Below are 72,089 nucleotides of genomic sequence, written 5' to 3' on the forward strand. Positions count from 1 at the left end.
GCTGTGAGCTGGGGAAGGATCTCCAGTTCGCCGCGAGGCTGCTGCAGGCCTTGAGGTCCCTCCGCCTGGAGACCGAACTTCACCTGCACCTGTCCCTCCTCTCCATCACCCGCTCCGGGGAGGTGCTGACCCAGGAGAGGAGGGGCCGCGGCCAGCCCGTCTGGAGGCACCAGGACGGCATAAACGAGGTCATTGCCTGGCTGGACGGGACGGGGAACCTGCTGACTAGAGTGGGGGGCAGCCATCGAGGGCTGGTTGTCCCTGGTTACCACGGCCCGGCCCTCCTTGCCGAATTTTCAGAGTGGCCGACCCACCCGCAGATGTTCACCCCCGCCGAACTGAGGGCCAAGTACACCTCCATCGACTGCCTGGAAGGCCTCACCTGGAGCATGTTTTTCGAGGAGAACGAGAAACGGCGCGCTTCGGATTACGTCCTGGACCAAATCAGCGCAAAATTTACCTCCTTGGTGTGGCTGGCGGGCCGGAGGCCAGCAGGCAACCCGCCCATCAAACACATCGTCACCATCTTGGACCTGGTCCGCGAAATCCGCTACGTGGCCAAAGAGAACGTGAACGTTGACCTGTACTACACGCTCAACGACTGCGTGTACAAGGTGCAGAACAGGACCCTGTACGTCTCCATCGCTGGGAAGTACGTGGACGCAACTGACCCGGGCGAAGCGCTGAGGTTCTCGAGTGCTTTTGAAGGTGAAAGAGAGAACCAGACCCTCGCTGAGCTGAGGCAGGGGCTGAAGGCCTCGGACTTCAACGAGTTCTGCCGGCAGACCTTCCAGCTGCGCCGGTGCAAGGGGCACGAGGACGGGGACGGCGGATTCGGGGACGGCGGCTGCGAGCGCTGGGGACGCTACTTCATGGCGGCGGTCTTCTCCGAGTCCGTCCGCAACTTCCGCACCTTCGCGCTCTTCCTCGTGAGCGTCGTCGCCTGTGAGGTCAGCCGCCTCCATGGGCCCGACGACCAGATCTGCGGCGCCTTCGTGGAGGACGAGCACCCCATGGCGGGTGTCGGGGCCTGGATGGAGCAGGACAGGCGCGGCTTCTACGGGTGCAGCCTGACCACAGCGGACCAGAGGACCAAGCAGGACAAGCTGGCCTGGCTGGAGCAGGTGCTCCACAAGGAGAACGTCCTGTTCGCCAGGGCCAACGCTTGCATGACCAGGGTCTACGGCCAGCGGGAGGATGCCGAGCTGGACATTTTCGGGAAGGTGAAGGTCGTCAACCAGTACTCCTATGCCTCCTTCATCGAGTACTTCAGAGGAACCAATGAGGGCAGGAAACTGACCAGGGGCTGCGTGTCCTATCTGTGAACAGGGCTCCTCCAGGAGGCAAAATTTGGTGACAGAGCCATGACACATAGCAGCGCATGACTTACACACTGTCTATTTAAAATTTTTCATTTGACCATTATTTTAGCAGGTTACACCCCCTGAAATCAAAGTCTGTTTTTCAAGATAGATCTGGTCAAAAAGGGGAACACATTTGGTTTTAGACGATACAATGCAAAAGCAGACAAAAAGAAGGACAAGCGAAATGCGCAAAAAAACAATCAAGTGCATGAGGCAATCAAATTACATCTTAACTCTTACGTCTTATCTTAACTTTCTAACCAATTCACTGAGATTGGCTAAACCCTGTTTCTGGCTGTCGGGCTGAATCTCATAGTCATTCTGCGGCTCTTTTGTTCGTGGTTTTGTTGTTGTTTTGCTCTTTTGTTTTAATTCTGATAAATTAACGTTTCCACAGAAGGGCCAAGTTAACTAGCTATGCGCAGCCGCTTTGGGTCTGCAGTCAAGAAGCTTTCGGCAACCACGTCTGTTCCTCTGAGACTTGGTTTTAAATGAAGGTCAAAACCCATCAAGCCCTTCAGCTCATTTTGCTCGTTACAAATAAAGCCATGAACATAGTGTTTTGGTAAAATATTTTTAACTGCTCTAGATTGGTTTAACCAGGAATGTTTTTATTTTTTCTTTAAATTCTAAGTCCATGTTCTAGAACTCCACTGCATTCAGTTAACAGTCGGGACTGTTTCACCAGCATTAGAATGTTTAGTTGAGAACATTCTAACCACATATTTGTATCATACACCTTAAAGGGTTAATGACGGAGTGACAACAACAACAGTGCCTTTGGACTGTAATGGCAACGGGCCAAAAATTAAGCACCAACACTGTTCCTTATTTGACTCATCAACTCACTGATTGGTTGATTAATAGACCGATTGGCCAATTCTTCAAACGTGGTGGTGAGAACAGACAGTCGCTGTGACAAGTTGAGAAGTGACAAGTTGGCGCGGACTTCTTGCTAAAAAAAAGAAGGGACAGGGTGGAGGAGGGGAGGGGAGGAGGTGGTGGGGGCTCGGGGGGGGGGGGTTGCGACAGGGTGGGGGAGGGGAGGAGGTGGTGGCAGTAGTCTCCACGCTGTCTCACAGAAGCAGACAGCTGCATTTGGTGGGGCTGGCTTGACTCAGGATGCCGTACTGGGAAGTGGCCAGGTTCTGGATCAGGGACCAGAAGTTCTTGAAGCTGACGCCTTCGCCTTCCTTCACCCCATCATCTGCAGCACCTTCCCGAAACCCTGCTCACTGCCTGCCGTCTGTGAGGGACAAAGAGAGAGAGAAAGGGGGGGGGAGAAAGGGACGAGAGGGAGAGAGAGAGGGGGGAGTGAGACAGTGATGGTTGAGAGAGAGAGCGGAGAGTGAGAGAGTAACGCCGGGCACCCACCGCACGCGTAGCGTAAGCGGCACGTAAGCAGCACCTCGAAGCAGCACGGCGCGGCGCGTCGCGTGTCTACACGGGTTCTGTTTGTGTCGTGCAAAGGCTTGCTTAAAGCTCTATATTCCTAGTAGCTCTCGCAGTCTGTAGTGGGATTACATCGTGTATTTCACGTTTTCTCACGACTGTTGATTATGGGTTAAGTGAATACTTGGTGAGAGACCTTTTTCAGTTTGTTAATTTGGTAATATTTTGTTAACTCATGTAAATACGTGAGAAAGTAAACACTTTAAAGAATTACCATAGACTTAAATCGCAACGTAGCCTACAAAATAATCAATCTCAAACTGTATTGATTTATTTGCTTGGTTAACAAGCGTGCCAACTTTATGAAGAATATGTAATGATCATAATAATAAATAATCCGTAATCAACCATTGGGAATTCCCGTTCCGTCTTGTTATTCACATCAAAACATTTATATGATCAGATTTAGTAAAAATCAGCTAATCATCAAAAAGATAGCGTAACAGTTTAAACTTGGAGGGATATGAGCACCACAACGCCATGAACACTGGAAGCTGTGAAGTATAAGTGCAATAAAGGCTTGCTTACAACTTCACTTATAAAATAGGTGCATTTTCATTGGCAAGACCACTAAATAATCAGATTTTTTTAAGATCTGTGGATTATCTGATATTTATCAACAACCCCTTTTTGAAAGCTCGGCGAATGAAGACATCGGAGAAGTCAAATAGGCTGAGCAATGGTTGGTTAAAAACTACCTTTCAACACTTGTGCTAACAAACCGCTGCTCGGTGCATTCACGTCTACATCATTCGATAGGCTACGTCTTCCTGTGGTGTATTTTCAAATTTACCCCACCACCTCTGCAAAATAAGAAACTAAGTTTGCCTTTTTCCCAGGTTCCAGTTTTTTTTTCTTTTTCTGCAAGGACAATACAAAAACAAAAAGGCTTGTATTTTTTAACTGCTTATAAAATATCTGGGAGTGAACTAGGGACACACCCCAGTAGCCTAATATAAGGATGAAATATAAATCAGAGCATGTATACCTAGCATTTTAGAGCATATTTCTGTGTATAAACAGGTCATCATGACGCGAGGCAAGCAGAAAAATGGAACAGAAGCGAAAAACTACGCTTCAGTTCACTTGTGTCGCACAAGTTTCGCACCCGGTTCGCATCTGGTGTAGAGGACGTCGCCCGCTGCCGTTGTAATAACAGTACTTCAACTACGCTTCACTAAGGCTGAAGCCACACTGTAACTGTTTTGAATGAGGGGTGGCGGCCAGCCTCCGCAAGGCATGTTGGGATTGCCGGCGGCGCGGCGGGAGCGGCGAGGCCGCAATGGAGATGGCAAAAATTCAACTTTGACCCCCTCGCCGCGTCGCGGTAACCAATCTGATTTGATATAATGATCCGTCAAGTAAATTGTCCATATTTTTTTTCCAATTTTAGTTACACATTCTATCGTTCCACAATGGAGGACCTAACTCGTAATTTCCGTATCGGGTTTCCTAACTTAATAAAATCTCCTACAGAGACATTGATAAGAGGAACGCAGCGTGGAGAAAAGTCTCTGAAATTGTCGGTGGCTCTGCAATGTAGTTATCGCCGTTAGCTAATATCACTGTCCAGTCTGAATAAAAGAATTTTGCAGTAACTTAGCTCTGAAAAATGTTAATAAGCTGCCTAGCTAGGCGGTCTAATGTCTAGCTATAGTTAATAACAAACAATAACAAACAAAAAATCTTCCTAATGTATTAGTTGCTAGTGGTTCGTTTCTACCAGCCACCTAGCTAGCTAATCAGGAACAACTTTGAAGGAATTATCTGATTAATTAGTCAATGTTTTTGTTGTTGGTTGTAACGGTGAAGCCACACTATACGTGGCGACTGTCGCCTGTCGCCGCGTCCCCACAGTCGGCTGTTTGTGGGCGTGTCACCTATATTTGACAGACAGTTGTGTTTGTTAAATGTTGACCGGGTTTAATATCGTGTTTCATATTCATTGTCCTGTCTGAATAAAAATCATTTTTGCAGTAACCTAGATCTGAAAGATGTTAGTCAGCTGCCTAGCTAGGCTGTTTAATGTCTAGCTAGTGAGTAACAACCAACAACAAAAACATTGTCTGGCTAATAATGCCTTCAAAGTTATATCTGGTTAGCTAGCTAGGTGGCTGGTAGAAACGAACCACTAGCAACTAATACATTAGGAAGATTTTTTTTGTTTGTTGTTTGTTGTTACTAACTATAGCTAGACATTAGACCGCCTAGCTAGGCAGCTTATTAACATTTTTCAGAGCTAAGTTACTGCAAAATGATTTTTGTTCAGACTGGATAGTAGCTAACGGCGATAACTACATTGCAGAGCCACCGACAATTTCAGAGACTTTTCTCCACGCTGCGTTCCTCTTATCAATGTCTCTAGGAGATTTTATTAAGTCGGAAAACCCGATACAGAAATTACGAGTTAGGTCCTCCATTGTGGAACGATAGAATGTGTAACTAAAATTAGAAAAAAATAAGGACAATTTACTTGACGGATCGTTAGATCAAATCAGATTGGTTACCGCGACGCGGCGAGGGGGTCAAAGTTGAATTTTTGCCATCTCCACTGCGGCCTCGCCGCATCTCGCCCTCTGCTCTCGCTGCGCCGCCGGCAATCCCAACATGCATTGCGGGGTCTGGCCGCCACCTCTCATTCAAAGTGAAGGCCGGGTATAGTGTGTCTTCACCGTGACCCACGTAGTACGCGCATCGTGCGCTCGCGGCCGCTACATGTGCGGTGGGTGTCCGGCTTAAGAGAGGGGAGAGAGGGGGAAGAGGGGTTTGAGAGTGAGGGGGAGAGTGAGAGAGTAAGAGAGGGGGGAGAGTGGGGGTGAGAGAGAGGGAGAGTGAGAGATTGAGAAAAGGGAGAGCGAGGGGGGAGAGTGGGGGTTGACAGAGAGTGGGAGAGGGGGTGGAGAAAGAGGAAGAATAGAGAGACAGGGAGGTACAGAAAGAGGGAGAGGAAAGGAAGGAGAGAGAGACAGGGAAAGTGGAGGAAGGAGGAGAGAAATATTAAGTGCGGGTAAAAGAGGAAGAGTAAGAGAGGTCAAGGTAAAAGAAAGAGGGAGATGGGGAAAGAGAGAGAAATGGCTTAAACAAATCATGTCTCATTACAATGCAGAGAAGCGAAGAAGGAGGGAGGAAGTCTAAGAGAAGGCGCTTGAATCCAAAGGCTGGCACAGCTTGCTGCTTGAAGGCATACTATGCAGGATCTGTGGCCTTTCTGGAGTACTGAGTTTACAATCAAAGAAGTCTCCTCCTCCATCCTCAAATCCTTTTTTAGAGAAGTTGGCTACATGTAGCTAGAAAGCACGAGTATTGAATTCAGTTCCCTTGTTGAGATGTGTTTCCCCAGATTGAAAATGCAGGTGAGTTACTGAGCTAGAAAATTTACAACTATAAACAGTGACAATAGTTCCCATAGGGGGAACACATCTTGATGAGAGAACAGAATTTGACACAAAAGGCACCGTGCTTCGACCACCTAGCTACCTAACATTAGCTAAAAGTAACGTTACTTAAAGGTCCAACACAAAACAGGCCAGCTCCATATTGCTTTTCATCCACTTGGCGAACTTCAGCTGACACCCTTGAGGAAAAACATTTCCAAGGTTAACTTCGGTTCTTGAATGAGCCCCATCAGTTTGTCTTTTAACTTCGCTGTGTCTGGGCTTCTTCAACTCCGCCACTGCGAAAAACAGCTAGCAACAAACACTCTGCTGAAATCTGATGCCAAACTGCAGGCTCTGTAGCCACAACCACCCCTCCCCACACCCAGAAACGTCCCGAACACTTTTTAGAATAACAAATAACAGGTAGAGGTGCACAAAATTGGCCAGTGCATCATAGATATGCCTTAGCATTCCTGTGATGCTATTTATAGCATTTTCAGGGTAAAAATCCTGCATAGTATGCTTTTATGTATTCCATTACATTTTTTAATGGAAAGCAAGAGACAACACATTACTTTAAAGACAGCGATGGGAGACTGCAGACACTTGAACTCAAAAATGGGTGCAGCTACCATATAATTATGATCACTCTGGGAACTGCATTCAGGCAGAGTATTTTTATTTCCAACATATTTATTTAATATATGTATACAGTAAGAAACTCCCCTTGTGATGTTTGCACCATTGCAGGACCCTACATTATAGAGACGATGCAACCCACGGCTACACAAAAGGATTATGTCTCCCTCTAGTGGTCTTCTCAGGTATGTTCCATTTAAACTGCTGTCACTGCAAGTGTGTAAGTTCCCCCGCTAAGATTTCCTTGAATTGATCACTTGTGGGATGCCCTTTATTTCGGGAACAGCACCGGTGAAACATTGAGATCTAGAGTGAACTCCAAACAACCGACAAACACATTGCAAAACAGAGCACTTATTTATTGTTTTAAGGCTGAGTTTCAATCTTGCTTCACACAAACCAAGCCGAGGGCCTTAATTCAGTATCGAAGGACGGCCCAGTGGCCTGACTTGCAGTCACTCTTACGCAAATCCCCGCCCACTGCTCTGAGGTGCTTTGAATTTTAAGAATTTGCTGCATTATTTTTATTGCCTGGCTTGTTGGGCCACAAGTGTCTCCAGATTTCTCTGACACAAGACTATCCACTATGCTTTGACTCATTTTGCACAACATAGTTTCAATGTGCAAAACTCTTAACACAGAATACTATACTGCTCATTTTGGGTTCAAAATGTAATATAGCATGCAAAATAAAAATACCAGTATGTGCAAAAGATTATCACAGCACCAGAACATTAGATATGTCAAACAATGAAGTTAAATCACTGCTGCATTTTCAATATACAACAGTCATCATCAAACGATGCTGCCAAACACAAAATCCTTCTTATCAAAAAAGAGTTTGAAAGTGTTCTTTGGTCATAACGCAAAATGCTATACTCCTGATCTTGGGCTCAAAAATCATATATAGCATGCACGATAGAAACAACTGAACCAAATTAGATTGTATTTCATGCTAAAGTTTATCATAGTGTCAGAACAGTGGATTTGTTCATTGTTGAAGTTTACAGTTTTTTTCAATTGCTAACAAGCATCGATCAATACTGAAGCCACTTTTTTCAAAACTCTTCATACAGTCTGGATTACCAACATGCATATTGGCCAAACAGTTAATCTCACTTCCAAAACTCACTCAAACCACCAAAACACCTCATACATGTCTCAAAATAAACTTGTTCAACCATAATACTGGCAACAATTCTCACTCAGAGAGCATACAGTCACTCATAACACACTGACCTAAAAAACACTAACAACAGGGAGCATTACATAAATGATGAACTTTTATCTTTGAAGTTTGAATGATTTTTCACATAAATCAGTATTTCACTATAGAATAAGAATAACACCTTTTCACTTTATTGACTGTACTAAAGTATATGTAACAAGAATGAATCAGAAATGCAGCAATGTGCTTCTATATATTCTTTATTTTTCTATATCTTTGCATATAGTAATTTACTTGTGAAAAATAAAAAGTTGAACCAAAAAACAAACAATTTCCTGAAATTCCAGGGCTGCAATAATAATCACGAAAAAAACAACAACATGTATAGTATAATCACTCATACTGTACAGTACTGTGAGGGTTCCAGTTCTCCCTCTCTACTGCATTTGGCCACAAGTTCTCATCAACATTGTCACGGGTTGGACTACTTTTTAACCACCAGAGGGTGCCAAAGACTCTTTTTGTTCTGGACACTGGTTAGCCTCCCTTGTTATGTTGACCCAGCCCTCTTGTTAACTTGCCCACCTGTACCTCATTGTCTCTGTCATGTGCCTTGTTTGCTTGTTTTCTCAGTCTATTTAAGCCCGGTCCTCTGTCTATGTCTTTGCTAAGTCTTCGTGATTCCCTGGTGTTTCTCAAGCTCAAGCCACTTGTTGACCCCACTGAATAATTGCCTGTTTTGACCTGGACTGTTTTCGGTATTCTCTTTTGGATTTCTCCTTGCTGGTGTGTTTGCTTGTCTCATGGACTGATCTGTGGTATTTGACATTGGCTCTGTTTCTGGACTCTGATTTTGGATTACGTATTGGACTTGTTCTGCCTGCCTGTAACTTTTTCCCTGTTTAGGAGTGTTTTCTTTTCTAGTTCTGAGTTTTTGTATTTGTGTTTTTTGTTGTGGATTATAACCTGCTGAACTCCTGCTTGTGTTGCTCTGCACTTGAGTCACCTCCAGTCTCTGGTAGTGCAGTGGACTAAGTGTTTGACTGCCACGTGGGGCAAGTCCCCAGCCGGACAAACATCACATCTTATGTCTTCTCTGGCGATGCATCTTGGAAAGTATCTTCTGGAATGTCTAATCCAACCCAGCAAGTATTCAGGAGAAATGTCTGCATTCATGGCATCCAGTAAGGACATTTGGTCATGTGAACGGTGGTCATACACCTTCCACCTCCACGCAGAGAAAAACTCCTCTATGGGGTTTAGGAAGGGGGGTATGGAGGCTGGAATAGTACTAACATCCTGGGATGTGCAACAAATCAGTCTGTGACTGTAGCAGAGTGGTGGATTGGCACATTATCCCACACAACAACGAAGGTAGGGGAGTTTCCTGCCCCGCTCTCCTCCGCTGGCACAAGTCGATTATGCAGGTCATCCAGAAAAGAAATGAGCCTCTCTGTACTGTAGGGGCCAATGAGTGGTTTGTGTAACAGCAGACCATCATTGGACAGTGCTGCACACATTGTGATGTTAGCTCCTCTCTGGCCTGAGACATCCACAGTTGCTCTCTGTCCAATCACATTTCTTCCCCTGCGGCATCTTTTTGCCAGGTTGAATCCAGCTTCATCCACAAAGATGAATGTATGTGCAGTTTGCCTGGCTTCCATCTCCATTACTCTCTGAAATACAGTAAATCCAGTTTTACAGTACTTTACATTATGCATAGCTGTGTATGTATCCTGTTTGATTATTGAACAGACATCTTACCTGGACATATCGATACCGGAGTTCTTTCACACGTTCACCATTTCTCTCAAAGGGCACAGTGTACTGCTTCATCTTTATTTTATGTTTTTCTAGGACTCTGGCAATTGTTGTTGTGCTGACCGTGTTCACATTCCCAAAAGTGATATTGTCTGCCAGCACTCTGTCCTGAATTTCCCTCAGTTTTACAGTTTTTCTCAATTGTTTAAACACATTTTCTGAAACTATAGCTCAGTTTCTCAAAACTCTACACACAAAACACAAAACCACAAACACAAAATGCAAAACTCTACAAATCTCTAGCAAAAGCAAACGCTGCATTCAAAACTGTTTTAACCCTTTCCAAAATGTTTTTTTTTTTTGCATCAAAATGACACACACATGCCATCATATGAATAGATCTTTCTGCCAACCAAAAACACACTGATGTGCCCAACACAAAGCACTACTATGAATATCTTATCAGTAGGTTTGTGCCTTTTGCATTTCCAGTGTTACTCTGTAGCCGGTTGTAAAAGATTGTTACAGTAATGTATATCTACTCAATAGATAAATAAACACACACAAATGCAATACAGTAGCAAAAACATTTTTATTTTTTTCCAAAATGCAGTATTTTTTAACACTTTACATACCCAACAGGAGAAAACCAGGAAAAACATCCAGTAAAAGGGATTCCTGTAAAAATAAAAAAGTGGCTCATTTTTTTCAAAACTCTAAACACAAAAAGACGAAAACAAATGCAAAATGTAAGAAAAGAAATTGGGCTGCAGCCTGCCTCCTATTTCGGTCTGGCCACAGCACCTCATCTACATCACAAGCGATGTTCTCCCTGGCTAAAACAGCGGGGAAAGAATCGTCTGGAGTGACGGATCCAGTCGCCGAAAGCCCCCACATCAAATTCACCACATGCGTCCTCCATTGCCTGGAGAAGAGGCAGGCGTGCGAGGGGATGGCGGTCATACACCTTCCATCGCCATGCCGAAAAAAACCCTTCAATTGGGTTTAGGAATGGGGAATATGGTGGGAGGTATAGAACAATAAATTGTGGGTGGTCGATGAGCCAGTTGCGGACCAGAGCAGCCCGGTGGAGACTCACGTTGTCCCAGATGACAACATACCTGGGCTGCTCTGGTCCACCCCTCTGCTCGGCTGGAATGAGGATGCATCCAGCTCCAAGACTCTCTGAAACAGACAACAAGACAATGAGAAATAGACCTAGAGCAGTCTATATGGTGAAGCACAATACACTGGATTACAGTACTGTAATGTGTCTTTACAGTGCTGACGTGATAGCAAATTCACAGTATAGTACTTACTTGCACATATTCATAGCGCTGTTCTTTAACCCTCTCTGAGTTTCGCTCAAATGGCACCCTGTAGACCTGTTTCATCCGGATTTGGTGACGCTGTAACACACGGTCCAATGTAGACAAGCCCACCTGGTCAATGTTATTGAATATTGTGTTGTCTGCAATTATATTGTTCTGGATTTCTCGTAGTCTAATGGTATTGTTTGCCAGCACCATGTTCACAATAGCAATCTCCTGTTCTGGTGTGAACAGCCGGTGTCTTCCACCATGGCCTGGTCGTCTCTCAGTTCTGCAGAAGATCCAAAAATATGATATGATTGGGTACAGTAAGCTAGAATAATTTCTTTTTTTCCCCAATATGAAATGACATTACTGTAATATTGGCCAACAATCACTGAGTAACATAGGCCTACTGATATGTCGGACTGCAGTATATTACAGTATACATACATAAAGAGTAGTAGCATAGTGTAGATAGTAGATAAGTTGATAACTTACCGGTTCTCATTTCTGAATGTACGGATGACTGTGTAGCGGTTCAGGTTGGGCTGAACTCTCTGCCTAGCCTCCCTCATACTCAATCCGTGGTTACAGTTTTTCTCAATTGTTTAAACACATTTTCTAAAACTATAGCTCAATTTATCAAAACGCACAAAGCACAGCAACAGTTAACCTTTTGCCAAAACTACACAAATCTCTTGAAAAATGCATTCATGCATTCAAAACCATGTTCTCTCTTCTCAAAACTGACTTTTTCCATCAAAATGATTCACACAGGCCTCATATGAATAGGTCTTATTGAGCATTGATTTCACACTGGTGCGATAAGTATAAAAACTCAACCATCAAAATACTGTATATGTTCTAGCCTCATGAGGTCATGTTACATATTCAAGTGTATAAAATTGTGTAAAGATAGCTTCTTTTTTATCCTTTTTTGAAGTTTTAGTTTTATTTTCAAGGGGTCCCAAAATAGGCTGCAATTTTATAGTAAATATAAAGACTGTTGCCATGAATTAGATAACATTTGTGTCTTCTCAAAACTAGAACATGCTTAGACTGTCAGTCTGGACAATGGATGTAATAATCTGTTGTCATATATGAAATCAATGAACAAATTCAAAAAGGTAACAAAGCAAATCTTTATTTGTTACTGTAAAATAAATCTTTGTTCAGCAGACTGCAAAAATAAAAATTGTAGTTTGTAGGCCTGCTGTAAAAAAAAAACAAAAAAGAAATACGTGATCAACCAAAGTTGCACGTATTTCATTTGAAATATTAGCTCGTCTGCCTCTGTTCGTCCACCTCCTCCTCTACCTCTACCTCTCTGTGCTGCGTGTTGCTCCATTGTTTTCCAACACAATAGTGGTCACAGGAGGTCTCTTTTATGTAAAAAGTTATGGGTATTTTGCGTGTGTATGCGAGTTTTTGATTGGGTTGTGTAGGTTAAGATTTGGCTGGTGTCGGTAACATGTCCAATGGGGAGACATTTTGTTTGTGGGATAGGTGGCAGGAAAAATAAGAAGAAGAAGAAGAAGAAGAAAACACAAAATCCCCTTAGTTTGGGGCTTTATTGTGTGGACATTTTTTATTGTGTGAAGTTGTTTATGAATTCTGTCTGTTGAAATGGGGTGAGAATGTACATAATTTAATGTTTTTAAGGGCTGAGTGTCTGTGGCTGTTGTGGTTATTTCTGTGGGGAACCCTGAAAAGTGCCAAACTCTCGGTGCTGTATAGGTATGGGGCATGCCCCCGCCATGGCATAACTTGGCGGGATGGCATACCTGCCATCCCAACCCAATATGCAAAACAAGGTTATTTCTATGCACCATATTGTAGCGCTTTCCAAATATCAATAAACTTGAATAGGCTACATTACAATTGATTAGGCCCAGGTGTTTTTCCTCATTGAACATGTTGGTTGCCCACAGGCTGACCAATCAGGGATGGATGTGTGTGGGCCTGCCCATTGGTCTCAGGGCCAGGTCAAATTAGACATGTACAGTACCTATTACCTATATACTGTATATTTGCGCTGAATAGACCCCCTGGCGAAATTGGACCCTAGGCACATGCCTAGTTTTCCTTGAGACCAATGAGCAGGCCCACACACATACGTACATAATCCTAATGTGATGTCTAGGGCATGTCTAGGGCATGTCAACCAGTCTACACATTTATAGAGGATGGGTTCGTAAAGTATTTGTTACTATTGCAACATTGCTGTACACATACCTGAACATATTCCACCCCGAAAGCCTTCACTCTATCTTCATTCCTTTGGAAAGGCACCAAGTAAATTTGTTTCATTGTGATTTGGTGCTGTTTCAAAATTCACCCAATTGTTGTTAGGTTGATTGAGTGGATGTTTTGGAAGATTCCGTTATCTGCCAGAATGTTTTTTTGGATTTCCTTGATCCGTATGTCATTTCTTTGAACCGCCATGCCTACTAGCGCCCTCTCCTGCTGGGCAGAGAGAAGACGGCCACGTCCTCCACCTGGTGGTGCTTCTTCAGTTCTAAAGTACAGTAAAGATAACAATTACAAGATAATTCACATTTTGTATTTATGAAATATACTGTAACACAGACAGCAATATCAATTTTACAGTTACTGTAATTTCAATATACAGTGACTGTACATTAAATTACACATATTGACTTACCGATTATCTCTTAAAAAGTCTTGTTATGGATGCCACAGTTGACCTTTTCAGGTTTGGCTGCACAACCCTCCCAGCTTCAGCCAGTGTTAGACCTCTGTTTACCACATGGTCAACAATAGTGGCTCTAATTTCATTTGACACAACTGGTCTTCTGCCTTCTTGGCCACGACCGTGACCCCATCCACGACCACGACCATGACCCCGTCCACGACCCTATCCATCTTTACCAACCTCAACCTCACCGACCTGCTCCATGTTGTCAGAAACTGCCATTTCTAAGCAGCCTTTTATGTAGTGGTGATGAGCTTATCAATTGTGTTGCAATGCTACTCACCTGGGCAAGGTTGTTGGAAGTACTGAGACATGACTACAAACACCTGTTGAATTGATTGAGTGATTTGCATTTGTAGTAATAAGCATTTGAAAATTGTTATAATATTAGGTGGCTGTATTCTGAGAATGGAGCATATGATTTAGAGTTTGGCACTTTGTATTGACAGTTTTGCACTTTGTATGTCAGCATAGGATGTAGTGTCTAAAGGTAAGAATTCTGCAAGTCAGTTTAGCACTTTGCGTTAACAGTTTTACACTTTGTATGTCAGCATAGGATGTAGTGTCTTAGAGTATGAATTTTGAAAGGCAGTTTGGCACTTTGCATTTTGAGTTTTGTACATTGAAATTATGCTGTGCAAAATGAGTCAAAGCCATCGTAAAATACTGTGAATGTGTGCCATATATACCAATATTTAACATCTGAATAAAATTTTGAAGCCGTGTTTTGTCTTTATGAATGCTTTATTGCTGGGAATGACAATAGTTCCTGAGTGAGTGAGCAGAGTAGGTAAAAACCAGCAAAAAAAGGTGAAAAAATAACAAAAAACATCAGCAAACAGCTTCGATTAACACTGGCGGCAAATATGCAACAAGCTTGTATAAAATAGCTGTAGCAGGAAACGGCTACATTGGACGGGTTGCCGTGGGGACTGCAAACACGAACGGAGGCCTCTCCTATTCGCCGACGTGGTCCTCGAACCCGGCGCGGTTCCCCGCGAGCAGCGCCTCCCACTGCTCTCCGGCGAGGAACCCGTTTCGGGAGTGGAACCTCCTCGCCAGCAGGGGGCTCACGGGGGAGGGGATGTACTGCTGGCATTCGTCGCCGCCCAGGCTGGGGGCGCAGGTCACCTCGTAGGAGAAGAAGAAGGTCCCGTACTTGAACATGCAGCTGTCGGTCACCTTGCCCCGCTTGAGCTTGAAGTCGCACTGCCCCAGCAGATCACTGTCCCAGCTGCTGTCGGCGTCGTACACCGTGAATTGGAGCCCCTTGAGCGCACCCATCCGGATGGGCCCGAATTGGAAGGTCTCCGGCCAGTTGGGGTTGTTATTGTTGTCGATCACGCGGGTGCGCTTGATCTGGTCGCGGTAGGTCACCACCACCGAGCCGTCGGTTTGGGTTACCCGGTCGCCGTACAGGTCCCGCGCGTAGAGCCCGTAGACCCTCAGATCGGCCAGCCCCGGCGCTGTGGGGCAGCAGTTGGAGGTCATCTGGCTGTTCTGCCCGCAGACGCAGCAGCAGGAGTCCCGTCCGCTCCTCCGCCCCACCTGGCAGGACCCGCTGCACTTCGTCACCAGCGCGTTCTGTTTGATGTACTGCTGGATGGCCTCCTTCAGCCCCTCCCTGGCCGGGTCCTTCTGGCTCATCAAGAAGAACAGCGGCTTGGCGGAGTAGTACACTACGTCAGGCATGGTCTTCAGGGACGCCTGCCATTGCTGGTGGGCCTGTTGATCCTTTGAGAAAAGCAGGTTATTCACCTCGACCTTCCCCCCCACCACCTCGGAGTGGCGTTCGCTGAACATGGTTCTGAAGCTCTCGCTCGTGCCCATCTTCTTCTTGAGCTCGTGGCAGTGCCGGGCCTCAGCGCTGAGGGTGACGGTCCTCTTGTACGTGGCAGAGGCCTCCACTTCCAGACAGTCCTTGACCGCCGTGCTGGTCAGTCCTTTCATGGCGGCTTGGCAGTCCTTGATGGCGGTAATGTCCTTCAGTCTACCCCCCAGCTTGACGTGTGTTATGTAATGAGTGCCGTACGTGTCGATCAGGTCCATGTAGGCTGATTCGGTCCTTGGGGTGTAGCTTTTCGGGAGTTTTTTTAATGACTCCACAAACGCTTCGTGAAGAGGCTCAGGGGAAGCCACGGTGTAGCTGGAAGGCAAGGGGAGGGAGGACATTTATATCATATGTGTGTGTGTGTGTGTGTGTGTGTGAGTGTGCGTGTGTGCTGCGTGCGTGCGTGTGTGTGCGTGTGTGCGCGCGTGTGTGTGTGCGTATGTGCGTCTTTGTGTGTGTGTGCATGTGTGCATGTGCGTGTATGTGTGCGTGTGCATGTGTGCGTGTGTGTGTATGTGTGTGATTGTGTGTGTGTGTGTATGTTTGCATGTGTGTATGTGTGCGTGTGTGTATTTGTGTGTGCATGTGTGTGTGTGTGTGTGTGATTGTGTGTGTGTGCATGTGTGTTTGCATGTGTGTATTTGTGTGTGATTGTGTGTGTGTCTTCTCAACACAACATCTAAAACAGAATTTGTATAACGTGATGTTCAGAGCTGCAAGGCGGCTGGTGTTTTAGTGTGTGTTTTGTGATTTGCCCCCGAACTGGCACTTCAAACCTCCCCTTTCCACCCCTCAGTCTGAAGGGCTGCCTCACCTGTAGAAGCTGCAGTGGACCTGGTGGCTGGTGAAGCTGTACTTGTCCTGCTTCGACTTTTCCATGGAGAAGGTGGCTTCACGGGAGTGGGTTCCTCCAATGGACACGCCGGCCACGAGCGGGATGCTCAGGCCCAACTTCCAGTTGTTCGTCACGATGGAGGTGGTGTCCTTGACCAGGGACTCGCTCGATTCGTACTGCTTGCTTGTGACGTGCATCTTGCATTTGGGGATGCACCTCCAGTTCGTCACGCCGGCCGGAAGCTTCTGCTCTTTAGAAGACAGGCACGCGTTGCTCACCAGGTTGCAGGTGCCATTCCTTATCCGCCAGTTGTCCAGGTTCACCACATAGACGCCTTTGCGCTCCATCTTTACGATGTCCAGGCCCTCTCCCGCCAGGTTGTGTCCGGGGACAAATTCGGCTTCCTCGCACTGCTTAGGGGTACCGGTGAACTTGGCTCCGGAGACCCCCGGACCGCACAGGAAGTGACACGCACACCCCAAAATCAGGAGTCGCCACAACCCCGCCATCACTTTCTCATCCAAAAATATTTCTGTCCGATAAGAGAAAGAGAGAACATGTAAATATATGTTTTAAAAATGTGTGTTTTGAAGAAAACATAAATATATGTTTTTGGCCCACATGGAAATATGAGTTTCAATAATTCATTTATAATGAAAATGAGCGTGAGAATTAACAGCATAGCTAAAGCATTTACACAGTCCTGCATTGCTAGCACAGTTTGCATGTTTGTAGACCACAGACAGTAGTAATTCGCTATTTTTTTAGCCCCATAAACATAGGCTGTTGCCCTAGCTGTGCTTTCACAGAGGGGTGAGGGTAAGGAACTGCTTTTATAACCTAAAGGTCATAGGTTTGATTCCTGGGTAGGACATTGTCATTGTACCCTTGAGAAAGGTGCTTAACCTGAATCGCTTCAGTATATATCCAACTGTATAAATGTATGCAATGTAAATGCAAAATGGTGCTGGACAAAAGCGTCTGCTAAATGCCCATAATGTAATGGGTCACTGGATGCTTCTTCTTGCTCTTAGCATTCGTATGGAGTAACCTTTCTGCGTCAGTGCATGCAGATACACGTTCTGTGTCTGTACATCTGTACAGTAACATTCCAGCATTTAACAGACACTCTCATCCAGAACGATGAACACAGGTTGCATTTTGCTTCACATGCGATTATAATACTGCTGGATACTCCCTCACAAGGGAATCGAACCCATGACCTTTTGTGTCATTCCTCAACCATCATGTCACACTGTCAACCCTTTTACCAGCACTTTCCAGCCGTATTTAAAGCGACTGTCTGTTAATAACATAACAACCGCAAAGTTAGTTTGTAAGCTTTTTTTTTCATATTTCTGCAAAATATATAATATTGGTATATATTTGTACCCAAGTCAAAAGGTAAAAATAATGGAATACTACAGCTCCACACCGCTGGACTATTGAGCACCTATGTTCCTTCTGTAGAGTGACTTACCTCGTTCTGCCGAGTAATTGAAGACAGTATTTGGTTAACGCTGCTCTTCGTGTGTCTTTATATAGGAATGCATGGGCTTTGGTGCACAGCATTAGGGGTGGGGCTGTATTAGTGAGAGAGAACCAAAAATGGACATAGCAATGTATGCTAATACACCAGGTTTTGCTGAGAGGAAAAAGCTTCCAGTTGGTTCAAGAACGAGATTGATCAGAGATTGACAGTTTATTGTAGCTCTGCCTTTTATGTTGTTCATGAAATTGGACCTCTGTGTTATTATGGGCTGTTTGTGCACTGTATACACAAAAAGCCAAGGAGAACACAAATAAAGGCAACTTCATACATCCATGGCATCACCCCGGTGGAGTTTCATTGGCAAATACTCCACACCATCGTAATCCAGAACATATCATAGCAACGTCATTGCGAAATTTTCCTCCACTTCTGGTAAAAATAAAGCATGTTTTTCCTGAACGCTGTCTCAAGCTTACCGCTAACTCAGTTTCCTCTCACCAGTGTGTCATCTCCTGCTTGGGCAATTTCTCATCAAAATATTTTAAGCAGTGAACATTCCAAGAAGATGTGCCATCTGAGCAGCATCAGTTTTGTTCTGTGTGGTGTTCCTGTACACACAGATGGTTATACTTAGATAAATACAATCCTACTTACCATCTCTGTTTTGAGACTTCACCGAAACTTCAGCTTCACCAAAATATCTTCTCTGGTGATTCTCGGCCAAGCCTGTACTACAGCCATCTTCAGTTCCTACTTATTTCGGGGGCCAGTTATCTCAAGTTTTCTCTTCAGCATATAAAGCACGTGTTTGAATGGATTCAGATCACAGGGAATGGTTTAGCCAAACATTTTCCAGTTTTAGCTTTGAAAAACTCATTAGTTGCTTTAGCAGCATGTTTGGTATCATTGTCTTGCTGTAGGATGAATTGTTGGCCAATGAGTTTGGGTGCAGATAAGATGCTTCTGTACACTTCAGAATTCATTCCGCTGCTGCTATCAGCAGTTAAATCGTCAATGAAGTGACCCAGTACCTCTGGCAGCCTTGCATGCTAAAATCATAACACCTCCACCACCATGTTTCAGAGATGAGGGGTGCTCTGGATCTTGGGCAGTTCCTTTTGGCCTCCACACTCTGCTCTTGCCATCACTTGGATACAAAAATTGTGGGAATGACAATCTAGCTTCACACTGGGCACCACTTATGTAGGCGTAGCAGGGTAACCACACAATTAAAAATCAGTCTCATATGATTTTTCATATGAGTGACTTGAAAGAACTGAGGAAATATTGGGTAGCATTGCTTTGGAATACATCTTATTTATTTTCGGTGAGGCAAGATAGCCTATATTGTTTCTAGTACTGTAACTTGGCGTCATTTTGATATCAATACTTTTAATGGCAGGCCTGGATTTTGGTAGTGTGAATGAATGAGTTATAGACGGTGTATGTCTTGTATGTGTGAGTAACTTGGCATTTTTGTACGTTGAAAACGTGTTTTTTATGAGATATAATTTCTTTTGCAAAGTGTTTTATTATGAGAGTGAGAAAAGCGAAGTGACCCTGTAAGAAACGGTTGTGGATTATGGCTATCCTTGTGTGAATTTGTACAGTCTGATGAGCGTGTACCGTTTAGCAGTTTCGGTTTGCTATATATGTGAAACAGTTCAGAAGGGTGCGGTGGCATAAGCGTAAATGCATCAGAAACACAGGTGAAATATGGCCAGTGTATGTACTCATGGATTTGACGGCCATCCAACGAGCCTTGATTGACAAAAGAATCAGCAAGCACGTAGAATTAGAGCTCCCTAGGTCGCAACCTGTGTACCCTTCTGTCGTGCTCCATTGTCTGTTATTTCGTGGAGATGCACTTTTAGTGTTTGTAAGGTTTATAAGGCATTTTGATAGGCTTATCTGCAGGTAGGAATCCTCTTAGGAGCAGATGCATATGTCCCAGCAGGCTTTGCATATGAAAAAATAACTACCGTGTGAGATAAATTAGAAATTATGAAATTGCGTAGTTGAAACAATATGTTTTTAGCAGAATGGGCATGTAGGGGAAGGTTGACATGATCACAGACTACAGTGCGAAGTAAATTAAGTGACCATGAGCGAGCTTAGTTTCCTTATCGAACAATATATATACCAGTCTGTATAAAGCATTAGTCATGAAAGTGGAGGGTTAAGTTATGTGTGAAATCTATTGCACTGATGTGCTTTTCTCCTCTTCAGTGGTAGTTGTAATTATGAGTGAGTCATGATTTTAAATGTAATGTTTTAATGGGGAGTTGCAGAACGTACATATGTAGTAATTGTGTGTATGTGGCTAGATAGAAAGCAGGGTGAGGTAACATGAATGTAGAAACGTGGCGTTTGCTGATAAGAAGGTTTTGTATGGTAGCCAAGTGAAGAAATATAGTTAGTAGAAATGGCACAGTGGTGAATCGGTGTAACTGTTTAATAAAAGAAATACATTTGCCATCATGAAATGCATATGGCTGGCCGTGAGTGAGTTTTGGTAAAGCAAATATAAGCGTAAGAAAACGTCAATGTAAAAGAGGAAATTATCTGCCTGAGGGCGAGGCGGGATTGAATCCTTCAACCGGAGGTTTACCAGTCTGTGACTTTGTTAGTGCAGCACCATGACATAGCTATGCAATGCGTGAAATATCATTAGCAAACCTGTCCGTGGTTTTAAAGAAGAACACAGGCCAGTAAGCACAGAAGAGCTCCCGTTGAATCCATATGGCTTTGCAATATTGTAGCCGGTTAATAACTGAACGTGCAGACGGTACGGCATAATGAAGTGTATACGTTCGGTGAACGGTGGGTAGATATGGCGCAAAAGCAATAATTGAGATGTAGTAGACAATTATTAGTGAGGGTAAAAGCAGGTTACAGAAACATGCTCCTAGCTAGGCTTGAACCTAGGACCCCGTGTTCCCAAGACTGTAACCTTGCCCACTAGGCCACAGCAGACTAGCTGTTTAAACTGGAAATGTTTCAGAATAAAAAGGTATTGGTATTTTGCGTGTGTATGCAAGTTTTTGATTGGGTCGTGTAGGTGAAGATTTGGCTGTTGTCGGTAAAGTGTCCAATGGGGAGACATGTTTGTGGGATAGGCGGCAGGAAAAATAAGAAGAAGAAGAAGAAGAAGAAGAAGAAGAAGAAGAAGAAGAAGAAGGAGAAAACGCAAAATCCCCTTAGTTTGGGGCTTTATTGTGTGGACATGTGAAGTTGTTTATGAATTCTGTCTGTTGAAATGGGGTGAGAATGTACAGAATTTAATGTTTTTAAGGGCTGAGTGTCTGTGGCTGTTGTGGTTATTTCTGTGGGGAACCCTGAAAAGTGCCAAACTCTCGGTGCTGTATAGGTATGGGGCATGCCCCCGCCAAGGCGTAACTTGGCGGGATGGCATACCTGCCATCCCAATAATGTAATCGGCGTGACTAAATAACTTTGCTCGGCTATGAAGGAGTATTGCTCCCAGTAGTGCCTGTGTAAAAGCCCTGAAAAGAGGGAATTTTTTATGAAAAATACATGGACACAAGCTTTCCTCAGATCGTGTATGTAATAGCTGAATCCTCAAAATAACCACATAAAATGAATACATATGCTAGTACAAGCGTTACAACATGCACAGTTCTCTTAAATGTTCACAGTAGCCTACCGGAGTATAACAAAGACTCACAGACTGTGCTGAAATATTACCATAGAGAATGTAGGCTACATCACAACAGCAACCTGAATATTCTATGACTTAGCACTAGCGCTTGCATTAATGTTTTCAACTTTGAATATCAGTAATAAAATGAAACGCGTACAGATAACCAAATAGGCTACGGCAAATCACGAAATAAACTGTAATGAACTCTGCTCGTTTCTATGACTCAAATGACTCATCATTTATAACATGCAATGCTAACGGTATACTAAATTAATAGCACGGATATTTCGGCAAACATACACACGGGAAGATATACAAACTACCGCTCTAACCTTATGATTTTCCCCTCAACACTACTCCATAAACGACTGCGGTTTGCACTACACGCGGTTAGCCTGCGGCTAGTAGTACACGTGGTTAGCATGGCTAGCTTATTCATGTAATTAACTTACAGTTTTTCTCAAATGTTTACCAACTAAAACTGGAACTATGCACACGATGGTGAAAACTTGAAGCTCATATGTCAACAACAAAGACTATTTCTGCAAAACTCTAAGCACAATTCCTTTGTTTTCACTCAAATAGCAATTCTAAATCACATTTTTGCACAACTCTACACACAAAATCTCATCATTTAGCACAATTTTCATATTCAAGCCTTGTTTGTTCACATGGAAAACACTGGCCTTCAAATGCCAAACTCTAAGTACCAATTGGTCTCACTCACGCCACACCTGCTCAAACTCAATTGGCTAAACTTTTCAATTATCGGTCAGAGCATAAAAGAGACCTCCGGGGACCTCTATTGTTTTGGAAAACAATGGGGCAACACGCAGCACAGAGAGGTAGAGGTAGAGGTAGAGGTAGAGGTAGAGGTAGAGGTAGAGGTAGAGGTAGAGGTAGAGGTAGAGGTAGAGGTAGAGGTAGAGGTAGAGGTAGAGGTAGAGGTAGAGGTAGAGGTAGAGGTAGAGGTAGAGGTAGAGGTAGAGGTAGAGGTAGAGGTAGAGGTAGAGGTAGAGGTAGAGGTAGAGGTAGAGGTAGAGGTAGAGGTAGAGGTAGAGGTAGAGGAGGAGGTGTACGTGTATGAGGTGGACGAGGTGGATGAAGAAGAGGGAGACGAGCTAATATTTCAAATGAAATACGTGCAACTTTGGTTGATCACGTATTTGTTTATTGTTTTTTTTACAGCCGGCCTACAAACTACGATTTTTATTTTTTCAGTCTGCTGAACAAAGATTTATTTTACAGTAACAAATAAAGATTTGCTTTGTTTCCTTTTTGAATTTGTTCATTGATTTCATATATGACAACAGATCATTACATCCATTGTCCAGACTGACACAGTCTAAGCATGTTCTCGTTTTGAGAAGACACAAATGTTGTATATTTTGGCAAAACTCATAATTCACTGATAAGGAAAAAGGAAAACCACTTCTAACAATGTTCAGTATGACTCATGATGGAACCTGGGTTGTGAGTGCAGCCCAACTGGACCTCATTGGCAGGACAATACAGTAAATGTGCATTGTATCATACACAATAACAACACTCAAAGTGATAACAGTTCACACACTTTGCTGTACTGTACTGAATTAGAATTAGGTTTACCTAGCAAATGCACTATTTATATGATGATATATTTACTGTATTGTATCATGGCAACAGTCTTTATATTTACTGTAAAATTGCAGCCTATTTTGGGAGCCCTCGAAAAGAAAACTAAAACTTCAAAAAAGGATAAAAAATAAGCAATTTTTACACGATTTTATACACTTGAATATGTAACATGACCTCATGAGGCCAAAACATATATACAGTATTTTGATTGGTTGTGTTTTTAAATTTGTCGCACCAGTGTGAAATCAATGCTCAATAAGATCTATTCATATGAGGCCTGTGTGAATCATTTTGATGGAAAAAGTCCGTTTTGAGAAGAGAGAACATGATTTTGAATGCATGAATGCGTTTTCAAGAGATTTGTGTAGTTTTGTTAAAAGGTTAACTGTTGCTGTGCTTTGTGTGTAGAGTTTTGAGAAACTGAGCTATAGTTTCAGAAAACGTGTTTAAACAATTGAGAAAAACTGTAATTACTTCACAATACACGGACATCCCGCAATACAAATACTTCCCTGGCCACATATACAAATTCACCTAATACACCCGTTAACATGAACTGTTCATATGAAGGGACTCATACCTGAAAAGGGGGAATTTATATGAAAAATACACAGACACAAGCTTTCCTCAGATCGTGTATGTAATAACTGAGGGGAAGAAGCAAGTGTCCCTTAATGCAGCTCAACAGCTCTATACTCCCCCAGCTGGAACTCTCCGGTACTACGACTATTCTTGGTACTGTATTAAAACTTCTGCAACTGAGAGCAACCATTTCAAACAGAAAATATAACATGAAAATGCTCATTATTACATCTGTCACATACTTCCCCTCAAAATTAGATGTTGTCCTCAACATCATTACCTTGAAAAGCTTGAATACCATCAAACATGTACAAAACACTGGTTTACAGGCTGGAACTCTTTTGTTACATTCAGTTCTTTTCACACCATGAAACATGTATATGTCTAGCGTGTATAGGAGTGTCAAAACTGGTCACAGTACTTTTAAATCAATCACAGTCAGCTTTGTAACAAAGTCCTCAACTGTAGGATGTTTGCAGAGTCAGCAGAGCTGAGCTTTATGTGAAGTCCTCGAGCATATGCTGCGCATGAGGTCTGCACGTGTGTATGACCAGCAACACTCAGTTGTCCATGAGTGTGCAGCATTTTCAACTGTCTAAGGCAGATATCAGTCTACATCCCATACAAATAAAAGTGCTGGTTATGCCATTGCGGCACTGGTTGTGTCCATACCTGAGGCCTTGCATAAGGGGGCAGTGCAGCAAGACTGTAACAGGATGGGGTTCCAAATTTGTCATATTGGAGGGTCTTTGGTGGCCTACGCTGTCTCTGAGGTCGCTGAGGTCCATTATCTCCAGCTCGCCTTCCAGTCCATTATCCACTGAAGACAGTGGTGCGTCCTCTTCAGTGTCAGGTGAGTTATCGCCCTGGACATCCTGCCTTTCCGGTGGGTTGTCTTCATTGCCCTCTAACGGAGGTGGTGTTGCAGGTTTGCTTGGGCCAGGTTCAATCGTATCGTGTGCAATGACAGGGGTCTCTTTGACTGGTCCTGGTGGCTGAGGTTGCAAGTCTATGAAATAGTAATCACCCTCATCATCGTCTCCCTCTGAATCTTCTCTGACTTTATCAGCCACTGTGGTTTTCCTTTTTGGTTTCACAGGCAGATGCACTTCAACTTCCAGCGGCAGATGATCGCATGGTAAGAGGAGGTTTCGATGAAGAATCCTAGACTTTCCTTTCCCGTATTCAGGTCTCAGCTCATGAATGGGTACATCCTCTCCCACTTGCCTAACTACAGTATGAACGGTGTCTTCCCAGTGATTCCTCAATTTTCCAGGTCCACCACGGGGGGTCATGTTCCGCACTAACACGCAGTCACCAGGGTACAACATTGAACTCCTCACCTTGCCATCATGTATCCTCTTGTTTCTCTGGGCGGATTTATGTGCATTTTCTCATGCAATAGCATATGCCTCTTGTATTCCTTGCTTCCACTGTTCAACATACTCACGGTGACTACCACTTCCTGCTTCAGTGGGCAAGTTAAACAACATGTCAATGGGTAGTCTCGGGGAGCGGCCATATAGTAGGTAAAATGGGGAGAAGCCTGTTACCTCTGTACGTGTGCAGTTATAAGCAAATATTAGCTTATTCAGAGAGTCTTTCCATTCAATTGGTGTGTGAGATGGCACCACCTTCGCATTTCCTTTCTTATGCCACTTTCTTCCCTTTGGTTGTGAGCTTTCCTCTCTAGCAGGTCCCTTGGTAAGATCATAAAGGGGGCTGGCAATTTTAGAAAAGTCCTTTATATACTGGCGATAGTAGCTCAACAGTCCCAGAACCTGTCTCAACTCACCAACTGTTTTTGGTTTTTTGTCTTTCAGGACCCTTATGGCAGCGGTGTCAGCAGGATCCAATTTATTCCCTTCTGCTGATACTATTCTCCCTAGGTAGCGGATTTGAGCTTTGAATAACTCACATTTGCTTGGTTTCAATTTGATTCTTTCGATTCAATTTTGCTTCTTTAGCTGCACTAAGTGGGTACACAGATGTAACTGACTGGGCTGTACCAATAACTACCCTTCCTGTTAGCATGATGTCATGGTCAGTGGGATTCTGAACACTAAGGATGATGTTTGGTTGTGCCCCTTTCCCCACCTGCACTAGTGTGTCACAAAATTCAAGTCCCTCTGGCCACTGGGGATTGTCATCGGGCTCAAAGACTAATGTGGTGTCTTCTTTCAAGGGTTTGACATATATTCTGCATGTTACCTGGATAGCGCTGTGACTCACTGTCTGCTATATTGCAAATTCCCTAATTGCCGTTTCCACCCTCTCCCCCACGCTGCCGGCGGGGCTCTTGCCCCAACCCTCGAGAGTGCTTCAAGAGTCGTCTGGTCTCCCCCACCTCTGCGGTCCAGCCCCTCCTTCATCATTGCCTCCACCCTACCCACATCTGCCGCCACCTGCTGTTCCCCATCACCGCCACCCGGCCCCATCCATCATCTGAGCCACATCACATATCATATCTTGTGCATAAACTGGCTGACATGCTGGTCACCAGTCGGCACCCTGAGCTGACGAGAGGAGGATGGGTTTCCCCCTTGAGCCTGGTTCCTTCCAAGGTTTCTCCCCATCTGCCACAGGGAGTTTTTCCTTGCCACTGTTGCCTTAGGCTTGCTCCTGTGGGGGTTTAGGCTAGGGTTGTCTGTAAAGCGTATTGTGACAACTGTTATAAAATACGCTATACAAATAAAATTTGATTGATTGATTGATTGATTGACTCGGCACACTCTCTGACAGGCTGTTCTCACTAGATACTCACTTGTTCGCTCAACACTCACTTCCTTGATAAATGCCTTAACTGTTTTTTTCTCTAGGTTAGGAAATGCCATGTTAACAGTTTATATCAGTTTCTCTCGCTCTACATTATTTGTCTGGTTTTTCTGACTGTTAACAACAACGCGTTCAATTATATTGAAGCCTATTATAGGGCGAGGCTGTTGGCTACCTCTCATAACAAGCACAGGGACATGAAACTCCTCAGAGCCGGCTGCTAGCCTGAAGGTCACTTCTACCCACCCTACATATGGCTCTGTACCATTAGCTGCCTCTATCTGCAAGGGGTCACTTGGGTCTACTATTTCTGCAATGTCTCTCAGCCTGATGTCAGGTAAGTTGTCCGCTTTTCATACCTCATCAATGGCAGACACCTATGAGCCGGTGTCCCAGAGTACTTGCATTTTCTTCCCTTGTAGGTAGCAGTTGATGAGACATTTTTTTCCAACCAGATCTGTCACTGTAGAATGCTCCTTTGTCACTACGTTTCTTCTTTTGTCAGTTGTCGAGTTGCATGAATGTGTTTGTGATGTTTTTGGCTCACTGTGCGTGGATGGTTTACAGTTTCCTTTGTGTTATGGCCAATGATGGACCTGACATTCTCTGGAACAATACAGTGCTGTTTTACACACTGAGCATTGTTGAAACTTCTGACATTTCTCCTTTTCTCCACAGTTGGTGCATTTTTGGGACATTCTGACTGATCTGGTCACTCCCTGTTCCTCGGGGGCAACTGCTCCTCGTTTAAAAGGGTCCTTCTCGCTGCACTAGACTGTCCTCCATATCCTCTACAGCCTGCACGGAAGTGCTCGCTACTCCCACATCTGTAACAATGCTGGCAGTATTCCTCGCCTCGCTGCTGACACCCAAAACATCTCGGCCGGGGACGTAGCACTGGGTATCTCTGTGGTGCGAACCTCTGCTGAAACTGTGCATTTCCTGTCATTAACCTCGGGTCGCCAGGGACTCGGTACTCCTGCAGTGGTCCACCTGGCTGATGGAAAGCTGCGGCGCTCTCTCCATTCCAGGCTGTGAAGTGCGGCTGGACATAAGCTGGGTGGTGGGCTGCCACATAATCTGTCTCTTTGCTGGCAGGAGGATACCGCTTTGGTGCAGTTTCTGCCTTATGGATGGACTCCCTGATTTGTGATACCTCTGCCTTGAGATCTTTCAACAGTAAATTTGAAAATGCTCATTATTCCATCTGTCACACCTGCTTAAGGGATACATGCAACCAAGCCAGTTATTCTTCCACTATTGACTATACTATGAGTGTGGTGTCATTAGGGTTGGAAAGTTAGTCGGGGAGAAAGAGAGGGAGAGAGAAAGACCACGTGCGTGGTTGTATTCCATCAGTTACATCGCCAGCGCAAATAATTTTAGGACAAAATGGGAACACGCAATATCACATTAAATTCAGTACAGTCTAAACAAAACTGCTATTGCCTGGGATGTATAGTCAGTTTTACTGATATTCTTCCATGCGTGTTGTTGTCTCCAGTGGTCGTGGTTGGGTCCTGGAGAGAACAGTCTTGGCATGGTGAATTTGTGGAGACACGGAATCCGAGTCCATGGTCCGTAGCAGCAGCGATGTTGTCCTCCCCCCAGTCAATCGTCAAAAGGGTTCTTCTTCGTCATAATCGGATAGTCGACACACGGTTAGTTGTGAGAACTCGAGTTAGGCCCATAGGAGTTTCTCAGTGTGTGTGAACTCAAAAGACAATTTGGGTGAAAGACACCGTGCAGGAAGAGAGTGAGCAATTACTGTCCCTCACATTTATGCCCGTTGTGGTTTTTCACACCAGTGGTGTGTGACAAAGATCTAGAATGCTGTGCGCACAGATGGTGTCATCAGATGCACTTCATGTTCTTAAAGAGAGTCATTTTCATTTGGACGGTACAGACTGACCGAGTGTACCTACACAAGTGAATCTTGGTCTCATCATCCGTACTTAAGACCTTTTTCAAGAACTCTGTAGGCTTCTATTTTAGGTGCTTCTAACCATCCTGTTTTCATGGTTAACTAGTGTTTTGTTCCTTGCAGTGTTGATAAGTCTTCTGTGGTCAATGACACATCCACACTTGCCTCATGAAGAGTGTTTCTCATCTATCAGTTGTTTGGACAGTTGTTAGGGGGGTTTTTCTTCAAAATGGCGAGGGTTCTTCAGTCATCAACTGCAGAGGTCTTCCATGGCCTACCAGGCCCCCTGGGACTAATGAGCTCACCAGTGCTCTCTTTCATCTTAATGATGCTCCAACCTCCGGTTGATTTTGGTAAGCCTAAAATGTGGCCTATGTCTTTGACTGTTTTTTTTCTTCTTATTTCTCAGGCTCATATTGGCTTCCTTGACTCTCATTGGCACAACTGTGGTCCTCATGTTAACAAAAGCCAATAACAGTTTTCATAGGCAATCAAAAGCCTAGAATCAAGACAACATACTGAAAGTTCTCTTATGCCTGCACTAAGGAAGCAATTGAACTGACTAATCAGAAACACGTGAACTTATTTGTCCCGGACTTTATGGTGCCCTGAAATGGGGTGACTATGTATAAATAGTCACCCCATACTATACATGGTGAAACCAAAGTTAAGAAAAAATACACTTTAATTAAAGCTGAGATTCTGCACTTTAAAATGTGCATTGTTTGATTTCAAATAGAAAAAAAGTGAAATACAGAGCCAAATAAAATAAAATAAGATAAAAATCTTTGTCTCAAACATCAGGGAGCTCACTGTGTGTACTATAATGGCGGATGACAGTCTCTGACGGTTTTTAACTGCCTTCTTGAAATAATGGTTTTCCTTTTCAGTTTGTTCAGCGGCAACCGTCCCATAAACAAGCTTTTTGCACTTGCGGCCTGTTGTCCCCTGGTGTGCTGTTTATGTTTTTTCAAGTGTGATTTAAATAGATGGTTTTGGCATAGCAACGACTATGAATCATGTCACACTGCCTCAAGTGCTATTTCAAATTCCTGTAACGCTCTCGTTCGAAACTTGTCTGCATGAGATAAAATTTCAGTCCAGGGTTCGCATGCATTCTGAAACCGTAGAGTACAAAGGTTGTACAATTTAAAATACAATTGGGGTTGTATTCATTTCTAGTTCATTAATACTGTGTTGCCATAAAACAGCAATGACAATAACAGCTGTTGAGTAGTTTATTTATCGACTGCCCTATCTAGGGTAACATCCTGTGAAGTGTGAGCGCTGAAAAATTAAATTCTCAAAAAAACAACATTATCCAGAACCTAATTTAATCGTAAACGCAGTCGACTATCCAAGCGGCTTATAGTAAGAAATCCTATTTGCCAAAGGGTGATAAGTTAGAATATATTATGAATGGACCGTGTAATTTGCAAAGAAAAAGAACAAAAATCAGGGCAAAAAAGAATAAAAATGAACTTGTTACCTACAATAGTTTAAAATGACAATGAAGACAATGCTTTGTCCGGTCCATCAGTGGCGTTCTCCTGGTTAATTAAAGGTTAAATAAAAATGAAAATAAATAAAAATGGGCTACCTGTGCACAAAAAAGGGGTGATGATTTGCCAGTCCATGCACTCGGAGGGGTGGGAGTGCGTAGTATAATGGTTAGAGAAGTGGGCTTGCAATCCCAAGGGTGCAGATTTAATTCCCAGGTAGGACACTGCCATTGTACCCAGGAATAAGGTACTTAAGTGGAATTGCTTCAGGAAATATCCCGCAGTGCGAATGGATCCTGTGTAAAAAGTTGAGCAAGTTACTCTAGATAAGAGCACTTGCTAAATGGCTCTGATACACTGTTTATGACTGCAGGGTGGGGCACGAGCTTTCTCTAGTGTTTCCTCGTAAAGAATTTTAAAAAACTAGCATGACTTTCTTTTTTTGTTGCATTGGTGAATACTCGCACAGCTTTGTTCCCTAAGATTTGTTCCCTATTAGACAGAAAGCACGACCACTCAGGGTTGCAGGACTCTCCCGACACACCCAACCCCTTATCTCTGACCTCTGACCTGATTGGCTGGTCTGACCCGCTCTCACGCTGCTCCTTTTGACCACGCCCACTTGGTCTTCTCTGATTGGCAGCTTTGAACTAGTAGAGCTGGAACCGCCTGCCTCACTCAGCCAAGGAATTCACTACTATTACACACCCGTATCCACAGCAATGCACAGCGTAAAAGAACAAGTGTGTTTACCTGAGTGGGGTGAGTCCGTCCCTTCCCAAACACCCTGAGATCACCTGCCCGCATTCCTCCCAGTCATGTGCGACCATCATCGTGGGCAGCCAATCAGTGGCGAGTATCCATGCAGAACGGACGTGCCACGTCAAAGCTCTCCGGCGCTCGTGTTTCGACATGCCACACTTTGACATCAAAAAGGACGTTTTATTTTCCCCGTTATAAAATTTGAAATGTATCTCTTGATTTTAATGAATATCCTTAAACGCAAGACCGAATTAATAATGAAAAAAAAAAAAAAAAATAGGGGCCTGTCAATCATGACATTGTGTTGCATTTGTAGTTCTCTGTGGTGCAGTTTAGTGTCTAGTGGCCTGCATGCGAGTCTATCTGGAGTCCTATCAGGAAACTGAAGGAGGATGCATGCGGGTAGAGCAGCCGAGTGAGACCTGCCGAAACCTAACTGCACATGTCAAACCAGAATGCCTGAGGCGCACAGCTCTTAACCCTTTGAACTGCAGGTTTTATGGAATGGAGTCAGTGTTCTAGAACTCCGTTGCTTTCAGTCACCACTAGTGATTGTTACATCAGCATTAGAATGTTGAAATAAATAAATGTTTAAAAAAAAAAAATAAATAATAATAATAATAATAATGTTCAGTTAAGGACATTCTAATCACATATTCGTGACCTTACACCAGTGTGGACCATATTGGCCTGCTGCTGTAGTTTTGAATTGGCACTTATGTCTGGTCTAATAGCAGAATCTTGTTTTCATCTTTTTTTAAAAATAAAATGTGGGGAATGTAATTCAACATGTTCTCCCCCACCAGGCTGCAAAGTCTAATTAGTCTGACTAAAGAGAGCTATTCCATGTCCCAATATAGTTTCATCTCCAGATGCATGGAATATACAGTACATTATCTATAGGCCCAGTTCATGAGCCTGCCTCGAGCATGCAATTGAACCGCAGACTAATCATGTTTAATAGTAGCAGAGATAGCAAACGAGGGGCCGGACAAATAGAGCTGGCTTCGAACCCTGCTCTGTACTGCAGGGTAACGAGCCAGAATTTGCCTACAAGGGTGATTATAGCAACAGGGGTAAAGCAGATGTCTTCATTTATACCCCAAGCAGGCAAGATGAAGACTCTTTTTCTTGTTCTCCTCTTCCTCTCTGGTACTCCTTTGATGCCCACCTCTGCTACAGGTATGTAATAATATAATATTTGAAAAAGAGGGCTGATAATTTAAAATAGGTGTCTCTAACTGTGATGGGTTTAATCTTGAATAGTACGATTTTTTAAAATTCTAAGCCAGTGTTCTAGACCTCCACTGCTTTCAATTACCAGTAGTGATTTTTACATCAGCATTAGAATGTTCACTTAAGAAACATTCTAATCACACATTTGTGATCTTACACCTTAAAGGCTTAACTGTCAGCTCAGATGGATGCAATCTATGGGCAGACACCAACAGCAGTGCAATGCAAAGGGACTAAAAAGATCTTAGCTTATCCACAAAAGGTTCTTCACTTGGTCATTTTGTTTGCCGTAGAAAAAAACATCCATGACGAGACGTACAGAGCATTCCTGCGAAACCCAGCCGCAGCGTCAGACCAAAGTGTGAGTGTTACTCTTGCATCTGTCTCCATCTCTGCCCAAGCATGAAAATACTCTCCCCTTGTCACACCGGTGAAATAGTGGCCTTCGGTCAGCAGTTCTGTCCAGGCGAATGCAACTTTGTACCATTACTTACGGCTCTTGGTGAACTCACAACAATGTGTTTCGAGGGGTGATCAAAACCAAGGCTCGCATTCATTTAACATGGAGGAGAAATCCTCTCATGGCTCAAATGCGTTTCTTATGAATGCGTGTAGAACAGCAGCTCTCTACACTCTCCCGAAACAGCAGTGGGGCTTTTGCGCTCAAATGTGGCCGCAGTTGCAGATAATATCAGGGTGGGAATTGGAATCCCCCCCCCACATTTGGTGCCAATTTTTTAAAAGACAGAAAAATGTATCTTCAGAGTAATATATGTCATGCAAATGGATAATAAAAATATTATGAATTGATAATATAATTGAGTTCATGATGATAGTATTGTTAAATGTGCTGGAATGTCAACCATAATAATTAAGATATTCACACCATCATTTTTGCACGTGCACTGGCAACAGCCACATATTATCAGTAAAGGGGTTTAAGCACTGTAATTCACTGTTTTCATTTGTGTTAACTATAAAAATAATTATTCCAATTCTGCACAAAGATTCAGATAATTTCTACATACCCTTTCTCCTGGGTACAGTAAAAATGGTCAAATTGTCTTAAGAAAAAGAAATTTCAGACAAAATTAACCAACATATATATATTAACCAACCAATGAGCCCTTGTTGCAGTGTTGATCTTCTGAATCTGGAATCTCTTGAGGCAAGTCAATCAGGGTTAACGAGGGAAGGCTATTTCCCCCCAAATTGAATTACACTGAATATCTGTTTTCTGTGAGAACTGGACAGTTCTGATTGAAATCCAAGGTGTTACTCCTAACACAGTACAGAGTTTCAGGTGCTCTTTAAGTGATAGTGCGTTGAAGGAGGCCTGTTTTTGTTGGATTGCAGGGCTCACTGCCCCAGAGATACTCCTCTCCTGCTGGTGGATCCACGGACGCCCTCAGACGAGATACAGTACGGTCACACTCAAGGAGCTGTAGCCAATAACAGGAACCCGGCTGCTTTGCCCTCTCTGGTGCACGTTACCCATAATTCCTCTCTGCTGTGTACACCTGAGAACATTGGCATCAGTCAGGTAGCGCAGGTTGGTGGGGGTAAGTACGGTCCCTTGGCGGTGGAGGCGTCAGTTGAAGCCCATGCAGATGACGGGGAAGGTAAAGGGGATGCGTGCGAGTCACCGACAATGAGACTGAGCAGAGAGGGAGGTAAAGGACACAAAACCAGGAACCTGGGTTTGATAAATGCCCCACGTGGCCAGGCTATTGCTGCGGCCCATAACTGCTCCATCGGGTTTGACCACCAGAGCATTGTGGTCCTGGGCGAGGACCCTGTGGTGATGGAGTCAGCTTCCTTCCTGTATGAGAAATGCCCCTCGGTGTCAACGCTGCTGCAGTACCAGAAGGGGGCGCTGCGAGCGATCAGGGGGGCCCACTCCCGCCTGACGAAAGACAGCCTCCTGGTCCTGGTGGGCCACGGCGGTAGGGCCAGCGGCGGGCCGGCAACGCTGGGGGGTTACGGGCCGGAGGAGGTCGCCAGGGCGGTGGCCGCCGTGGCGACGGAGGACGGACGCGTGCGTGCGGTCAGCCTGGCGGGCTGTGAGCTGGGGAAGGATCTCCAGTTCGCTGCGAGGCTGCTGCAGGCCTTGAGGTCCCTCCGCCTGGAGACCGAACTGCACCTGTGCCTGTCCCTCCTCTCCATCACCCGCTCCGGGGAGGTGCTGACCCAGGAGAGGAGGGGCCGCGGCCAGCCCGTCTGGAGGCACCAGGACGGCATATACGAGGTCATTGCCTGGCTGGACGGGACGAGGAACCTGCTGACCAGAGTGGGGGGCAGCCATCGAGGGCTGGTTGTCCCCGGTTACCACGGCCCGGCCCTCCTTGCCGAATTTTCAGAGTGGCCGACCCACCCGCAGATGTTCACCCCCGCCGAACTGAGGGCCAAGTACACCTCCATCGACTGCCTGGAAGGCCTCACCGCAGTTTAGTGTCTAGTGGCCTGCATGCGAGTCTATCTGGAGTCCTATCAGGAAACTGAAGCAGGATGCATGTGGGTAGAGCAGCTGAGTGAGACCTGCCGAAACCTAACTGCACATGTCAAACCAGAATGCCTGAGGCGCATGGCTCTTAAACCTTTGAACTGTAGGTTTTATGGAATGGAGTCAGTGTTCTAGAACTCTGTTGCTTTCAGTCACCACTAGTGATTGTTACATCAGCATTAGAATGTTCAAATAAACAAATGTTTAAAAAAATAAATAAATAAATAATAATAATGTTCAGTTAAGGACATTCTAATCACATATTCGTGACCTTACACCAGTGTGGACCATATTGGCCTGCTGCTGTAGTTTTTAATTGGCACTTATGTCTGGTCTAATAGCAGAATCCTGTTTTCATATTTTTAAAATAAAATGTGGGGAATGTAATTCAACATGTTCTCCCCCACCAGGCTGCAAAGTCTAATTAGTCTGACTAAAGAGAGCTATTCCATGTCCCAATATAGTTTCATCTCCAGATGCATGGAATATACAGTACATTATCTATAGGCCCAGTTCATGAGCCTGCCTCGAGCATGCAAATGAACCGCAGACTAATCTTGTTTAATTGTAGCAGTGATAGCAAACGAGGGGCCGGACAAATAGAGCTGGCTTCGAACCCTGCTCTGTACTGCAGGGTAACGTGCCTACAAGGGTGATTACAGCAACAGGGGTAAAGCAGATGTCTTCATTTATACCCCAAGCAGGCAAGATGAAGACTCTTTTTCTTGTTCTCCTCTTCTTCTCCAGTACTTTGATGCCCACCTCTGCTACAGGTATGTAGTAATATAATATTTGAATAAGAGGGCTGATAATTCTCCTTTTTTCCAAAAAGAAATTTAATATAGGTGTCTCTAACTGTGATGGATTTAATCTTGAATAGTACAATTTTTTAAAATTCTAAGCCAGTGTTCTAGACCTCCACTGCTTTCAATTACCAGTAGTGATTTTTACATCAGCATTAGAATGTTCAGTTAAGAAACATTCTAATCGCACATTTGTGATCTTACACCTTAAAGGCTTAACTGTCAGCTCAGATGGATGCTATCTATGGGCAGACACCAACAGCAGTGCAATGCAAAGGGACTAAAAAGATCTTAGCTTATCCACAAAAGGTTCTTCACTTGGTCATTTTGTTTGCCGTAGAAAAAAACATCCATGACGAGACGTACAGAGCATTCCTGCGAAACCCAGCCGCAGCGTCAGACCAAAGTGTGAGTGTTACTGTTGCATCTGTCTCCATCTCTGCCCAAGCATGAAAATACTCTCCCCTTGTCACACCGGTGAAATAGTGGCCTTCGGTCAGCAGTTCTGTCCAGGCGAATGCAACTTTGTACCGTTACTTATAGTTCTTGGTGAACTCACAACAATGTGTTTCGAGGGGTGATCAAAACCAAGGCTCGCATTCATTTAACATGGAGGAGAAATCCTCTCACGGCTCAAATGCGTTTCTTATGAATGCGTGTAGAACAGCAGCTCTCTACATTCTCCCGAAACAGCAGTGGGGCTTTTGCGCTCAAATGCAGCCACAGTTGCAGATAATATCAGGGTGGGAATTGGAATTCCCCCCACACATTTGGTGCCAATTTTTTAAAAGACAGAAAAAAGTATCTTCAGAGTAATATATGTCATGCAAATGCATAATAAAAATGTTATGAATTGATAATATAATTGAGTTCATGATGATAGTATTGTTAAATGTGCTGGAATGTCTACCATAATTCAGATATTCACACAATCATTTTTGCAGGTGCGCTGGCAACAGCCACATATTATCAGTAAAGGGGTTTAAGCAATGTAATTCACTGTTTTCATTTGTGTTAACTATCAAAGTAATTATTCCAATGCTGCACACAGATTCAGATAATTTCTACATACCCTTTCTCCTGGGTACAGTAAAAATGGCCAAATTGTCTTAAGAAAAAGGAAATTTCAGACAAAATTAACCAACATTTATATATTAACCAACCAATGAGCCCTTGTTGCAATGTTGATCTTCTGAATCTGGAATCTCTTGAGGCAAGTCAATCAGGGTTAACGAGGGAAGGCTATTTCCCCCCAAATTGAATTACACTGAATATCTGTTTTCTGTGAGAACTGGACAGTTCTGATTGAAATCCAAGGTGTTACTCCTAGCACAGTACAGAGTTTCAGGTGCTCTTTAAGTGATAGTGCGTTGAAGGAGGCCTGTTTTTGTTGGATTGCAGGGCTCACTGCCCCAGAGATACTCCTCTCCTGCTGGTGGATCCACGGACGCCCTCAGACGAGATACAGTACGGTCACACTCAAGGAGCTGTAGCCAATAGCAGGAACCCGGCTGCTTTGCCCTCTCTGGTGCACGTTACCCATAATTCCTCTCTGCTGTGTACACCTGAGAACATTGGCATCAGTCAGGTAGCGCAGGTTGGTGGGGGTAAGTACGGTCCCTTGGCAGTGGAGGCGTCAGTTGAAGCCCACACAGATGACGGGGAAGGTAAAGGGGACGCGTGCGAGTCACCGACAATGACACTGAGCAGAGAGGGAGGTAAAGGACACAAAACCAGGAACCTGGGTTTGATAAATGCCCCACGTGGCCAGGCTATAGCTGTGGCCCATAACTGCTCCATCGGGTTTGAACACCAGAGCATTGTGGTCCTGGGCGAGGACCCAGTGGTGATGGAGTCAGCTTCCTTCCTGTATGAGATATGCCCCTCGGTGTCGACGCTGCTGCAGTACCAGAAGGGGGCGCTGCGAGCGATCAGGGGGCCCCACGCCCGCCTGACGAAAGACAGCCTCCTGGTGCTGGTGGGCCACGGCGGTAGGGCCAGGGGCGAGCCGGCAACGCTGGGGGGTTACAGGCCGGAGGAGGTCGCCAGGGCGGTGGCCGCCGTGGCGACGGAGGACGGACGCATGCGTGCGGTCAGCCTGGCGGGCTGTGAGCTGGGGAAGGATCTCCAGTTCGCCGCGAGGCTGCTGCAGGCCTTGAGGTCCTTCCGCCTGGAGACCGAACTGCACCTGCGCCTGTCCCTCCTCTCCATCACCCGCTCCGGGGAGGTGCTGACCCAGGAGAGGAGGGGCCATGGCCAGCCCGTCTGGAGGCACCAGGACGGCATATACGAGGTCATTGCCTGGCTGGACAGGATGGGGAACCTGCTGACTAGAGTCGGGGGCAGCCATCGAGGGCTGGTTGTCCCCAGTTACCACGGCCTGGCCCTCCTTGCCGAATTTTCAGAGTGGCCGACCCACCCGCAGATGTTCACCCCCGCCGAACTGAGGGCCAAGTACACCTCCATCGACTGCCTGGAAGGCCTCACCTGGAGCATGTTCTTCGAGGAGAACGAGAAACGGCGCGCTTCGGATTACGTCCTGGACCAAATCAGCGCAAAATTTACCTTCTTGGTGTGGCTGGCGGGCCGGAGGCCAGCAGGCAACCCGCCCATCAAACACATCGTCACCATCTTGGACCTGGTCCGCGAAATCCGCTACGTGGCCAAAGAGAACGTGCACATTGACCTGTACTACGCGCTCAACGACTGCGTGTACAAGGTGCAGAACAGGACCCTGTACGTCTCCATCGCTGGGAAGTACGTGGACGCAACTGACCCGGGCGAAGCGCTGAGGTTCTCGAGTGCTTTTGAAGGTGAAAGAGAGAACCAGACCCTCGCTGAGCTGAGGCAGGGGCTGAAGGCCTCGGACTTCAACGAGTTCTGCCGGCAGACCTTCCAGCTGCGCCGGTGCAAGGGGCACGAGGACGGGGACGGCGGATTCGGGGCCGGCGGCTGCGAGCGCTGGGGGCGCTACTTCATGGCGGCGGTCTTCTCCGAGTCCGTCCGCAACTTCCGCACCTTCGCGCACTTCCTCGTGAGCGTCGTCGCCTGTGAGATCAGCCGCCTCCATGGGCCCGACGACCAGATCTGCGGCGCCTTCGCGGAGGACGAGCACCCCATGGCGGGTGTCGGGGCCTGGCTGGAGCAGGACAGGCGCGGCTTCTACAGGTGCAGCCTGACCACAGCGGACCAGAGGACCAAGCAGGACAAGCTAGCCTGGCTGGAGCAGGTGCTCCACAAGGAGAACGTCCTGTTCGCCAGGGCCAACGCTTGCATGACCAGGGTCTACGGCCAGCGGGAGGATGCCGAGCTGGACATTTTCGGGAAGGTGAAGGTCGTCAACCAGTACTCCTATGCCTCCTTCATTGAGTACTTCAGAGGAACCAATGAGGGCAGGAAACTGACCAGGGGCTGCGTATCCTATCCATGAACAGGGCTCCTCCAGGAGGCAAAATTTGGTGACAGAGCCGTGACACATAGCAGCGCATGACTTACACACTGTCTATTTAAAATTTTTCATTTGACCATTATTTTAGCAGGTTACACCCCCTGAAATCAAAGTCTGTTTTTCAAGATAGATCTGGTCAAAAAGGGGAACACATTTGGTTTTAGACGATACAATGCAAAAGCAGACAAAAAGAAGGACAAGCGAAATGCGCAAAAATACAATCAAGTGCATGAGGAAATCAAATTACATCTTAACTCTTACATCTTATCTTAACTTTCTAACCAATTCACTGAGATTGGCTAAACCCTGTTTCTGGCTGTCGGGCTGAATCTCATTGTCATTCTGCAGCTCTTTTGTTCGTTGTTTTGTTGTTGTTTTGCTCTTTTGTTTTAATTCTGATAAATTAATGTTTCCACAGAAGGGCCAAGTTAACTAACTATGCGCAGCCGCTTTGGGTCTGCAGTCAAGAAGCTTTCGGCAACCACGTCTGTTCCTCTGAGACTTGGTTTTAAATGAAGGTCAAAACCCATCAAGCCCTTCAGCTCATTTTGCTCGTTACAAATAAAGCCATGAACATAGTGTTTTGGTAAAATATTTTTAACTGCTCTAGGTTGGTTTAACCAGGAATGTTTTTATTTTTTCTTTAAATTCTAAGTCCATGTTCTAGAACTTCATTGCATTCAGTTAACAGTAGGGACTGTTTCACCAGCATTAGAATGTTTAGTTGAGAACATTCTAACCACATATTTGTATCATACACCTTAAAGGATTAATGAGGGAGTGACAACAACAACAGTACCTTTGGACTGTAATGGCAACTGGCCAAAAATTAAGCACCAACACTGTTCCTTATTTGACTCATCAACTCACTGATTGGTTGATTAATAGCCCGATTGGCCAATTCTTCAAACGTGGTGGTGAGAACAGACAGTCGCTGCGACAAGTTGAGAAGTGACAAGTTGGCGCAGACTTCTTGCTGGAAAAAATAGAGCACACAAGCATTCTGTGGCCAAAATTTGGATTCACAAGAGAGCACTGTTATCCTTGTATAACCTGATGCAAATGTGACCACACGAACAACCTTTTCTGGACATGCAAATAGAACGAAAATGTTCCGACAGGCTCACCTCCCCGCATCCTTGCCAGGACACATTAGATTCGATAACACCGCCTCTGTCTGTACAAAGCGCCGTGTAACCACGGAGTTATCTTTTGACTGACATTTTATTTGGGGACTGTGGGTCGCTTGTCTCAAGGTGCCAGTTTCCTTTGAAAAGCTCAACCCAGGCACCTAAAGCTCAACCCAGGCACCTAAAGCTCAGCCCAGACACCTAAAGCTCAGCCCAGGCACCTAAAGCTCAGCCCAGGCACCTAAAGCTCAGCCCAGCCACCTAAAGCTCAACCCAGGCAAGACGGAGCTAATCTTCATTCCTGCTCTAACCTCTCCCCTCGTTGATTTCTCTATTTCCCTAGGGGACACCTTAGTGTCGTCATCACCCTGTGCTAAAAATCTCGGAGTGGTGATGGACAGCAGGCTGTCCCTCTCCAAGAATATCACAGCGGTAAAATTCTTACCGGGCGTGCAGATTCTTCCTGTACAACATCTGGAGAATCCGCCCCTTTCTCACCACCTACTCAACCCAGGTCCTGGTCCAAGCAACGGTACTGTCCTGCCTGGACTACTGCAACTCCCTTCTGGCTGGCCTTCCGGCATCCGCCATCAGACCCTGCAACTCATCCAGAATGCTGCAGCTCGTCTGGTGTTCAACCTCCCCAGACACTCCCATGTCACTCCCCTGCTCACTACCCTCCACTGGCTGCCTGTTACGGATCAAATTCAAAACATTGGTCCTAGCATACCAGGCAGTCAAGGGGTCAGCTCCAGCATACCTCCGTAAGATTTTCAAACCATACATGCCAGCCAGACCCCTCCGTTCTGCTACCTCAGGACGCCTGGCACCTCCCCCTCTTCGCACTTGCGCCTCACGGTCACGTCTCCTGTCTGTTCTGACTCCTCGATGGTGGAATGACCTTCCCATGGAGGTCAGAACAGCAAAGACCCTGACCACCTTCAAGCGGCGACTGAAGACTCACCTCTTCAGGTTGCACCTCTCCCCACCCCTCCCTACCTCCCTGTAGCATCCAATTGACTATGTATGCTTAGGAATGTAGCTAGGTAAGCTGTTTTTTAGTTTATTGTAGTTACGGTACTCGCTTAACTACTGCCTGTTTTATTTGTATAGACTACTTTTTGTTGTGTCAACAAGATTACCTACAGGGTCCAAGTTCAACTATGCGGTTGCTCCCTGCACTTGGAACTGTACTTCGCTCTAGGGTTTTCAGCGCACTTGTAACTGGTTACATTTATATTACATTACATTACACTTTGTTGTACGACGCTCTGGATAAGAGCGTCTGCCAAATGCCTGTAATGTAATGTAATGTAATGTAATGTAATGAAACATGTACCATAGCAACAGCAGCACTGTAACCAGAGGAAGTGTATTCAAATGGTGCTGTGGCAAGACGTGTGGTGGAGCTCGTGAGCCATGCAGCTTGTGGGTCCCCTCGCGCAAGCAGGGGTTCGACCTCCTTCCAAAACACCTTTTCAGCTAGCTGTGATCCCATCTCTATCCCCATAACCTCCCATTTCCTCTGTCAGAATAAAGGAAAAAAAAGAAAAAAAAAACATTTTTCATAACATACTGCAAAGACGGGGTCAATTGTTTATCAGAAGGCTGAAAAGAGGCCATTTTGTCTTCTGGATCTGCGTCTAAAACCAGCTTCACAGTCTGCTGTAGTGCGGAGCAGGACCATTCCCAAACTATAAACCGCGAGCAGCCGCTGCACACAGGCAAATGCACATTCAAATTAAACTAATGGAAATTACGGGGCACACACCAAAATGGTTATGTTTAGTTTTTTTAATTTAACGACATCATTAAAATTTTATTCAATCAATGTCTCATTGCAGTTTCAGGATTGGGCGGTTTAATTTTGAAAAAAAAAAGGTTATACGAGCATGACAAACAAAAAATGATCACAAACACACTTGTTAGGATGTAAGACATTGGCATGACAGTGAATACATTTTTTTTGGTTACAGGAAGTTGCAAGTTGGGTTGGGACAGGGTGGGGGAGGGGAGGGGAGGGGGTGGTGGGGGGTGGGGGGGTGGGGTTGGGACAGGGTGATGGAGGGGAGGGGAGGAGGTGGTGGGGGGTCGGGGGAGTGGGGTTGGGACAGGGTGGGGGAGGGGAGGAGGTGGTGGCAGTAGTCTCCACGCTGTCTCACAGCAGCAGACAGCTGCATTTGGTGGGGCTGGCTTGACTCAGGATGCCGTACTGGGAAGTGGCCAGGTTCTGGATCAGGGACCAGAAGTTCTTAAAGCTGACGCCTTCGCCTTCCTTCACCCCCATCATCTGCAGCACCTCCCCGAAACCCTGCTCACTGCCTGCCGTCTGTGAGGGACAAAGAGAGAGAAGGGGGGGGGGGGGGAGAGAAAGGGATGAGAGGGAGAGAGAGAGGGGGGAGTGAGTCAGTGATGGTTGAGAGAGAGAGCAGAGAGTGAGAAAGTAACGCCGGGCACCCACCGCACGGGTAGCATAAGCGGCGCGTAAGGCTGAAACCACACTATACGCGGCCCCACCGCGCGGCGGAGCCTCCTCCATTCATTTTGAATGAGGGGTGGCGGCCAGCCCCCGCAAGGCATTTTGGGATTGCCGGCGGCGCGGCGGGAGCGGCGAGGCCGCAGTGGAGATGCCAAAAAAGTTGAAAACTTTGAGAAATAGGAGAAATAGGAGAAATTGGAGAAATAGGAGCACCACAACGCCATGAACAACGGAAGCTGTGAAGTATAAGTGCAATAAAGCCTTGCTTACAACTTCACTTATAAAATAGCTGCATTTTCATCGGCAAGACCACTAAATAATCCGATTTTTTAAAGCTCTGTGGATTATCTGATTTTTATCAACAACCCCTTTTTGAAAGCTCGGCGAACAAAGACATCGGAGAAGTTAAATAGGCTGAGCAATGGTTGGTTAAAAACTACCTTTCAACACTCAAGGCTACGTCTTCCTGTGGTGTATTTTCAAATGTACCCCACCCCCTCCGCAAAATAAGAAACTAAGTTTGCCTTTTTCCCAGGTTCCAGTTTTTTTTTTTCTTTTTCTGCAAGGACAATACAAAAACAAAATGGCTGCCTAGCTAGGCTAACTAATGTCTAGCTATAGTGAGTAAACATTAGCTAGTTAGCCAGATAATGCCTTCAAAGTTATATCTGGTTAGCTAGCTAGGTGGCTGGTAGAAACGAACAACTAGCAACTCATACATTATGAAGATTTTTTTTTTGTTTGTTACTGTTTGTTGTTACTCACTATGGCTAGACATTAGACAGCCTAGCTAGGCAGCTTATTAACATTTTTCAGAGCTAGGTTACTGCAAAAATGAATTTTATTCAGACTGGACAGTGATAGTAGCTAACGGCGATAATTAAATTGCAGAGCCACCGATAATTTCAGAGACTTTTTTCCACGCTACTTCCTCTTATCAATGTCTCTGTAGGAGATTTTATTAAGTTGGGAAGCCCGATACGGAAATTACGAGTTAGGTCCTCCATTGTGGAACAATAGCATGTGGAACTAAAATTAGAAGAAAATAGGGACAATTTACTTGACGGATCATTAGATCAAATCAGATTGGTTACCGCGACGCGGCAAGGGGGGTCAAAGTTGAATTTTTGCCATCTCCACTGCGGCCTTGCCGCCTCTGGCCGCACCGCCGGCAATCCCAACATGCCTTGCGGGGTCTGGCCGCCATCCCTCATTCAAAATGAATGGAGGCGGCGCCGCCGCTCGGCGGGGCCGCGTATAGTGTGGCTTCACCGTTAAGAGAGGGGAGAGAAGGGGAAGAGGGGTTTGAGAGTGAGGGGGAGAGTGAGAGAGTAAGCGAGGGGGGAGAGTGGGGGTGAGAGAGAGGGAGAGTGAGAAATTGAGAAAAGGGAGAGCGAGGGGGGAGAGTGGGGGTTGACAGAGAGTGGGAGAGGGGGTGGAGAAAGAGGAAGGATAGAGAGACAGGGAGGTACAGAAAGAGGGAGAGGAAAGGAAGGAGAGAGAGACAGGGAAAGTGGAGGAAAGAGGAGAGAAATATTAAGTGGGGGTAAAAGAGGGAGAGTAAGAGAGGTCAAGGTAAAAGAAAGAGGGAGATGGGGAAAGAGAGAAATGGCTTAAACAAATCATGTCTCATTACAATGCAGAGAAGCGAAGAAGGCAGGAGGAAGTCTAAGAGAAGGCGCTTGAATCCAAAGGCTGGCACAGCTTGCTGCTTGAAGGCATACTATGCAGGATCTGTGGCCTTTCTTGAGTACTGAGTTTACAATCAAAGAAGTCTCCTCCTCCATCCTCAAACCCGCCCACACCTCCATTGAGGACAAGACAGACCCATGTGTGCTGCAAGCAAAATGTTGAGTGAAGAAGTCGTGTCAGCGGACTACGCCCAAAGGCTCCCGTAGGAACACAGCTAATCACATTAGCAACTTTGTTAGCTTTTTAAAAAATTTTTTTAGAGAAGTTGGCTACATGTAGCTAGAAAGCACGAGTATTGAATTCAGTTCCCTTGTTGAGATGTGTTTCCCCAGATTGAAAATGCAGGTGAGTTACTGAGCTAGAAAATTTACAACTATAAACAGTGACAATAGTTCCCATAGGGGGAAGACATCTTGATGAGAGAACAGAATTTGACACAAAAGGCACCGTGCTTCGACCACCTAGCTACCTAACATTCGCTAAAAGTAATATTACTTAAAGGTCCAACACAAAACAGGCCAGCTCCATATTGCTTTTCATCCACTTGGCGAACTTCAGCTGACACCCTTGAGGAAAAACATTTCCAAGGTTAACTTCGGTTCTTGAATGAGCCCCATCAGTTTGTCTTTTAACTTTGCTGTGTCTGGGCTTCTTCAACCCCGCCACTGCGAAAAACAGCTAGCAACAAACACTCTGCTGAAATCTGATCCCAAACTGCAGGCTCTGTAGCCACAACCACCCCTCCCCACACCCAGAAACGTCCCGAACACTTTTTAGAATAACAAATAACAGGTAGAGGTGCACAAAATTGGCCAGTGCATCATAGATATGCCTTAGCATTCCTGTGATGCTATTTATAGCATTTTCAGGGTAAAAATCCTGCATAGTATGCCTTTATGTATTCCATTACATTTTTTAATGGAAAGCAAGAGACAACACATTACTTTAAAGACAGCGATGGGAGACTGCAGACACTTGAACTCGAAAATGGGTGCAGCTACCATATCATTTTGATCACTCTGGGAACTGCATTCAGGCAGAGTATTTTTATTTCCAACATATTTATTTAATATGTGTATACAGTGATGTTTGCACCATTGCAGGATTCTACATTATAGAGACGATGCAACCCACGTCTACACAAAAGGATTTTGTCTCCCTCTAGTGGTCTTCTCAGGTATGTTCCATTTAAACTGCTGTCACTGCAAGTGTGTAAGTTCCCCCGCTAAGATTTCCTTGAATTGATCACTTGTGGGATGCCCTTTATTTCGGGAACAGCACCGGTGAAACATTGAGATCTAGAGTGAACTCCAAACAACCGACAAACACATTGCAAAACAGAACACTTATTTATTGTTTTAAGGCTGAGTTTCAATCTTGCTTCACACAAACCAAGCCGAGGGCCTTAATTCAGTATCGAAGGACGGCCCAGTGGCCTGACTTGCAGTCACTCTTACGCAAATCCCCGCCCACTGCTCTGAGGTGCTTTGAATTTTAAGAATTTGCTGCATTATTTTTATTATAAACAATGGCTTGCTGGGCTACAAGTGTCTCCAGATTTCTCTGACACAAGACTATCCACATCTCCACCAGTACATGAATGACTTCTTATTACAGTTTTTTACGATTGCTTTGACTCATTTTGCACAACATAGTTTCAATGTGCAAAACTCTTAACACAGAATGCTATACTGCTCATTTTGGGTTCAAAATGTAATATAGCATGCAAAATAAAAATACCAGTGTCAAATCAGAGAATATTATGTGCAAAAGTTTATCACAGCACCAGAACATTAGATATGTTAAACAATGAAGTTAAATCACTGCTGCATTTTCAACATACAACAGTCATCATCAAACGATGCTGCCAAACACAAAATCCTTCTTATCAAAAAAGAGTTTAAAAGTGTTCTTTGGTCATAACGCAAAATACTTTACTCCTAATTTTGGGCTCAAAAATCATATCTAGCATGCACAATAGAAACAACTGAACCAAATTAGATTGTATTTCATGCTAAAGTTTATCATAGTGTCAGAACAGTGGATATGTTCATCGTTGAAGTTTACAGTTTTTTTCAATTGCTAACAAGCATCGATCAATACTGAAGCCACTTTTTTCAAAACTCTTCATACAGTCTGGATTACCAACATGCACATTGGCCAAACAGTTAATCTCACTTCCAAAACTCAATCAAACCACCAAAACACTTCATACATGTCTCAAAATAAACTTGTTCGACCATAACACTGGCAGCAATTCTCACTCAGAGAGCATACAGTCACTCATAACACACTGACCTAAAAACACTAACAACAGGGAGCATTACATAAATTATGAACTTTTATCTTTGAAGTTTGAATGATTTTTCACATAAATCAGTATTTCACTATAGAATAAGAATAACACCTTTTCACTTTATTGACTGTACTAAAGTATATGTAACAAGAATGAATCAGAAATGCAGCAATGTGCTTCAATATTCTTTATTTTTCTATATCTTTGCATATAGTAATTTACTTGTGAAAAATAAAAAGTTGAAACAAAAAAAAAAGACAATTTCCTGAAATTCCAGGACTGCAATAATAATCACGAAAAAAACAACAACATGTATAGTATAATCACTCATACTGTACAGTACTGTGAGGGTTCCAGTTCTCCCTCTCTACTGCATTTGGCCACAAGTTCTCATCAACATCACATCTTATGTCTTCTCTGGCGATGCATCTTGGAAAGTATCTTCTGGAATGTCTAATCCAACCCAGCAAGTCTTCAGGAGAAATGTCTCCACGGCCCGCATTCATGGCATCCAGTAAGGACATCTGGTCATGTGAACGGTGGTCATACACCTTCCACCTCCACGCAGAGAAAAACTCCTCTATGGGGTTTAGGAAGGGGGGGGTATGGAGGCTGGAATAGTATAGTAAATAGTAAATATTGCATATTTGCGCTGAATAGACCCCCTGGCGAAATTGGACCCTAGGCACATGCCTAGTTTTCCTTCAGACCAATGGGCAGGCCCACACACATACGTACATAATCCTAATGTGATGTCTAGGGCATGTCTAGGGCATGTCAACCAGTCTACACATTTATAGAGGATGGGTTCGTAAAGTATTTGCTACTATTGCAACATTGCTGTACACATACCTGAACATATTCCACCCCGAAAGCCTTCACTCTATCTTCATTCCTTTGGAAAGGCACCAAGTAAATTTGTTTCATTGGGATTTGGTGCGGTTTCAAAATTCACCCAATTGTTGTTAGGTTGATTGAGTGGATGTTTTGGAAGATTCCGTTATCTGCCAGAATGTTTTTTTGGATTTCCTTGATCCGTATGTCATTTCTTTGAACCGCCATGCCTACTAGCGCCCTCTCCTGCTGGGCAGAGAGAAGACGGCCACGTCCTCCACCTGGTGGTGCTTCTTCAGTTCTAAAGTACACTAAAGATAACAATTACAACAAAGATAATTCACATTTTGTATTTATGAAATATACTGTAACACAGACAGCATTATCAATTTTACAGTTACTGTAATTTCAATATACAGTGACTGTACAGTAAATTACACATATTGACTTACCGATTATCTCTTAAAAAGTCTTGTTATGGATGCCACAGTTGACCTTTTCAGGTTTGGCTGCACAACCCTCCCAGCTTCGGCCAGTGTTAGACCTCTGTTTACCACATGGTCGACAATAGTGGCTCTAATTTCATTTGACACAACTGCTCTTCTGCCTTCTTGGCCACGACCGTGACCCCGTCCACGACCACGACCATGACCCCGTCCACGACCCTGTCCTTCTTTACCAACCTCAACCTCACCGACCTGCTCCATGCTGTCAGAAACTGCCATTTCTAAGCAGCCTTTTATGTAGTGGTGATGAGCTTATCAATTGTGTTGCAATGCTACTCACCTGGGCAAGGTTGTTGGAAGTACTGAAACATGACTACAAACACCTGTTGAATTGATTTAGTGATTTTCATTTGTAGTAATACGCATTTGAACATTGTTATACTATTAGGTGGCTGTATTCTGAGAATGGAGCATATGATTTAGAGTTTGGCACTTTGTATTGACAGTTTTGCACTTTGTATGTCAGCATAGGATGTAGTGTCTAAAGGTAAGAATTCTGCAAGTCAGTTTAGCACTTTGCGTTAACAGTTTTACACTTTGTATGTCAGCATAGGATGTAGTGTCTTAGAGTATGAATTTTGAAAGGCATTTTGAGTTTTGTACATTGAAATTATGCTGTGCAAAATGAGTCAAAGCCATCGAAAAATACTGTGAATGTGTGCCATATATACCAATATTTAACGTCTGAATAAAATTTTGAAGCCGTGTTTTGTCTTTATGAATGCTTTATTGCTGGGAATGACAATAGTTCCTGAGTGAGTGAGCAGAGTAGGTAAAAACCAGCAAAAAAAGGTGAAAAAATAACAAAAAACATCAGCAAACAGCTTCGATTAACACTGGCGGCAAATATGCAACAAGCTTGTATAAAATAGCTGTAGCAGGAAACGGCTACATTGGACCGGTTGCCGTGGGGACTACAAACATGAACGGAGGCCTCTCCTATTCGCCGACGTGGTCCTCGAACCCGGTGCGGTTCCCCGCGAGCAGCGCCTCCCACTGCTCTCCGGCGAGGAACCCGTTTCGGGAGTGGAACCTCCTCGCCAGCAGGGGGCTCACGGGGGAGGGGATGTACTGCTGGCAGTCGTCGCCGCCCAGGCTGGGGGCGCAGGTCACCTCGTAGGAGAAGAAGAAGGTCCCGTACTGGAACATGCAGCTGTCGGTCACCTTGCCCCGCTTGAGCTTGACGTTGCACTGCCCCAGCGGATCACTGTCCCAGCTGCTGTCGGCGTCGTACACCGTGAATTGGAGCCCCTTGAGCGCACCCATCCGGATGGGCCCGAATTGGAAGGCCTCCGGCCAGTTGGGGTTGTCGTCGTTGTCGATCACTTGGGTGCGCCCGGCCCGGTTGCGGTAGGTCACCACCACCGAGCCGTCGGTTTGGGATGCCTGGTCGCCGTACAGGTCCCGCGCGTAGAGCCCGTAGACCCTCAGATTGGCCAGCCCCGGTGCTGCGGGGCAGCAGTTGGAGGTTATCTGGCTGTTCTGCCCGCAGACGCAGCAGCAGGAGTCCCGTCCGCTCCTCCGCCCCACCTGGCAGGACCCGCTGCACTTCGTCACCAGCGCGTTCTTTCCGATGTACTGCCGGATGGCCTCCTTCAGCCCCTCCCTGGCCGGGTCCCTCTGGCTCATCAAGAAGAACAGGGGCTTGGCGGAGTAGTACACTACGTCAGGCATGGTCTTCAGGGACGCCTGCCATTGCTGGTGGGCCTGTTTATCGTTCGAGAAAAGCAGGTTATTCACCTCGACCTTCCCCCCCACCACCTCAGAGTGGCGTTCGCTGAACATGCTTCTGAAGCTCTCGCTCGTGCCCATATTCTTCTTGAGCTCGTGGCAGTGCCGGGCCTCGGAGCTGAGGGTGACGGTCTTCTTGTACGTGGCGGAGGCCTCCACTTCCAGGCAGTCCTTGACCGCTGTGCTGGTCAGTCCTTTCATGGCGGCTTGGCAGTCCTTGATGGCGGTAATGCCCTTCAGTCTACCCCCCAGCTTGACGTCCCTTATGTAATGAGTGCCGTACGTGTCGATCAGGTCCATGTAGGCTGATTTGGTGCTTGGGGTGTAGCTTTTCGGGAGTTTTTTTAATGACTCCACAAACGCTTCGTGAAGATGCTGAGAGGAAGCCAGGGTGTATCTGGAAGGCAAGGGGTGGGAAGACATTTATATCATGTGTGTGTGTGTGTGTGTGTGTGCATGTGTGCGTGTGTGTGTGTGTGTGTGTGTGTGACTGAGGCCTGTGGGGGTTAATGGTAGTCTTGTGCATATGTGTGTGTGCGTCTGTGTGTGTGTGCGTGCTTGTGTGTGTGTGTGTGTATGTGTGTGATTGTGTGTGTGTGTGTCTGTTTGCATGTGTGTATGTGTGCGTGTGTGTATTTGTGTGTGCATGTGTGTGTATGTGTGCATGTGTGCATGTGTGTATTTGTGTGTCTGTCTTCTCAACACAACATCTAAAACAGAATTTGTATAACGTGATGTTCAGAGCTGCGAGGCGGCTGGTGTTTTAGTGTGTGTTTTGTGATTTGCCCCCGAACTGGCACTTCAAACCTCCCCTTTCCACCCCTCAGTCTGAAGGGATGCCTCACCTATAGAAGCTGCAGTGGACCTGGTGGCTGGTGAAGCTGTACTTGTCCTGCTTCGACTTGTCCATGGAGAAGGTGGCTTCACGGGAGTGGGTTCCTCCAAAGGACACGCTGGCCGCCAGCGGGATGCTCAGGCCCACCTTCCAGTTGTTCGTCACGATGGAGGTGGTGTCCTTGACCAGGGACTCGCTCGATTCGTACTGCTTGCTTGTGATGTGCATCTTGCATTTGGGGATGCACCTCCAGTTTGTCACGCCGGCCGGAAGCTTCTGCTCTTTAGAAGACAGGCACGCGTTCCTCACCAGATTGCAGGTGCCATTCCTTGTCCGCCAGTTGTCCAGGTTCACCACGTAGACGCCTTTGCGCTCCATCTTTACGATGTCCAGGCCCTCTCCCGCCAGGTTGTGTCCGGGGACAAATTCGGCTTCCTCGCACTGCTTAGGGGTACCGGTGAACTTGGCTCCGGAGACCCCCGGACCGCACAAGAAGTGACACGCACACCCCAAAATCAGGAGTCGCCACAACCCCGCCATCACTTTCTCATCCAAAATAATTCTGTCTGATAAGAGAAAGAGAGAACATGTAAATATATGTTTTAAAAATGTGTGCTTTGTAAAAAACATAAATATATGTTTTTGCCCCACATGGAAATATGTGTATAGGGAATATTCATTTATAACGAAAATGAGCGCAAGAATTAACAGCATAGCTAAAGCATTTACACAGTCCTGCATTGCTAGCACAGTTTGCGTGTTTGTAGACCACAGACAGTTGTAATTCGCTATTTTTTTAGCCCCATAAACATATGCTGTTGCCCTCCTGTTCTTTCACAGAGGGGTGAGGGTAAGGAACTGCTCTTATAACCTAAAGGTCATAGGTTTGATTCCTGGGTAGGACATTACTTAACCTGAATTGCTTCAGTATATATGCAAAATATATAATATTGGTATATATTTGTACCCAAGTCAAAAGGTAAAAATAATGGAATACTACAGCTCCACACTGCTGGACTATTGAGCACCTATGTTCCTTCTGTAGAGTGACTTACCTCGTTCTGCTGAGTAATTGAAGACAGTATCTGGTTAACGCTGCTCTTCGTGTGTCTTTATATAGGAATGCATGGGCTTTGGTGCACAGCGTTAGGGGTGGGGTTGTATTAGTGAGAGAGATAAAATGTGTCACAAAACCAAAAATGGACATAGCAATGTATGCTAATACACCATGTTTTACTGAGAGGAAAAAGCTTCCAGTTGGTTCAAGAACGAGATTGACAGTTTATTGTAGCTCCGCCTTTTATGTTGTTCATGAAATTGGACCTCTGTGTTATTATGGGCTGTTTGTGCACCGTATACACAAAAAGCCAAGGAGAACACAAATAAAGGCAACTTCATACATCCATGGCATCACCCCGGTGGAGTTTCATCGGCAAATAATCCACACCATCGTAATATATAATGTACCGTAGCAACGTCATTGCGAAATTTTCCTCCGCTTCTGGTAAAAACAAAGCGTGTTTTTCCTGAACGCTGTCTCAAGCTTACCGCTAACTCAATTTTCTCTCGCCAGTGTGTCATCTCCTGCTTTGGCAATTTCTCATCAATATATTTATGCAAAATATTTTAAGCAGTGAACATTCCAAGAAGGTGTACCATTTGAGCAGAATCAGTTTTGTTCCATGTAGTGTTCCTGTACACACAGATGGTTATACTTAGATAAAAACAATCCTATTTACCATCTCTGTTTTGAGACTTCACCGAAACTTCAGCTTCACCAAAATGCCCGAGTCTTCTATAAATTAGAACATACCATGATTGCCTCCTTTTTTGGTGTTATGATACTGAAGAAGTACACAGTACTACTGAAATAATGACTGCAATCACGATTCCCCTTGCCCATGGAGTCAGTGTATATACAGTGAGCTCCATGATGCTTGGGACAAATACATATTTTTTCTTGATTTGGCTCTGCACTCCACAATTGAAGATGATCCATCAAACGATTCACACGTGGTTTCAAAAAAATTCTATACACTTTGGTGTCAGCATGGAGCAATTACATCACTTTTTATGCAACCCCTCCCCCCCCTCCATTTCAAAGCACCATAATGTTTGGGACATATGAAAGTTACACAAATGAAAGCAGTCATGTTTAGTACTTTGTTGCATATCATTTGCATGCAATTACTGCTTGAAATCTGTGACCCACAGACATTACTGGGTGCTGAGTATCTTCTCTGGTGATTCTCGGCCAGGCCTGTACTACAGCCATCTTCAGTTCCTACTTATTTCGGGGGCCAATTATCTCAAGTTTTCTCTTCAGCATGTAAAACACGTAAATGGACTGCATTTATATAGCGCTTTTATCCGAAGCGCTTTACAATTGATGTCTCTCATTCGCCAGAGCAGTTAGGTGTCTTGCTCAAGGACACTTCGACACACCCGGAGCGGGGTTTGAACCGGCAACCCTCCGACTGCCAGACAATCGGTCTTACCTCCTGAGCTACGTCGCCACACGTGTTTGAATGGATTCAGATCGCAGGGAATGGTTTAGCCAAGAATTTTCCAGTTTTAGCTTTGAAAAACTCATTAGTTGCTTTAGCAGCATGTTTGGTATCATTGTCTTGCTGTAGGATGAATTGTTGGCCAATGAGTTTGGGTGCAGATAAGATGCTTCTGTACACTTCAGAATTAATTCTGCTGCTGCTATCTGCAGTTAAATCGTCAATGAAGTGACCCAGTACCTCTGGCAGCCTTGCATGCCAAAATCATAACACCTCCACCACCATGTTTCAGAGATGAGGGGTGCTCTGGATCTTGGGCAGTTCCTTTTGGCCTCCACACTCTGCTCTTGCCATCACTTGGATACAAAAATTGTGGGAATGACAATCTAGCTTCACACTGGGCACTACTTATGTAGGCGTAGCAGTGTAACCACACAATTAAAAAATGATTTTTCATATGAGTGACTTGAAAGAATTGAGGAAATATTGGGTAGCATTGCTTTGGAATACATTTTATTTATTTTCGGTGAGGCAAGATAGCCTATATTGTTTGTAGTACCGTAACTTGGCGTCATTTTGATATCAATACTTTTAATGGCAGGCCTGGATTTTGGTAGTGTGAATGAATGAGTTATAGACGGTGTTATGTCCTGTATGTGTGAGTAACTTGGCATTTTTGTATGTTGAAAATGTGTTTTTTTATGAGCTATCATTTCTTTTGCAAAGCGTTTTATTATGAGTGAGAAAAGCGAAGTGACCCTGTAAGAAACGGTTATGGATTATAGCTATCCTTGTGTGAATTTGTACTGTCTGATGAGCGTGTACCGTTTAGCAGTTTCGGTTTGCTATATATGTGAAACAGTTCCGAAGGGTGCGGTGACATAAGCGTAAATGCATCAGAAACACAGGTGAAATATGGCCAGTGTTTGTGCTCACAGATTTGACAGCAATTCAACGAGCCTTGATTGACAAAAGAATCAGCAAGCACGTAGAATTAGAGCTCCCTAGGTCGCAACCCGTGTATCCTTCTGTTGTGCTCCGTTGTCTGTTATTTCGTGGAGATGCACTTTTAGTGTTTGTAAGGTTTATAAGGCATTTTGATAGGCTTATCTGCAGGTGGGAATCCTCTTCGCTTTCTTGCTAAGCTAGAACCGGAAAACTTGATAGTGGAGAATAGGAGCAGACGCATATGTCCCAGCAGACTTTGCATATGAGAAAATAACTACCGCGTGAGATAAATTAGAAATGATGAAATTGCGTAGTTGAAACAATATGTTTTTAGCAGAATGGGCATGTAGGGGAAGGTTGACATGATCACAGACTATAGTGCGAAGTAAATGAAGTGACCATGAGCAAGCTTAGTTTCCTTATCGAACGGTATAGCCTATATACCAGTCTGTATAAAGCATTAGTCATGAAAGTGGAGGGTTAAGTTATGTGTGAAATCTATTGCACTGATGTGCTTTTCTCCTCTTCAGTGGTAGTTGTAATTATGAGTGAGTCATGATTTTAAATGTAATGTTTTAATGGGGAGTTGCAGAACGTACATACGTAGTAATTGTGTGTATGTGGCTAGATAGAGAACAGGGCGACGTAACATGAATGTAGAAACGTGGCGTTTGCTGATAAGAAGGTTTTGTATGGTAGCCAAGTGAAGAAATATAGTTAGTAGAAATGGCACAGTGGTGAACTGGTGTAACTGTTTAATAAAAGAAATACATTTGCCATCATGAAATGCATATGGGTGGCCGTGAGTGAGTTTTGGTAAAGCAAATATAAGCGTAAGAAAACGTCAGTGTAAAAGAGGAAATTATCTGCCTGAGGGCGAGGCGAGATTGAATCCTTCAACCGGAGGTTTACTAGTCTGTGACTTTGTTAGTGCAGCACCATGACATAGCTATGCAATGCGTGAAATATCATTAGCAAACCTGTCCGTGGTTTTAAAGAAGAACACAGGCCAGTAAGCACAGAAGAGCTCCTGTTGAATCCATATGGCTTTGCAATATTGTAGCCGGTTAATAACTGAACGTGCAGACGGTACGGCATAATGAAGTGTATACGTTCGGTGAATGGTTGGTAGATATGGTGCAAAAGCAATAATTGAGATGTAGTAGACAATTATTAGTGAGGGTAAAAGCAGTTTACAGAAACATGCTCCTAGCTAGGCTTGAACCTAGGACCCCATGTTCCCAAGACTGTAACCTTGCCCATTAGGCCACAGCAGACTAGCTGTTCAAACTGGAAATGTTTCAGAATAAAAAGGTATTGGTATTTTGCGTGTCTATGCGAGTTTTTGATTGGGTCGTGTAGGTGAAGATTTGGCTGTTGTCGGTAAAGTGTCCAATGGGGAGACATGTTGTTAGTGGGATAGGCGGCAGGAAAAATAAGAAGAAGAAGAAGAAGAAGAAAACGCAAAATCCCCTTAGTTTGGGGCTTTATTGTGTGGACATGTGAAGTTGTTTATGAATTTTGTCTGTTGAAATGGGGTGAGAATGTACAGAATTTAATGTTTTTAAGGGCTGAGTGTCTGTGGCTGTTGTGGTTATTTCTGTGGGGAACCCTGAAAAGTGCCAAACTCTCGGTGCTGTATAGGTATGGGGCATGCCCCCGCCAAGGCGTAACTTGGCGGGATGGCATACCTGCCATCCCAATAATGTAATTGGCGTGACTAAATAACTTTGCTCAGCTATGAAGGAGTATTGCTCCCAGTAGTGCCTGTGTAAAAGCCCTGAAAAGAGGGAATTTTTTATGAAAAATACACGGACACAAGCTTTCCTCAGATTGTGTATGTAATAACTGAATCCTCAAAACAACCACATACAATGAATACATATGCTAGTACAAGCGTTACAACATGCACAGTTCTCTTAAATGTTTACAGTAGCCGGAGTATAACAAAGACTCACAGACTGTGCTGAAATATTACCATAGAGAATGTACATCACAACAGCAACCTGAATATTCTATGACTTAGCACTAGCGCTTGCATTAATGTTTTCAACTTTGAATATCAGTAATAAAATGAAACGCGTACAGATAACCAAATAGGCTACGGCAAATCACGAAATAAACTGTAATGAACTCTGCTCATTTCTATGACTCAAATGACTCATCATTTATAACATGCAACGCTAACGGTATACTAAATTAATAGCACGGATATTTCGGCAAACATACACACAGGAAGATATACAAACTACCGCTCTAACCTTATGATTTTCCCCACAACACTACTCCATAAACGACTGCAGTTTGCACTACACGCGGTTAGCCTGCGGCTAGTAGTACACGTGGTTAGCGTGGCTAGCTTATTCATGTAATTAACTTACAGTTTTTCTCAAATGTTTACACACTAAAAGTGGAACTATGCACACGATGGTGAAAACTTATATGTCAACAACAAAGACTATTTCTGCAAAACTCTAAGCATAATTCCTGAGCCCTGGACATCCTGATTTTCCGGTGGGTTGTCATCATTGCCCTCTAACGGAGGTGGTGTTGCAGGTTTGCTTGGGTCAGGTTCAATCATATCGTGTGCAATGACAGGTGTCTCTTTGACTGGTCCTGGTGGCTGAGCCGGTGGCTGAGGTTGCAAGTCTATGAAATAGTAATCACCCTCATCATCGTCTCCCTCTGAATCTTCTCTGACTTTATCAGCCACTGTGGTTTTCCTTTTTGGTTTCACAGGCAGATGCACTTCAACTTCCAGCGGCAGATGATCGCATGGTAAGAGGAAGTTTCGATTAAGAATCCTAGACTTTCCTTTCCCGTATTCAGGTCTCAGCTCATGAATGGGTACATCCTCTCCCACTTGCCTAACTACAGTATGAACGGTGTCTTCCCAGTGATTCCTCAATTTTCCAGGTCCACCACGGGGGGTCATATTCCGCACTAACACGCAGTCACCAGGGTACAACATTGAACTCCTCACCTTGCCGTCATGTATCCTCTTGTTTCTCTGGGCGGATTTATGTGCATTTTCTCATGCAATAGCATATGCCTCTTGTATTCCTTGCTTCCACTGTTCAACATACTCACGGTGACTACCACTTCCTGCTTCAGTGGGCAAGTTAAACAACATGACAATGGGTAGTCTCGGGGAGCGGCTATATAGTAGGTAAAATGGGGAGAAGCCTGTTACCTCTGTACGTGTGCAGTTATAAGCATATATTAGCTTATTCAGAGAGTCTTTCCATTCAATTGGTGTGTGAGATGGCACCACCTTCGCATTTCCTTTCTTATGCCACTTTCTTCCCTTTGGTTGTGAGCTTTCCTCTCTAGCAGGTCCCTTGGAAAGATCATAAAGGGGGCTGGCAATTTTAGAAAAGTCCTTTATATACTGGCGATAGTAGCTCAACAGTCCCAGAACCTGTCTCAACTCACCAACTGTTTTTGGTTTTTTGTCTTTCAGGACCCTTATGGCAGCGGTGTCAGCAGGATCCATTTTATTCCCTTCTGCTGATACTATTCTCCCTAGGTAGCGGATTTGAGCTTTGAATAACTCACATTTGCTTGGTTTCAATTTGATCCCATACTCCCTCAGTCTCTGCAATACTTTCCTCACATCATTGACATGACTTTCAAATGTTTTGCTGAACACGAGGGTGTCATCTAGATATGGGACTCATATCTTACCTCGGAGGCCCTCTAAACATTCCTCCATACAGCGTTGGAAGGCTGCTGGAGCGTTCATCAATCCGAATGGGATCCTGGTCCATTCGTACAAACCCCACGGTGTCACAAAGGCTGTTAGGTGCTTGCTGTCTTTTGCCATAAACCCCTGGTGGTAGGCCTTTCCCTGGTCTAACAGTGAGAACATGGTGTTTCCTGCAAGGCCATCCATGATATCCTGCACTCTGGGGATTGGCTGCCTGTCAGGGTGAGTCTTGCGATTTAGCTCCCTATAGTCTATGCACAAACGTAGAGAGCCACACTTCTTTCTGACACAAACAACGGGTGAAGCATAGGTGTAATTTCTCTATCCACCCCTGTGCAATCAAGTCCAGCAAATAGTCTTTCATTTCCTCATATAAAGGCTTAGGGACTGACATGTAGGTTCGTACTACAGGCTCAGGATCTTTCAACGCTATTTTCAGATGCAGCTTCTCAATACAACCTATTTCACTATCTTATCGAGAGAAGGAGTTTGATTCTTCCCTTAGCATCTCACGTACAACCTGCTTCTGACTTTCATCTAGGTGGCTGAGAGCAATAGGGGGGTCCCAGAGGTCTGTACTAATTTCCTGGTCTTTGGTATGTTGGGCCTGAATGTTGTTTACATCAACAGGTGAGTTTGCTTCTTTAGCTGCACTAAGTGGGTACACAGATGTAACTGACTGGGCTGTACCAGTAACTACCTTTCCTGTTAGCATGATGTCATGGTCAGTGGGATTTTGAACACTAAGGATGATGTTTGGTTGTGCCCCTTTCCCCACCTGCACTAGTGTGTCACAAAATTCAAGTCCCTCTGACCACTGGGGATTGTCATCGGGCTCAAAGACTAATGTGGTGTCTTCTTTCAAGGGTTTGACATATATTCTGCATGTTACCTGGATAGCGCTGTGACTCGGCACACTCACTCTCTGACAGGCTGTTCTCACTAGATACTCACTTGTTCGCTCAACACTCCCTTAATAAATGCCTTAACTGTTTTTTTCTCTGGGTTAGGAAATGCCATGTTAACAGTTTGTATCAGTTTCTCTTGCTCTACATTATTTGTCTGGTTTTTCTGACTGTTAACAACAACGAGTTCAATTACATTGAAGCCTATTATAGGGCGAGGCTGTTGGCTACCTCTCATAACAAGCACAAGGACATGAAACTCCTCAGAGCCGGCTGCTAGCCTGAAGGTCACTTCTACCCACCCTACATATGGCTCTGTACCATTAGCTGCCTCTATCTGCAAGGGGTCACTTGAGTCTACTATTTCTGCAATGTCTCTCAGCCTGATGTCAGGTAAGTTGTCCGCTTTCCATAGCTCATGAATGGCAGACACCTGTGAGCCGGTGTCCCAGAGTACTTGGGTTTTCTTCCCTTGTAGGTAGCAGTTGATGAGACATTTTTTTCCAACCAGATCTGTCACTGTAGAATGCTCCTTTGTCACTACGTTTCTTCTTTTGTCAGTTGTCGAGTTGCATGAATGTGTTCGTGATGTTTTTGGCTCACTGTGCGTGGATGGTTTACAGTTTCCTTTGTGCTCTGGCCAATGATGGACCTGACATTCCCTGGAACAATACAGTGCTGTTTTACACACTGAGCATTGTTGAAACTTCTGACATTTCTCCTTTTCTCCACAGTTGGTGCGTTTTTGGGACATTCTGACTGATCCGGTCACTCCCTGTCCCTCGGGGGCAACCGCTCCTCATTTAAAGGGGTCCCTCTCGCTGCACTAGACTGTCCTCCATATCCTTTACAGCCTGCACGGAAGTGCTCGCTACTCCCACATCTGTAACAATGCTGGCAGTATTCCTCGCCTCGCTGCTGACACCCAATACATCTCGGCCGGGGACGTAGCACTGGGTATCTCTGTGGTGCGAACCTCTGCTGAATCTGTGCATTTCCTGTCATTAACCTCGGTTCGCCAGGGACTCGGTACTCCTGCAGTGGTCCACCTGGCTGATGGAAAGCTGCGGCGCTCTCTCCATTCCAGGCTGTGAAGTGCGGCTGGACATAAGCTGGGTGGTGGGCTGCCACATAATCTGTCTCTTTGCTGGCAGGAGGATACAGCTTTGGTGCAGTTTCTGCCTTATGGATGGACTCCCTGATTTGTGATACCTCTGCCTTGAGATCTTTCAACAGTAAATTTGAAAATGCTCATTATTCCATCTGTCACACCTGCTTAAGGGATACATGCAACCAAGCCAGTTATTCTTCCACTATTAGCTATACTATGAATGTGGTGTCATTAGGGTTGGAAAGTTAGTCGGGGAGAAAGAGAGGGAGAGAGAAAGACCACGTGCGTGGTTGTATTCCATCAGTTACATCGCCAGCGCAAATAATTTTAGGACAAAATGGGAACACGCAATATCACATTAAATTCAGTACAGTCTAAACAAAACTGCTATTGCCTGGGATGTATAGTCAGTGTTACTGATATTCTTCCATGCGTGTTGTTGTCTCCAGTGGTCGTGGTTGGGTCCTGGAGAGAACAGTCTTGGCATGGTGAATTTGTGGAGACGCGAAATCCGAGTCCATAGTCCGTAGCAGCAGCGATGTTGTCCTCCCCCCAGTCAGTCGTCAAAAGGGTTCTTCTTCGTCATAATCGGATAGTCGACACATGGTTAGTTGTGAGAACTCGAGTTAGGCCCATAGGAGTTTCTCAGTGTGTGTGAACTCAAAAGACAATTTGGGTGAAAGACACCTTTCAAAAGACACTGCAGGAAGAGAGTGAGCAATTACTGTCCCTCACATTTATGCCCGTTGTTGTTTTTCACACCAGTGGTGTGTGACAAAGATCTAGAATGCTGTGCGCACAGATGGTGTCATCAGATGCGCATCAGATGCACTTCATGTTCTTAAAGAGAGTAATTTTCATTTGGACGGTACAGACTGACTGAGTGTACCTACACAAGTGAATCTTGGTCTCATCATCTGTATCATCAGACCTTTTTCAAGAACTTCTATTTCTGTAGGCTTCTATTTTAGGTGCTTCTAACCATCCTGTTTTCATGGTTAACTAGTGTTTTGTTCCTTGCAGTGTTGATAAGTCTTCTGTGGTCAATGACACATCCACACTTGCCTCATGAAGAGTGTTTCTCATCTGTCAGTTGTTTGGACAGTTGTTTGGGGGGTTTTTCTTCAAAATGGCGAGGGTTCTTCAGTCATCAACTGCAGAGGTCTTCCATGGCCTACCAGGCCCCCTGGGACTAATGAGCTCACCAGTGCTCTCTTTCATCTTAATGATGCTCCAAACTCCGGTTGATTTTGGTAAGCCTAAAATTTGGCCTATGTCTTTGACTGTTTTTTTTCTTCTTATTTCTCAGGCTCATATTGGCTTCCTTGACTCTCATTGGCACAACTGTGGTCCTCATGTTAACAAAAGCCAATAACAGATTTCATAGGCAATCAAAAGCCTAGAATCAAGACAACATACTGAAAGTTCTCTTATGCCTGCACTAAGGAAGCAATTGAACACACCTGACTAATCAGAAACACGTGAACTTATTTGTCCCAGACTTTATGGTGCCCTGAAATGGGGTGACTATGTATAAACAGTCACCCCATACTATACATGGTGAAACCAAAGTTAAGAAAAAATACACTTTAATTAAAGCTGAGATTCTGCACTTTAAAATGTGCATTGTTTGATTTCAAATAGAAAAAAAGTGAAATACAGAGCCAAATAAAATAAAATAAGATAAACATCTTTGTCTCAAACATCAGGGAGCTCACTGTGTGTACTATAATGGCGGATGACAGTGTCTGACGGTTTGTAACTGCCTTCTTGAAATAATGGTTTTCCTTTTCAGTTTGTTCAGCGGCAACCGTCCCATAAACAAGCTTTTTGCACTTGCGGCCTGCTGTCCCCTGGTGTGCTGTTTATGTTTTTATGTAAGTGTGATTTAAATGGATGGTTTTGGCATAGCAATGACTATGAATTATGTCACACTGCCTCAAGTGCTATCTCAACTTCCTGTAACGCTTTCGTTCGAAACTTGTCTGCATGAGATAAAATTTCAGTCCAGGGTTCTCATGCATTCTGAAAACTTAGAGTACAAAGGTTGTACAATTTAAAATACAATTGGGGTTGTATTCATTTCTAGTTCATTAATACTGTGTTGCCATAAAACAGCAATGACAATAACAGCTGTTGAGTAGTTTATTTATCGACTGCCCTATCTAGGGTAACATCCTGTGAAGTGTGAGCGCTGAAAAATTAAATTCTCAAAAAACAACATTATCCAGAACCTAATTTAATCGTAAATGCGGTCGACTATCCAAGCGGCTTATAGTAAGAAATCCTATTTGCCAAAGGGTAATAAGTTAGAATATATGATGAATAGACTGTGTAATTTGCAAAGAAACAGAACCAAAATCAGGGAAACAAAAAAAAAAAAAAAATTAACCTGTCACCTACAATAGTTTAAAATGGGGGAAGACAATGCTTTGTCCGGTCCATCAGTGGGGTTTCCTGGTTAATTAAAGGTTAAATAAAGATAAAAATAAATAAAAATGGGCTACCTGTGCACAAAAAAGGGGTGATGATTGGCCAGTCCATGCACTTGGAGGGGTGGGAGCGTAGTATAATGGTTAGAGAAGTGGGCTTGCAATCCCAAGGGTGCAGATTTAATTCCCAGGTAGGACACTGCCATTGTACCCAGGAATAAGGTACTTAAGTGGAATTGCTTCAGGAAATATCCCGCAGTGCGAATGGATCCTGTGTAAAAAGTTGAGCAAGTTACTCTAGATAAGAGCACTTGCTAAATGGCTCTGATACACTGTTTATGACTGCAGGGTGGGGCACGAGCTTTCTCTAGTGTTTCCTCGTAAAGAATTTTAAAAAACTAGCATGACTTTTTTTGTTGCATTGGTGCATGCTCGCACAGCTTTGTTCCCTAAGATTTGTTCCCAATTAGACAGAAAGCACGACCACTCAGGGTTGCGGGACTCTCCCGACACACCCGACCCCTTATCTCTGACCTCTGACCTGATTGGCTGGTCTGACCCGCTCTCACGCTGCTCCTTTTGACCACGCCCACTTGGTCATCTCTGATTGGCAGCTTTGAACTAGTAGAGCTGGAACCGCCTGCCTCACTCAGCCAAGGAGTTCATTACTATTACACACTCATATCCACGGCAATGCACAGCTTAAAAGAATAAGTGTGTTTACCTGAGTGGGGTGAGTCCCTCCCTTCCCAAACACCCTGAGATCACCTGCCCGCATTCCTCCCAGTCATGTGCGACCATCATCGTGGGCAGCCAATCAGTGGCAAGTATCCATGCAGAACGGACGTGCCACGTCAAAGCTCTCCTGCGCTCGTGTTTCGACATGCCACACTTTGACATCAAAAAGGACATTTTATTTTCCCCGTTATAAAATTTGAAATGTATCTCTTGGTTTTAATGAATATCCTTAAACGCAAGACCGAATTAATAATGAAAAAACAGGGGTCTGTCAATCATGACTTTGTGTAACATTTGTACTTCTCTGCGGTGCAGTTTAGTGTCTAGTGGCCTGCATGCGAGTCTATCTGGAGTCCTATCAGGAAACTGAAGCAGGATGCATGCGGGTAGAGCAGCTGAGTGAGACCTGCCGAAACCTAACTGCACATGTCAAACCAGAATGCCTGAGGCGCATGGCTCTTAACTCTTTGTACTGTAGGTTTCATAGAATGGAGTCAGTGTTCTAGAACTCCGTTGCTTTCAGTCACCACTAGTGATTATTACATCAGCATTAGAATGTTCAAATAAACAAATGTTTTAAAAAATAAAATAAATAATAATAATAATAATGTTCAGTTAAGGACATTCTAATAACATATTTGTGACCTCACACCAGTGTGGACCATATTGGCCTGCTGCTGTAGTTTTTAATTGGCACCTATTTCTGGTCTAATAGCAGAATCTTGTTTTCATATTTTTAAAATAAAATGTGGGGAATGTAATTCAACATGTTCTCCCCCACCAGGCTGCAAAGTCTAATTAGTCTGACTAAAGAGAGCTATTCCATGTCCCAATATAGTTTCATCTCCAGATGCAAGGAATATACAGTACATTATCTATAGGCCCAGTTCATGAGCCTGCCTCGAGCATGCAAATTAACCCCAGACTAATCTTGTTTAATTGTAGCAGAGATAGCAAACGAGGGGCCAGACAAATAGAGCTGGCTTCGAACCCTACTCTGTACTGCAGGGTAACGTGCCAGAATTTGCCTACAAGGGTGATTACAGCAACAGGGGTAAAGCAGATGTCTTCATTTATACCCCAAGCAGGCAAGATGAAGACTCTTTTTCTTGTTCTCCTCTTCTTCTCCAGTACTTTGATGCCCACCTCTGCTACAGGTATGTAGTAATATAATATTTGAATAAGAGGGCTGATAATTCTCCTTTTTTCCCAAAAAAAATTTAAAATAGGTGTCTCTAACTGTGATGGATTTAATCTTGAATAGTACGATTTTTTAAAATTCTAAGCCAGTGTTCTAGACCTCCACTGCTTTCAATTACCAGTGGTGATTTTTACATCAGCATTAGAATGTTCAGTTAAGAAACATTCTAATCACACATTTGTGATCTTACACCTTAAAGGTTTAACTCAGCTCAGATGGATGCTATCTATGGGCAGACACCAACAGCAGTGCAATGCAAAGGGACTAAAAAGATCTTAGCTTATCCACAAAAGATTCTTCACTTGGTCATTTTGTTTGCCATAGAAAAAAACATCCATGACGAGACGTACAGAGACGTACAGTTCCTGCGAAACCCAGCCGCGGCGTCAGAGACCAAAGTGTGAGTGTTACTGTTGCATCTGTCACCATCTCTGCCCAAGCATTAAAATACTCTCCCCTTGTCACTTCAGTCAAATAGTGGCCTTCTGTCAGCAGTTCTGTCCAGGCGAATGCAACTTTGTACCATTACTTATGGTTCTTGGTGAACTCAACAATGTGTTTCGAGGGGTGATCAAAACCAAGGCTTGCATTCATTTAACATGGAGGAGAAATCCTTTCACGGCTCAAATGCGTTTCTTATGAATGCGTGTAGAACAGCAGCTCTCTACACTCTCCCGAAACAGCAGTGGGGCTTTTGCGCTCAAATGCGGCCGCAGTTGCAGATAATATCAGGGTGGGAATTGGACCTAGTTCAGCCCCCACATTTGGTGCCAATTTTTTAAAAGACAGAAAAAAGTATCTTCAGAGTAATATATGTCATACAAATGCATAATAAAAATATTATGAATTGATAATATAATTGAGTTCATGATGATAGTATTGTTAAATGTGCTGGAATGTCTACCATAATTCAGATATTCACACCATCATTTTTGCAGGTGCGCTGGCAACAGCCACATATTATCAGTAAAGGGGTTTAAGCACTGTAATTCACTGTTTTCATTTGCGTTAACTATCAAAATAATTATTCCAATGCTGCACAAAGGATTCTGATAATTTCTACATACCCTTTTTCCTGGGTACAGTAAAAATGGCCTAATTGTCTTAAGAAAAAGGACATTTCAGACAAAATTAACCAACAAATATATATTAACCAACCAATGAGCCCTTGTTGCAATGTTGATCTTCTGAATCTGGAATCTCTTGAGGCAAGTCAATCAGGGTTAACGAGGGAAGGCTCTTTCCCCCCAAATTGAATTACACTGAATATCTGTTTTCTGTGAGAACAAGACAGTTCTGATTGAAATCCAAGGTGTTACTCCTAACACAGTATAGAGTTTCAGGTGCTCTTTAAGTGATAGTGCGTTGAAGGAGGCCTGTTTTTGTTGGATTGCAGGGCTCACTGTCCCAGAGATACTCCTCTCCTGCTGGTGGATCCACGGACGCCCTCAGACGAGATACAGTACGGTCACACTCAAGGAGCTGTAGCCAATAGCAGGAACCCGGCTGCTTTGCCCTCTCTGGTGCACGTTACCCATAATTCCTCTCTGCTGTGTACACCTGAGAACATTGGCATCAGTCAGGTAGCGCAGGTTGGTGGCAGTAAGTACGGTCCCTTGGCGGTGGAGGCGTCAGTTGAAGCCCAGGCAGATGACGGGGAAGGTAAAGGGGACGCGTGCGAGTCACCGACAATGACACTGAGCAGAGAGGGAGGTAAAGGACACAAAACCAGGAACCTGGGTTTGATAAATGCCCCACATGGCCAAGCTATAGCTGCGGCCCATAACTGCTCCATCGGGTTTGACCACCAGAGCATTGTGGTCCTGGGCGAGGACCCTGTGGTGATGGAGTCAGCTTCCTTCCTGTATGAGAAATGCCCCTCGGTGTCAACGCTGCTGCAGTACCAGAAGGGGGCGCTGCGAGCGATCAGGGGGGCCCACGCCCGCCTGACGAAAGACAGCCTCCTGGTGCTGGTGGGCCACGGCGGTAGGGCCAGGGGCGGGCCGGCAATGCTGGGGGGTTACGGGGCGGAGGAGGTCGCCAGGGCGGTGGCCGCCGTGGCGACGGAGGACGGACGCGTGCGTGCGGTCAGCCTGGCGGGCTGTGAGCTGGGGAAGGATCTCCAGTTCGCCGCGAGGCTGCTGCAGGCCTTGAGGTCCCTCCGCCTGGAGACCGAACTGCACCTGCGCCTGTCCCTCCTCTCCATCACCCGCTCCGGGGAGGTGCTGACCCAGGAGAGGAGGGGCCACAGCCAGCCCGTCTGGAGGCACCAGGACGGCATGAACGAGGTCATTGCCTGGCTGGACGCGACGGGGAACCTGCTGACTAGAGTGGGGGGCAGCCACCGAGGGCTGGTTGTCCCCGGTTACCACGGCCCGGCCCTCCTTGCCGAATTTTCAGAGTGGCCGACCCACCCGCAGATGTTCACCCCCGCCGAACTGAGGGCCAAGTACACCTCCATCGACTGCCTGGAAGGCCTCACCTGGAGCATGTTTTTCGAGGAGAACGAGAAACGGCGCGCTTCGGATTACGTCCTGGACCAAATCAGCGCAAAATTTACCTTCTTGGTGTGGCTGGCGGGCCGGAGGCCAGCAGGCAACCCGCCCATCAAACACATCGTCACCATCTTGGACCTGGTCCGCGAAATCCGCTACGTGGCCAAAGAGAACGTGAACGTTGACCTGTACTATGCGCTCAACGACTGCGTGTACAAGGTGCAGAACAGGACCCTGTACGTCTCCATCGCTGGGAAGTACGTGGACACAACTGACCCGGGCGAAGCGCTGAGGTTCTCGAGTGCTTTTGAAGGTGAAAGAGAGAACCAGACCCTCGCTGAGCTGAGGCAGGGGCTGAAGGCCTTGGACTTCAACAAGTTCTGCCGGCAGACCTTCCAGCTGCGCCGGTGCAAGGGGCACGAGGACGGGGATGGCGGATTCGGGGCCGGCGGCTGCGAGCGCTGGGGGCGCTACTTCATGGCGGCGGTCTTCTCCGAGTCCGTCCGCAACTTCCGCACCTTCACGCTCTTCCTCGTGAGCGTCGTCGCCTGTGAGGTCAGCCGCCTCCATGGGCCCGACGACCAGATCTGCGGCGCCTTCGCGGAGGACGAGCACCCCATGGTGGGTGTCGGGGCCTGGCTGGAGCAGGACAGGCGCGGCTTCTACGGGTGCAGCCTGACCACAGCGGACCAAAGGACCAAGCAGGACAAGCTGGCCTGGCTGGAGCAGGTGCTCCACAAGGAGAACGTCCTGTTCGCCAGGGCCAACGCTTGCATGACCAGGGTCTACGGCCAGCGGGAGGATGCCGAGCTGGACATTTTCGGGAAGGTGAAGGTCGTCAACCAGTACTCCTATGCCTCCTTCATCGAGTACTTCAGAGGAACCAATGAGGGCAGGAAACTGACCAGGGGCTGCGTGTCCTATCCGTGAACAGGGCTCCTCCAGGAGGCAAAATTTGGTGACAGAGCCATGACACATAGCAGCGCATGACTTACACACTGTCTATTTAAAATTTTTATTTGACCATTATTTTAGCAGGTTACACCCCCTGAAATCAAAGTCTGTTTTTCAAGATAGATCTGGTCAAAAAGGGGAACACATTTGGTTTTAGACGATACAATGCAAAAGCAGACAAAAAGAAGGACAAGCGAAATGCGCAAAAATACAATCAAGTGCATGAGGCAATCAAATTACATCTTAACTCTTACATCTTATCTTAACTTTCTAACCAATTCACTGAGATTGGCTAAACCCTGTTTCTGGCTGTCGGGCTGAATCTCATAGTCATTCTGTGGCTCTTTTGTTCGTGGTTTTGTTGTTGTTTTGCTCTTTTGTTTTAATTCTGATAAATTAACGTTTCCACAGAAGGGCCAAGTTAACTAGCTATGCGCAGCCGCTTTGGGTCTGCAGTCAAGAAGCTTTCGGCAACCACGTCTGTTCCTCTGAGACTTGGTTTTAAATGAAGGTCAAAACCCATCAAGCCCTTCAGCTCATTTTGCTCGTTACAAATAAAGCCATGAACATAGTGTTTTGGTAAAATATTTTTAACTGCTCTAGGTTGGTTTAACCAGGAATGTTTTTATTTTTTCTTTAAATTCTAAGTCCATGTTCTAGAACTTCATTGCATTCAGTTAACAGTAGGGACTGTTTCACCAGCATTAGAATGTTTAGTTGAGAACATTCTAACCACATATTTGTATCATACACCTTAAAGGATTAATGAGGGAGTGACAACAACAACAGTACCTTTGGACTGTAATGGCAACGGGCCAAAAATTAAGCACCAACACTGTTCCTTATTTGACTCATCAACTCACTGATTGGTTGATTAATAGACCGATTGGCCAATTCTTCAAACGTGGTGGTGAGAACAGACAGTCGCTGCGACAAGTTGAGAAGTGACAAGTTGGCGCAGACTTCTTGCTGAAAAAAATAGAGCACACAAGCATTCTGTGGCCAAAATTTGGGTTCACAAGAGAGCACTGTTATCCTTGTATAACCTGATGCAAATGTGACCACACAAACAACCTTTTCTGGACATGTAAATAGAACGAAAATGTTTCGACAGGCTCACCTCCCCGCATCCTTGCCAGGACACATTAGATTCGATAACACCGCCTCTGTCTGTACAAAGCGCCGTGTAACCACGGAGTTATCTTTTGACTGACATTTTATTTGGGGACTGTGGGTCGCTTGTCTCAAGGTGCCAGTTTCCTTTGAAAAGCTCAACCCAGGCACCTAAAGCTCAACCCAGGCACCTAAAGCTCAGCCCAGGCACCTAACGGTCAACCCAGGCACCTAAAGCTCAGCCCAGGAACCTAAATCTCAGCCCAGGCACCTAAAGCCCAACCCAGGCAAGACAGAGCTAATCTTCATTCCTGCTCTAACCTCTCCCCTCGTTGATTTCTCTATTTCCCTAGGGGACACCTTAGTGTCGTCATCACCCTGTGCTAAAAATTTTGGAGTGGTGATGGACAACAGGCTGTCCCTCTCCAAGAATATCACAGCGGTAAACTGGGCGTGCAGATTCTTCCTGTACAACATCTGGAGAATCCGCCCCTTTCTCACCACCTACTCAACCCAGGTCCTGGTCCAAGCAACGGTACTGTCCCGCCTGGACTACTGCAACTCCCTTCTGGCTGGCCTTCCGGCATCCGCCATCAGACCCTGCAACTCATACAGAATGCTGCAGCTCGTCTGGAGTTCAACCTCCCTAGACCCTAACTTTGTTGTACGTCGCTCTGGATAAGAGCGTCTGCCAAATGCCTGTAATGTAATGTAATGTAATGAAACATGTACCATAGCAACAGCAGCACTGTAACCAGAGGAAGTGTATTCAAATGGTGCTGTGGCAAGACGTGTGGTGGAGGTTGTGAGCCATGCAGCTTGTGGGTCCCCTCGCGCAAGCAGGGGTTCGACTTCCTTCCAAAACACCTTTTCAGCTAGCTGTGATCCCATCTCTATCCCCATAACCTCCCATTTCCTCTGTCAGAATAAAGGAGGGCAGAAACAAATCAACATATTTCATAACATACTGCAAAGACGGGGTGAATTGTTTATCAGATGGCTGAAAAGAGGCCATTTTGTCTTCTGGATCTGCGTCTAAAACCAGCTTCACTGTCTGCTGTAGTGCGGAACAGGACCGTTCCCAAACCATAAACCGCGAGCAGCCGCTGCATACAGGCAAATGCACATTCAAATTAAACTAATGGAAATTACGGGGCACACACCAAAATGGTTATGTTTAGTTTTTTTTATTTAACGACATCATTAAAATTTTATTCAATCAATGTCTCATTGCAGTTTCAGGATTGGGCAGTTTAATTTTGAAGAAAAAAAAAAGGTTATACGAGCATGACAAACAAAAAAAGATCACAAACACACTTGTTAGGATGTAAAACATTGGCATGACAGTGAATACATTTTTTTTTTGGTAACAGGAAGTTGCAACCCCTCAGAACAGGAAGTGGTTGAGGAACGCAGCGTGGAGAAAAGTCTCTGAAATTGTCGGTGGCTCTGCAATGTAGTTATCGCCGTTAGCTAATATCACTGTCCAGTCTGAATAAAATAATTTTTCAGTAACCTAGCACTGAAAAATGTTAATAAGCTGCCTAGCTAGGCTAACTAATGTCAGGCTAGAGTGAGTGACTAACTAATGTCACGCGTATAGTGTGGCTTCACCGTTAAGAGAGGGGAGAGAGGGGGAAGAGTGGTTTGAGAGTGAGGGGGAGAGTGAGAGAGTAAGCGAGGGGGAGAGTGGGGGTGAGAGAGAGGGAGAGTGAGAGATTGAGAAAAGGGAGAGCGAGGGGGGAGAGTGGGGGTTGACAGAGAGTGGGAGAGGGGGTGGAGAAAGAGGAAGGATAGAGAGACAGGGAGGTACAGAAAGGGAGAGAAAAGGAAGGAGAGAGAGACAGGGAAAGTGGAGGAAGGAGGAGAGAAATATTAAGTGGGGGTAAAAGAGGGAGAGTAAGAGAGGTCAAGGTAAAAGAAAGAGGGAGATGGGTAAAGAGAGAGAAATGGCTTAAACAAATCATGTCTCATTACAATGCAGAGAAGCGAAGAAGGAAGGAGGAAGTCTAAGAGAAGGCGCTTGAATCCAAAGGCTGGCACAGCTTGCTGCTTGAAGGCATACTATGCAGGATCTGTGGCCTTTCTGGAGTACTGAGTTTACAATCAAAGAAGTCTCCTCCTCCATCCTCAAACCCGCCCACACCTCCATTGAGGACAAGACACACCCATGTGTGCTGCAAGCAAAATGTTGAGTGAAGAGGTCGTGTCAGCGGACTACGCCCAAAGGCTCCCGTAGGATCACAGCTAATCACATTAGCAACTTTGTAAGCTTTTTTTTTTTTTTTTTTTTAGAGAAGTTGGCTACATGTAGCTAGAAAGCACGAGTATTGAATTCAGTTCCCTTGTTGAGATGTGTTTCCCCAGATTGAAAATGCAGGTGAGTTACTGAGCTAGAAAATTTACAACTATAAACAGTGACAATAGTTCCCATAGGGGGAACACATCTTGATGAGAGAACAGAATTTGACACAAAAGGCACCGTGCTTCGACCACCTAGCTACCTAACATTCGCTAAAAGTAACGTTACTTAAAGGTCCAACACAAAACAGACCAGCTCCATATTGCTTTTCATCCACTTGGCGAACTTCAGCTGACACCCTTGAGGAAAAACATTTCCAAGGTTAACTTCGGTTCTTGAATGAGCCCCATCAGTTTGTCTTTTAACTTCGCTGTGTCTGGGCTTCTTCAACCCCGCCACTGCGAAAAACAGCTAGCAACAAACACTCTGCTGAAATCTGATCCCAAACTGCAGGCTCTGTAGCCACAACCACCCCTCCCCACACCCAGAAACGTCCCGAACACTTTTTAGAATAACAAATAACAGGTAGAGGTGCACAAAATTGGCCAGTGCACCATAGATATGGCTTAGCATTCCTGTGATGCTATTTATAGCATTTTCAGGGTAAAAATCCTGCATAGTATGCCTTTATGTATTCCATTACATTTTTTAATGGAAAGCAAGAGACAACACATTACTTTAAAGACAGCGATGGGAGACTGCAGACACTTGAACTCGAAAATGGGTGCAGCTACCATATCATTTTGATCACTCTGGGAACTGCATTCAGGCAGAGTATTTTTATTTCCAACATATTTATTTAATATATGTATACAGTAAGAAACTCCCCTTGTGATGTTTGCACCATTGCAGGACCCTACATTATAGGGACGATGCAACCCACGGCTACACAAAAGGATTATGTCTCCCTCTAGTGGTCTTCTCAGGTATGTTCCATTTAAACTGCTGTCACTGCAAGTGGGTAAGTTCCCCCGCTAAGATTTCCTTGAATTGATCACTTGTGGGATGCCCTTTATTTCGGGAACAGCACCGGTGAAACATTGAGATCTAGAGTGAACTCCAAACAACCGACAAACACATTGCAAAACAGAGCACTTATTTATTGTTTTAAGGCTGAGTTTCAATCTTGCTTCACACAAACCAAGCCGAGGGCCTTAATTCAGTATCGGAGGACGGCCCAGTGGCCTGACTTGCAGTCACTCTTACGCAAATCCTCGCCCACTGCTCTGAGGTGCTTTGAATTTTGAGAATTTGCTGCATTATTTTTATTGCCTGGCTTGTTGGGCTACAAGTGTCTCCAGATTTCTCTGACACAAGACTATCCACATCTCCACCAGTACATGAATGACTCCTTATTATAGTTTTTTACGATTGCTTTGACTCATTTTGCACAACATAGTTTCAATG

At 45.0% G+C, this 72,089-nt stretch overlaps 1 protein-coding gene across 3 annotated transcripts; it reads right to left on the reverse strand.

The window, feature by feature from the left end:
- Positions 1–14,515: 14,515 nt before the first annotated feature.
- Positions 14,516–51,341, reverse strand: LOC118234601 (perforin-1-like). Of its 3 annotated transcripts, none has more exons than XM_035431254.1 (3): positions 51,323–51,335; positions 16,436–16,988; positions 14,516–15,936 (listed from the first exon to the last, which is right to left on the reverse strand). In XM_035431254.1, exons 2-3 carry the CDS (start codon positions 16,963–16,965, stop codon positions 14,748–14,750), a joined length of 1,719 nt encoding a protein of 572 aa, XP_035287145.1. In that variant the 5' UTR covers positions 16,966–16,988; positions 51,323–51,335; the 3' UTR covers positions 14,516–14,747. The 3 variants fall into 3 exon arrangements, with proteins under 3 accessions (XP_035287145.1, XP_035287144.1, XP_035287143.1); XM_035431253.1 differs by lacking the exon at positions 51,323–51,335 and adding an exon at positions 17,937–17,997; XM_035431252.1 differs by lacking the exons at positions 14,516–15,936; positions 16,436–16,988 and adding exons at positions 48,409–49,829; positions 50,278–50,833 and having other exon boundaries at positions 51,323–51,341.
- Between the last annotated feature and the right edge of the window lie 20,748 nt (positions 51,342–72,089).

Source organism: Anguilla anguilla, chromosome 8, assembly GCF_013347855.1.
Source record: "Anguilla anguilla isolate fAngAng1 chromosome 8, fAngAng1.pri, whole genome shotgun sequence".
Taxonomy (NCBI): Eukaryota; Metazoa; Chordata; class Actinopteri; order Anguilliformes; family Anguillidae; genus Anguilla; species Anguilla anguilla.

Bases quoted from the DNA above. Each gene is read 5' to 3' on its own strand.
- LOC118234601 (XM_035431254.1), bottom strand. From the start codon at position 16,965: ATGGCGGGGTTGTGGCGACTCCTGATTTTGGGGTGTGCGTGTCACTTC. The intron at 15,937-16,435 runs GTGAGGCAGCCC...CTTGCCTTCCAG, and splicing joins GTCCACTGCAGCTTCTACAG to CTACACCGTGGCTTCCCCTG.